Raw genomic sequence first — 70957 nt, forward strand, 5'->3', positions numbered from 1 at the left:
CATAATCTCTGATTGGTAGAAAGATGCTGCTTTCTACCAATAGGATCTTTAGTATGTGTGGACCACTCATTGTGGTGGTCCACTTCAATGTATCCATCGGTGTGTCTTACACCAATGTGAGGAAGTATCCAAAACGTTTAACAGATAACCTATCTGTTAAATTCACAAGTGGCTTGCAGCCACTTGTACGTGTAACCCCGTTACACCATCCCCCCTTAAGGTTAGACGCGCGGGGTCCCCGCACGTCAATCTTTGGAATTGACCATTCGTCAATTCTCCGCGTTTGGAGAAGAAATCCGCGCTCATTCAACGATGAGCGCGCCTCAGAAGAAGTCCGCAAAGTCGATGGGGAGTCATCTCTCCATCGACGACTACTTCGAACGCCAGAAGGCGAAGTATGGTGACGTCGTCGACTTCGACGACGACGATGAAGACATGGAGGGCGAGGAAGACTCGCCCTCAAAGCGTAAGACTCAGTGTCGAGCGAATCGCTCGACCCTCACGCCAAGAACGTTCGCCCGCGTGAAGGGGACGAATCGGACGCTTCGAGTTCGAAGCGTTCGCGTACTGAGAGCGATACCCCACTCGCTTCCGCTGGGGCTCTCAGTACTCCGCGCGCTGCTGCTGCAGCGCGTGATGTTAAAGCTCATTTCCGCGCGCTGCAGGCGCAGCGCGCGATCCGTGGATGCCGTCCGCATCCGAGATTGCGGACCGGTATGGGAACTCGGTACCTCCGAATGAGGTGCCGCTGTACGTATACAGCGCCATCAAGGATGACGCTGTGGCTGCCGAGCTGCACTTTGATGCGGAAACGCATCAAAGGCGCGATTACTACATCGGACTCTTTCATGAGCTCCGATGGTTTCAAAGCAAGAAGACCTCTTCTCGCAGCAAAGTGCCCGAATGGCAGGCACTTTGTCAAAGCTGGAACGCCTTTGTTGAGAACTTCAACAAGAGGCCGAGTGCTTACCGTGATCGGATTAAGCAGCGTGATCGCTTCGAGACGTACTCGAAGCGTGGAAAGCTGGAGCAACTTCATGTTGCTGCTGAGGAGGCAAATGTGCCGTGCGCTGTGCCCGAGGGCTTTCAGTGCACGAAGTGCTTCCCAGGCGCGGTCCGCTTGAGCATGCGACCTGAACGGGTACACGTCGTTCCGTGTGCCCGAGAGTCTCAAAGAGCTCCGTGCTAAGTTCTTAGCACGTGAGGGTTCGGGCGCTGGCGATGATCGCAGCGCTCGCTCTACTTCCGCTGTGCCAGCGCGTACTGCTCTTCGTACGCCCTCACCATTTCCGGAACGTCCTCCAGCAAGACGTTCCGCGGCTCCCATGTATCTCGATGGGGAGGAAATCCTCTCCATGAATACGAAAACGAGCCCCTTGAGGGTTCGTTTCGGGATACTATGGTCAACAATCCGCTCAACAATCCAGCGGGTTGAGCCGCGGGCGTCACGGATCGGCGGTGGCGGGGTGGGAACACGCCCGGGTATGATCAGCCCCGGGCTGATCAGTATGCGCCTCTCCACGACCGGGTGACCGTCGTGGAGCGTCTTAGGGCGCTGAGTTCGCCGCCCTAAAACAGGAGCTGGCGAACCAGAAGGCTCAAGTCGCGGCGGTCTCGCAGACCGCCTCGAACATCCAGGTCGAGCTGGGGACCCAGATGAGGGTTGCTCCAGCGCGTCCGCGCGCTGGAGGAGAGGTTGCTCGTCGCCGAGGCCAAGTCTCCGCTTCTGCCTCGGCTCCTGCCGAGGCTTCGGGTCAGCCGAGCTAGATGGCTCGTGCTGCCGGTATGGTTTCAGCCGTCCGACGTAAAAGGTCGGATGGAGGCGCATGCTAGACGGTATGTCTAGCGTGTATGCGTTGCCGTGCCGTGCCAACACAGTGAACGGCCCGATGAAGCGCGGAGCAAGCTTGCTTGCTCCGAAATCCGAAACTGCATGTCTAGGCAGGTTTTGTGTTGCTAACAAAACCAATGAACCAACTTTAAATTCATTTGTGTTGCCTCTGCCCGCATTGTCTGCGTTCAGCTCTGTTGATCAACAGAAGCTGCTGTGTCTTGGACAAACCGAATCACGGGTTGTCTTTTGGTGATGAAACTGATTGCATCCGAGCTGAAGTCATTCAGCTCGCTCTCCGCTAGAGGCCCGGCCTCTGCGTGGTTCTTTGCGGTGTCTGCGCCCTGCGCAGACCCGTGGTCTTTGTCCTTGTTAGTTAGGGGAGTCTGCGCCCTGCGCAGACTCATGTGGTTTGTTCATCGTTGCAGCTGACACTGTGCAAGTGTCAGCGGTTTTCTGCGGCTGCTGTATTGCAGTCGTAGATCCTCCCCCACTTAAAGTGGGAGCCATCACTCCGAGTAAACTCGGTAGACGTGGGTGCCGCATGGCATTCACGTAGAACGGTGTATGCCCGGTCGAGGCATGCACTGAGTTATTGATGGCAAACTCTGCCATCGATAAGCACTCGCTCCAGTATTGGAACGAGTGAGCGTAGCTCTTTAACATATCGACGAGCACGCGATTCACGCGCTCGGTTTGACCGTCCGTCTGCGGATGATCCGCAGTCGACATGGAAAGCTGGCTCCCAAGAAGTGTAAACACTTCTTGCCACAGATGCGCTGTGAAGCGCGGGTCTCTGTCCGACACGATGTCGGACGGCATGCCATGGTGTTTGAACACCATGTCGACGAGCAGACGGGCTGTCTGCTTCGCGGTCACCTCTGCTAGCACCGCAGCAAGATGTACCATCTTGCTGAAACGGTCTACAAAGACCACAACACCGGTGTTCCCTCCGCTGTCCGGGGAAGACCAAAGATGAAGTCCAAAGACATGGACTTCCAACACTCCGACGGAGTCGGTAGTGATTACAGTGGAGCCTGCGCGAATGGCGCAGGCTTCACGCGTTGGCATACCTCGCAAGCACGGATGTACTTGCGCACCCACTATACTGGTGGTGCCAGTAGAAGTCGCGCGTGAGAAGGACGTAAGTCTTCTCACGTCCGAGATGTCCCGCAGTCGGGGCATCATGATACTCGTACATGATCCTGAGTCGCAGGTCATGGTCATTTGGCACGACAACGCGATCCGCGTTGTCGTCGACTGCGTTGTAAAGTAGCAGTCCTTCGTGCACACGAAAGCGGTGTGCACGCGCTCGAAGGTGCTTGGGCAGCTTCTGACGGGACTTGTCAGAAGGCGCTGTGCCATAGGCCAGCAAGAGCTTCGCGTCCGCGTCGTGCGCGTACGCGGCCTTCACATCATCCAACAGAGATGATGTGGGTTTGCTCGATCGCATGGCGTCAATGGCATTGACGTCAACAGCTTCTGCATAGTCTGGCCGACGTGATAACGCGTCGGCCACCACGTTCAATCTTCCGGGTTTGTATTCGACCCGGAAGTTATACTCCGCAAAGAATGAGAGCCATCTCGCCATTCTTTGTGAAATGTGTGGCGACTTCACTGCGGTGCGCAGTGAAGCATGGTCGGTGTAGACCACAAATGGTCTACTTCCAAGCAAATACACTCGGAACTTTGCGAGTGCATACTTCATGGCAAGGAGTTCCTTGTCATGCACCGGATAGTTGCGCTCAGCTGGCTTCAGCTGACGCGATTGGTAATAGACGACACGATCACGGTCCTCGTGATCGTGCTGCATTAACGCGCATCCGATCGCGAAATCGGATGCGTCACACACTACGTGAAATGGGCGATCTTGGTCAGCCACTGCCAAGATCGGCGCCTCAGTCAAGCCCCGCTTGACTGTATCGAATGCCTTTTGGCAATCGGGTGTCCAATTCCACACAGCTTCTTTCTTGAGAAGCTGTGACAGCGGGCGGATCTTGCCCGCATAGTCCTCCACGTACTTGCACAAGTACGTGGCCAAGCCAAGGAACTGCCTCAGTTCCTTGACACTTGATGGCGTTGGCCATTCGTTAATCACTCTGACCTTTTCTGGGTCAGGGCGAACACCATTCTTCCCTACGAGACACCCGAGGACGGGTATCTCGCTCGCCCCGAAGATACACTTCTTCAGGTTCGCGTAGAGCTTATGCTTTCGCATAAGCTCGTGAGCTTCCGGAGATGCACCCTGTGCATCTCTACGTCGGTCTTTCCGTCCACAGCCCGGCTGTGGATGAATACATCATCGAAGTAGCTCGGTGCGAAGTCGCGCACCGAGCGCAACAAGTGCGTCACGCACCTGTTGAAAGTCGCAGGGGCATTCTAAGCCCCTGTGGCATTACTAGCCATTCCCAGAGCATGCCGCTTGGCGTGCTCACTGCCGTGAGAGGGATATCGCTCTCACGCATTAGGATTTGATAAAATCCATCTCGCAAGTCGAGAGCACTGTAAACGGTGCTCCCGGCCATCGAATCGATGATAACATCTTTTCGTGGTATCGGCGTCTGCGCCGGTACCGTCGCATCGTTCAGCTTGTTGTAGGCATGAACGATGCGCCATCCGCCCTGTGGCTTCTTGACACAGAACGTCGGAGCACTGTGCGGGGACTTTGATTCCCGCACTTGTCCTGCTTTACGACGACTTTCAAAGAAGTCGTCGATCGCTTTCACTTGCTCTCGCGGCAGTGGCCACTGCCGCGTGACACAGTACTTCGTGCCCGGCACGAGATCAATCTCGTGCTGAATGCCCTTATCCTGCGGAAGCTCCGCAGGAATGTCTTCCGGGAGTACGTCTTTGTACTCCCTCAACAATTCGTAATAGGGACTCGACTTCAGCGAGTCCCAACCTTGTTCCTCGAAGCGCTCTCGCTTCGTCTTCGCACTGAGAGTGTCTTCACTCAGTGGTACCATGAAGAGCTGCCTCAGCTCTTCGCTCTCGCTCGTCGTTCTTTCGCTGTCCGAAAGAACGCAGACTTGCTCGATGCGTCCATCGTGCAAGTCGCGCGTGAAGCGCTTCCAGCTCATGGCTGGAAGCGAAGTCAACTCCGACGCCGTCGTCGGAGGACTAACGAGTTCCATGTCACGATACTGGAATCCAGTATCGGTGCGCGTCAAGACGCTTAGCGTCTTGACATTCGGCGTCACCGCCGCAGTCTGCCCAGCAGACTGCTCTTGTTGCGTCTCGGTCCCGGACCGAGACTTGCGCAGCGTTTTCCGCTTGCGCCGTCTTCTTGTTGTGCGGAGCCCGGCTCCGCACAGTTGTTCTTCTTGTCCAGGCCCGGCCGTGGACAGTCGTTCGCCGGCGGACCCTGTCCGCGGGCGCGCGGTATCAAGCCCGGCTTGACCGCATTTTCCTTCGTGCAGCCCGGCTGCACGGTAATGTGTCCCTTCGCCGGCAGACCCTGTCTGCGGGCGCGCGATATCAAGCCCGGCTTGATCGCATGGCGCTTCGTCGTGCAGCCCGGCTGCACGACTTGCGTCAGTGCGGTACGTTTGCAACCGTCCGCACTGTTTGCAGCGTCAACTCCCGGAGTTGACACGCCTTCGTCACCTCGACGCCAATCATTGGCGGAGCCCCTCATGATCGAGGGTGCGTCGGCTCCCGGAGCCGACGCGTCGTTGTCGACCTGACCGCTTCGGGTCAGGGACTGTCCCTTACACGCTTGAACGTGGGTGTTGGTTCCCGGAACCAGCACATCTTTTCTTCCGACGTCGGCAGCATTGCCGACGTGGGTCTCACTTGTGCGCGCCCTCGCGCACTTCTTGGGCACTCCGGGACAGCAGCATGAAGCGCTGTCTCGACTGGTGAGTCGCGCGCACCTGCTGGTGCGCGCGCTGCGGTAACAGGGCCATCGCTCTCTGTTCCGCTATCGCGTCCGAAGCGCACGAGCGTGCGCTTCTTCCAGTCTATCACCGGATCATGCCGTGCAAGCCACGGCATGCCCATTACCACGTCGAACTTATCGTCCAGGTCCAGGACGATAAAGTGTTCGACAAACACTCGTTGTTTGTACGAGAAGCGCACGTTCACGACGCGCTTCTCGGTCTTCACGATGGCACCTGTTGCCAGTCGTACCTCCAGAAGACTTCGAGGTGTATCTACCTCCTCGAAGTCAAGTCTCGACAGGCTTCGTAGTCGAACAAAGTTGTTCGACGCGCCTGAGTCTACCAATGCTCGAAGAGAGTCACTCGCTCTCTTCGAGTAAACCTCAAGATGACTAGGTTCGGCCTGTCATCTTGTTTCTTGCAGTGAGAGCTGGTCTCACTGGGGGCTGCAGTCCTTAGTGTCGCGTGCCCGATGTCGGCACGCGCGACTGCATTACCAGTAGGGCGCCCCGCGCCTACTGGATGTTCGCGTTTTTTGTTGGTCCGCGGCGATGCCTAGCATCGCCACGACGGCCACCTCCAGGGGCATGGGAGCTGTGCACTCCCGTGCAAGTGACCGATCCTTCCGCAACGGAAGCATCGCACGTTACCTCCCTGCTGCTGGTAACCAGCAGTTGTTGCGCTCGAGAGGTCCATTGGCTCCGGACCTCCCGTCCTCGCTACCGGGCGCGGTTGCGGCCTCGGTACGTTTACATGGAGTTTAGCCTGCCGCAGGCTAAACGCTTCTTGCATGGCAAGAGTGATTGCAGCTTCGAGAGTACTCGGGTACTCTCGGAAGAGATAGGTCTTTACAGGCCCATCTCTAAGCCCTTTCATGAACGTGACGACCTTGGTCGCCTCGTCAATCGGGTTAGTCACGATATTTGATACCAAATATCGTGCGCGCTGCGCGTAAGCATGGACGTCATGCTTACCCTGCTGAAGGTCGAGGAACTCCGCCCTCGACCGGAACTCGTTTTGCGGGGGCTCAAACGCTTGTTTGAGCTCCTCTTTGAACACTTCGTACGTGCTGAAGCACGTAGGATCGGAGAGTCGGCGTCCATACGCCCAACTCCTTGCGCGTCCGCCAAGGCAGGACATGGCGAACGCGACCTTCGACAGCGGGTCGACGATGCGTCGAGCCGCTATGGCTGTGTCGAGTTCGACAAGCCATCGGAGGAGAGGCTCGCCCTCTCTTCCCACGTAATTGCTTACGCTCAACTTTAATGGTTGAGCACGCTGTGTCGTCCCTGACGACGCCGTCACTGAGGAAGCAGCGTCACGCTGCTCCTTCATGATGAATCCCAGAGCAACACCATGTTGCTCCGTCGGCGATAGCGTACGCAGCATTGTAGCTATCGCCGCTTCTCCAATGACTGTTGACAGTCGTTGGAGGCCTCCACTCTGGATCAGACAGGTGGGGGCAGTCAGCGCGTGCAACATGCGTTGCAGGCGTGTTGGAGCTCTCCATGGGCACCTCCGTGCTCATGTGGTTCTCGGCTCCGCGTTCGTACACCGCGTACGAACGTCAAGCAGTCGGTCGTTGGACGGACTACAAAGTGCTACCAGGTGTAGCGGGTCTAACTTGACTCACTACTTTAGCTTACACGTTGCGCAACGTGTATGAGGAAGCGTAAGTACTTAGTAATTACTTAGGTTAATTATATTTGAGTACACAAATATAAGTTAACTTTAGACAAGACTCCAAGTAGCTAGTTTAAGGTAAAATGAGAACTGTATTGTTTGTAAATTGATCTTCCTCTAAAAGTTGCTAAAAACTGTTTATCATCTATGAAAGGGTTGGCAGCGGCTGGCTGTCAGAGCCCCGCTAATATGCATGTCTCTGATTGGTAGAAAGATGCTGCTTTCTACCAATAGGATCTTTTGGGTATGTGTGGACCACTCATTGTGGTGGTCCACTTCAATGTATCCATCGGTGTGTCTTACACCAATGTGAGGAAGTATCCAAAACGTTTAACAGATAACCTATCTGTTAAATTCACAAGTGGCTTGCAGCCACTTGTACGTGTAACCCCGTTACACCAGTCGCTCTTCTTCATCTCTTCGTATAGTCGACCGAGAACCTTGTTGGCCGCCGGCGTGTCACCGTTGAGTGGCGGCCGGTTACCGGAGGTTTGCTCGGTCACTTGAGTCGTCAGGACTGATGACCTCGAGTCGTCGGCGGCGTCTTCAAAGTCTTCCAGTCGTCATATGCAGGCCCTGGGCCATCCACATCATCCAGTTCATCCGCGAGGTTGCGCGTCACGGAGCGCGTGTCATCGTCAAGCTCAACCGCGAGGTTTCGCGACAACGGACGCGTGCCCACGCTGCGTCCCGCAGACAGCACTGCATCTTCCGGAGTCTCGGGTGTCACCACCGCTGGCGCAGGCGCCTTCTCCTCCAGGTAATCGTCGTAGTCTTCATCCATTTCTTCGTCCTTGGCGTCGGATCCAGTCATCGAGTCGTCGAAGCTGACGGTCCGCTCAGCAATCGGGTCGAGGTGCGGCGTGATCAGGGCCGCCGTCGAGTCGTCGCCACGCGTTCCGCCAGCCTTCATCGGAGTTGCTGGTACCGCTGAACGTGATCCTTTCGCCATTTTCTTCTTTCTTCGTCTTTTTCTTCTTTTTTCTTGTTCTTGTTCTTCTTCTTCTTGGTTGCTCGTAAAGTCGATCGACCTGCAGCAGCACGAAACACAGAAGGTCACACCAATCCCGGGTCGCGGCACCAGTTGTCGTGTAGGAACACGCGCTAAATTATATATGGCACACTTTCCCCACCAACAACACCCACCAAGTCACCGAAGACTCAATGGGCTTGTTAGGATTAGAACCTGAAGGCCCAGGAACTTTCCCTTGCACCGGGTTGATGTTTCCCCTGTGTACCGAGCTTCCGCTAGTCGACCGACGGAAGACTCAGCGTCACTTGCCACGAGCAAAGGCTAGCACGCTCTCACACACAAAATATACCTCGCAGGCCCTCAGAAGGAAGGGTCCCGGCCTGTTACGGCGTGATACGAGGGTGCCGGAGCTATACTCCGGCGGGAAGAAATAAATGGAGTGCGCTCTCGCTCCTCCAGTTCCTGGCGACGACTCGTCGCTACCAATACACCGGCCACTAACTCTTGGCCCTGCCAATAGATGAACACACGCTACACTAGTAGATGTGCCCACCGACAGTCATAATCCTACCTACCAGGTTTACCTTGAGCTGCAGGTCGTTCACTGCAGGCACCGGTGTCGCCCTTGCGTGGTTGGGAGGAAAAGCTGTTCTGTTATTGTTGCCCGAAGGCTTATCTGGTCTTCTCTTAAGTTTCCTATCGATCAATACAAATATCAAGTATAAACGCGTCCGTTTTTGGACCGTCAGTTGTAACTCACGACTCTTCGGCGCTTTCTCTGCGACGTGGCGGCGTTACCGACGACTCAAACGGCCGCTGAAACGCCACCGACGACTCGGGACAGGCGCCGACGACTCATAAGTTCGGATCTTGCCAGTAGGTTCGCACCGTACTTAGCGAGCTGCAACCGCCCGCTCTTGACTTGGGACCGTCGACGAGTCATCGTCACCGGCCTATTTAGGCCAATCAGCGATCAGGGAGTTTTAGTCCAATGACTGGCGATGGGTTGTGACTTGCCAGTTAACGCCGGCGCCTCGAGTCTTCTTCATCCCTCGTCCCGCCTTTGGGTTTTGGCCTTGGCTTCATTTCCCGATACCACAGAACACCGGTGTTGTGGTCTTTGTAGACCGTTTCAGCAAGATGGTACATCTTGCTGCGGTGCCAGCAGAGGTGACCGCGAAGCAGACGGCCCATCTGCTCGTCGACATGGTGTTCAAACACCATGGCATGCCGTCCGACATCGTGTCGGACAGAGACCCGCGCTTCACAGCGCATCTGTGGCAAGAAGTGTTTACACTTCTTGGGAGCCAGCTTTCCATGTCGACTGCGGATCATCCGCAGACGGACGGTCAAACCGAGCGCGTGAATCGCGTGCTCGTCGACATTCTGAAGAGCTACGCCCACTCGTTCCAATACTGGAGCGAGTGCTTATCGATGGCAGAGTTTGCCATCAACAACTCAGTGCATGCCTCGACCGGGCATACACCGTTCTACGTGAATGCCATGCGGCATCCACGCCTCCCGAGTTTACTCGGAGTGATGGCTCCCACTTTAAGTGGGGGAGGATCTACGACTGCAATACAGCAGCCGCAGAAAACCGCTGACACTTGCACAGTGTCAGCTGCAACAATGGACAAACCACATGAGTCTGCGCAGGGCGCAGACTCCCCCAACAACATGGCCAACGACCACGGGTCTGCGCAGGGCGCAGACACCGCAAAGAACCACGCAGAGGCCGGGCCTCTTGCGGAGAGCGAGCTGAATGACTTCAGCTCGGATGCAATCAGTTTCATCACCAAAAGACAACCCGTGATTCGGTTTGTCCAGGACACTGTTGCAGCTTCTGTTGATCAACAGAAGCTGAACGCAGACAATGCGGGCAGAGGCAACAAAAATGAATTTAAAGTTGGTTCATTCGTTTTGTTAGCTACACAAAACCTGCCTAGACATGCAGTTTCGGATTTCGGAGCAAGCAAGCTTGCTCCGCGCTTCATCGGGCCGTTCACTGTGTTGGCACGGCACGGCAACGCATACACGCTAGACATACCGTCTAGCATGCGCCTCCATCCGACCTTTTACGTCGGACGGCTGAAGCCATACCTGCAGCACGAGCCATCTAGCTCGGCTGACCCGGAGCCTCGGCAGGAGCCGAGGCAGAAGCGGAGGACTTGGCCTCGGCGACGAGCAGCCTCTCCTCCAGCGCGCGGACGCGCTGGAGCAACCCCTTCATCTGGGTCCCCAGCTCGACCTGGATATTCGAGGCGGTCTGCGAGACCGCCGCGACTTGGGCCTTCTGGTTTGCCAGCTCCTGTTTCAGGGCGGCGAACTCAGCGCCCTGCAGACGCTCCACGGCGGCCACCCGGTCGTGGAGAGGTGCATACTGATCAGCCCGGGGCTGACCATACCCGGGGCGTGTTCCCACCCCCGCCACCGCCGATCCGTGACGCCCACGGCTCAACCCGCTGGATTGTTGAGCGGATTGTTGACCACAGTATCCCGAAAACGAACCCTCAAGGGGCTCGTTTTCGTATTCGTTGGAGAGGATTTCCTCCCCATCGAGATACATAGAACCGCGGAACGTCTTGCTGGAGGACGTTCCGGAAATGGTGAGGGCGTACGAAGAGCAGTACGCGCTGGCACAGCGGAAGTAATACGAGCTCTGTGATCATCGCTAGCGCCCGAACCCTCACGTGCTAAGAACTTAGCACGGAGCTCTTTGAGACTATCGGGCACACGGAACGACGTGTATCCGTTCAGGTCGCGGTCGCTCAAGCGGACCGCGCCCGGGAAGCACTTCGTGCACTGAAAGCCCTCGGGCACAGCGCACGGCACATTAGCCTCCTCCGCAGCAACATGAAGTTGCTCCAGCTTTCCACGCTTCGAGTACGTCTCGAAGCGATCACGCGCTTGCTTAATCCGATCACGGTAAGCACTCGGCCTCTTGTTGAAGTTCTCAACAAAGGCGTTCCAGCTTTGACAAAGTGCCTGCCACTCGGGCACTTTGCTGCGAGAAGATGTCTTCTTGCTTTGAAACCATCGGAGCTCATGAAAGAGTCCGATGTAGTAATCGCGCCTTTGATGCGTCTCCGCATCAAAGTGCAGCTCGGCAGCCACAGCGTCATCCTTGATGGCGCTGTATACGTACAGCGGCACCTCATTCGGAGGTACCGAGTTCCCATACCGGTCCGCAATCTCGGATGCGGACGGCATCCACGGATCGCGCGCTGCAGGCGCAGCGCGCGGAGAGCCATGAGCTTTGACATCACGCGCTGCAGCAGCAGCGCGCGGAGTACTGAGAGCCCCAGCGGAAGCGAGTGGGGTATCGCTCTCAGTACGCGAACGCTTCGAACTCGAAGCGTCCGATTCGTCCCCTTCACGCGGACGAACGTTCTTGGCGTGAGGGTCGAGCGATTCGCTCGACACTGAGTCTTTACGCTTTGAGGGCGAGTCCTCCTCGCCCTCCATATCTTCATCGTCGTCGTCGAAGTCGACGACGTCGCCGTACTTCGCCTTCTGGCGTTCGAAGTAGTCGTCGATGGAGATGACTCCCCACCGACTTTGTGGACTTCTTCTGAGGCGCGCTCATCGTTGAATGAGCGCGGATTTCTTCTCAAACGCGGAGAATTGACGAATGGTCAATTCCAAAGATTGACGTGCGGGGACCCCGCGCGTCTAACTTATAAGGGGGGAATGGTGTAACGGGGTTACACGCACAAGTGGCTGCAAGCCACTTGTGAATTTAACAGATAGGTTATCTGTTAAACGTTTTGGATACTTCCTCACATTGGTGTAAGACACACCAATGGATACATTGAAGTGGACCACCACAGTGAGTGGTCCACACATACCCAAAAAATCCTATTGGTAGAAAGCAGCATCTTTCTACCAATCAGAGACGTGCATATTAGCGGGGCTCTGACAGCCAGCCGCTGCCAACCCTTTCATAGATGATAAACAGTTTTTAGCAGATTTTAGAGGAAGACCAATTTACAAGCAATACAGTTCTCATTTTACCTAATCTAAGTCACTTGGAATCCTATCTTACTTAACTTATATTTGTGTATTCAAATATAATTAACCTAAGTAATTACTAAGTACTTACGCTTCCTCATACACGTTGCGCAACGTGTAAGCTAAAGTAGTGAGTCAAGTTAGACCCACTACACGATGCCCACATCGGCTACGACGACGGATGCTTTCGCGGGCAAGAAATACTTTGCATCATTTGACTTTACCCAAGGCTTTTGGCAATTGCCTTTGCACGAGGACAGTCGCGAGATGTTTTCGTTTATTACGGAGGACGGTGTATTTACGCCGAACCGAGTGCCTCAAGGAGCCACTGATTCTGCTCTACATTTTCAAGGCGAGATGCAGAAGGTGCTCGCTCCGCTGATCCCGCACTCCGCATTGGTATGGGTCAACGACGTGATCCTCTTCGCTCCAACAGTGGAGGAGTTTGTGCGCGTCCTCGGGCAAATCTTTTCGTTGGTTGCGGGGGATCGGCTGAAGCTGAACATGGCAAAGTCCAAACTATTTGAAGTCGAGGTGCTCTGGTGTGGTCGACTTATCTCCAGTACTGGTGTCCGTCTTGACCCCGCACGAGTAGACGCGCTCTCCACACTCCCTTTACCTCCAACAGTTGCTGATCTCCAGTATTTCGTCTGCACCACTAATTGGCTTCAAGACTCTCTTCCGGATTATGCGCGGAAGATAGCCCCCCCCCCCCCCCTCCAGACTAAATTAGCGGCGGAGAAGAAGCGAGTCGGCGGACGCGGCCGCAATGCATTCGCCGTGGCTACAGTATGGACAGAGCCTGAGCAGGCAGCCTATGAGGCCGTGCTATCTCTCGTACGTGCCTCGGCGCTGATGGCCTCGCCCGATCCAGACGCAGAGCTGCTAGTGTTCACAGACGCGAGCTTGAATGGCTACTTTATCGTGGTGACACAAGTAGTGGACTGGGACCCGACACTACCGGTTGCAAAGCAGCGCCATGAAATGATCATCTGCAAGGGCGGCACTTTCAAGAAGAACGAGTTAAACTGGGCGATTGTGGAAAAAGAGGCATATCCTCCTGTCACGACCTCGAGTATTTGCTGCTTCGACCCAAAGGATTCAAGCTGTACTGTGACCATGCAAATTTGGTTTACATTTTCGCACCTCATGACGCTCTCAAGAAGCACGTTCGAGACCGGCTCCAGAGGTGGGCTATGCGGCTTTGTGGACTTCACTATGTGATTGAGCACATTGCCGGTGAAGACAATCTGTGGGCGGACATTGTATCCCGTTGGCACACTCGCGAGGCAGTGAACGTCGCAGCAGTGCAGACGCGCAGCCGCCGTACCGTACCGGCTACTGCTCTCTCGCAGCTATGCCCGCTCTCTGACGAGCAGTTCGTGTTCCCGACCGTGGATGAGATTCGGGAAGCGCAGCAGGCTGCGGGCCGGGAGCGCTCAAGGCTGCGAGTCACTCTGGAGGAGGAAGGTGGGGTGGCCGTGGCTGATGGTCGCCCTTGGATCCCAAATACAGCGACAGATCTCCTTGCACGCCTATTCGTGGTGGCACGCACTGGCCTACATGGTCACCGTGGTCAGGAACCTATGGTGACAGTGCTGCAACAGCGTTTCTTCATTGGCCGTCTGCATGCGAAGGTGTCGAAGTTTGTCAGTGGCTGCCTGCTCTGTAAGTATGTGAAGGGGCCACACATCATCTCGCGACCATATGGACCGACACTCATGGCGCAGCGAAGGAATGAAGCCCTTCACTGGGATTTCCTTTTCCTTGGCAATGGCTATGGTGATACTGCCTATGTACTGGTTGCCAAGGACGCACTGACTCACTATTGTGAGTTATTTCCGTGCTCCGTACCAACCTCATTCGTCGCAGCAGAAGCTCTCTCAATGTGGTGCGCTCGCTATGGGATTCCCGAGATGTAATGTCTGACCAAGGAGCGCATTTCCGCAATGAAGTGGTGAAGCATCTGCGAGCGCGGCTCAAGGTGGAGCAACTGTTCTCGCCAGTGTATACTCCGTGGTTCAACGGAACCGTCGAAAGGCTCAACAAGGACGTTCTACAGGTGCTGCTGGCTCTTTTGATGGAGTACGGCCTCGACACACATGAATGGCCCTACCTCCTGCCAGCCCTACAAGCTAACCTGAACCATACGCCAGTCCAGTCTCTAGGAGGCCACTCGCCGGTAGAGCTTTTCACAGGGCTTCCAGCTTCATCGCCACTGGACACGGTCGTCAGTCACCGCGCAGATGCAGATCCACTGCTGCTTGTTGACTTCGCTTGCGTGGGTGACCAGCTTGAGTCGCTACGCTACTCGTTGCACGAGTTGCACAAAGAAGTCTGGACACCAAGGAGCGCAAGCGGCTTCAGGACATGGCGGATCATAAGGGATCAGTGGTGAATTTCGATGTTGGAGATTTTGTGCTGTGGTCACGGATCGATCAACGCCTGCCCAATAACAAGCTGCTTGGGCAATGGGTTGGCCCGTTCAAGGTGATCGAAGCCAAACCGCACTCCTTCGTTATTCAACACCTGATATCTGGGCGGGAGTATGACGTGCATGCATCTCGACTAAAGTTTTACGCGGATGCGGAACTAAACCAGACCGAAGAGCTGCTCGAACTGGTCTCGAGTCAAGGAATGATGCTATGAGTGGAGGCAATATGTGGTCATAGCTTCAATCACACTCTGGAACGATGGGAACTTCTGGTGTCGTGGATGGGGCTGCCGGCCATCGAGAATTCATGGGAGCCTCTCATGACCCTCCTCCAAGACGTCCCCAGCGAAGTTCGCGGGTACGCCATTGCCTGCGAGGACGACGACCTACTTCAGCAAGTTGAGTAGCGCTCGAGACACCTGTGAGCTTTGGGGGCGGTGTCGGCTGATTACGCTCAAGCCACCGTTGTCCCCGAGCTTCACTCCTCCCCGGTTTGATGACACGAGCCAATGACAATGGTTGCGTGTCGCTCAAGGCCAGTAGGTGACAGTGTAAGCACGCACCCCGATCGCCGTTCGCCTACGGCACGCAGCTCGACCAGGCAGTGGACGCTGGCACGCGTCCACAATTACGTGAAGGACACTACAGTAGGAGTTAGAGCAGAGAGCTTCGAAAAATAGTTTGCATATCGTTTCAACTTTCTGATTAATCAACTTACCTCTTCGAGTTCACCCCGGGTTACGCGACAGGGGTGGCAGTATACCTCGTCAATAAGGCTGGCAATTGCAGCCTCCTCTGAGCGCTGCAGTGCCGCGTCGACCGGACGGGGCTCCAACTGCGGCTGCAGCGCCAACTCAAGCAGAGGCTCGGTGTAGTGGGTCTAACTTGACTCACTACTTTAGCTTACACGTTGCGCAACGTGTATGAGGAAGCGTAAGTACTTAGTAATTACTTAGGTTAATTATATTTGAGTACACAAATATAAGTTAACTTTAGACAAGACTCCAAGTAGCTAGTTTAAGGTAAAATGAGAACTGTATTGTTTGTAAATTGATCTTCCTCTAAAATCTGCTAAAAACTGTTTATCATCTATGAAAGGGTTGGCAGCGGCTGGCTGTCAGAGCCCCGCTAATATGCATGTCTCTGATTGGTAGAAAGATGCTGCTTTCTACCAATAGGATCTTTTGGGTGTGTGTGGACCACTCACTGTGGTGGTCCACTTCAATGTATCCATCGGTGTGTCTTACACCAATGTGAGGAAGTATCCAAAACGTTTAACAGATAACCTATCTGTTAAATTCACAAGTGGCTTGCAGCCACTTGTACGTGTAACCCCGTTACACCATCCCCCCCTTAAGGTTAGACGCGCGGGGTCTCCGCACGTCAATCTTTGGAATTGACCATTCGTCAATTCTCCGCGTTTGGAGAAGAAATCCGCGCTCATTCAACGATGAGCGCGCCTCAGAAGAAGTCCGCAAAGTCGATGGGGAGTCATCTCTCCATCGACGACTACTTCGAACGCCAGAAGGCGAAGTACGGCGACGTCGTCGACTTCGACGACGACGATGAAGATATGGAGGGCGAGGAGGACTCGCCCTCAAAGCGTAAAGACTCAGTGTCGAGCGAATCGCTCGACCCTCACGCCAAGAACGTTCGTCCGCGTGAAGGGGACGAATCGGACGCTTCGAGTTCGAAGCGTTCGCGTACTGAGAGTGATACCCCACTCGCTTCAGCTGGGGCTCTCAGTACTCCGCGCGCTGCTGCTGCAGCGCGTGATGTTAAAGCTCAAGGCTCTCCGCGCGCTGCAGGCGCAGCGCGCGATCCGTGGATGCCGTCCGCATCCGAGATTGCGGACCGGTTTGGGAACTCGGTACCTCCGAATGAGGTGCCGCTGTACGTATGCAGCGCCATCAAAGATGACGCTGTGGCTGCCGAGCTGCACTTTGATGCGGAAACGCACCAAAGGCGCGATTACTACATCGGACTCTTTCATGAGCTCCGATGGTTTCAAAGCAAGAAGACCTCTTCTCGCAGCAAAGTGCCCGAATGGCAGGCACTTTGTCAAAGCTGGAACGCCTTTGTTGAGAACTTCAACAAGAGGCCGAGTGCTTACCGTGATCGGATTAAGCAAGCGCGTGATCGCTTCGAGACGTACTCGAAGCGTGGAAAGCTGGAGCAACTTCATGTTGCTGCTGAGGAGGAAAATGTGCCGTGCGCTGTGCCCGAGGGCTTTCAGTGCACGAAGTGCTTTCCAGGCGCGGTCCGCTTGAGCGACCGCGACCTGAACGGGTACACGTCGTTCCGTGTGCCCGAGAGTCTCAAAGAGCTCCGTGCTAAGTTCTTAGCACGTGAGGGTTCGGGCGCTGGCGATGATCGCAGCGCTCGCTCTACTTCCGCTGTGCCAGCGCGTACTGCTCTTCGTACGCCCTCACCATTTCCGGAACGTCCTGCAGCAAGACGTTCCGCGGCTCCCATGTATCTCGATGGGGAGGAAATCCTCTCCAACGAATACGAAAACGAGCCCCTTGAGGGTTCGTTTTCGGGATACTGTGGTCAACAATCCGCTCAACAATCCAGCGGGTTGAGCCGCGGGCGTCACGGATCGGCGGTGGCGGTGGTGGGAACACGCCCCGGGTATGATCAGCCCCGGGCTGATCAGTATGCGCCTCTCCACGACCGGGTGACCGTCGTGGAGCGTCTTCAGGCGCTGAGTTCGCCGCCCTAAAACAGGAGCTGGCGAACCAGAAGGCTCAAGTCGCGGCGGTCTCGCAGACCGCCTCGAACATCCAGGTCGAGCTGGGGACCCAGATGAAGGGGTTGCTCCAGCGCGTCCGCGCGCTGGAGGAGAGGTTGCTCGTCGCCGAGGCCAAGTCCTCCGCTTCTGCCTCGGCTCCTGCCGAGGCTTCGGGTCAGCCGAGCTAGATGGCTCGTGCTGCCGGTATGGCTTCAGCCGTCCGACGTAAAAGGTCGGATGGAGGCGCATGCTAGACGGTATGTCTAGCGTGTATGCGTTGCCGTGCCGTGCCAACACAGTGAACGGCCCGATGAAGCGCGGAGCAAGCTTGCTTGCTCCGAAATCCGAAACTGCATGTCTAGGCAGGTTTTGTGTAGCTAACAAAACTAATGAACCAACTTTAAATTCATTTGTGTTGCCTCTGCCCGCATTGTCTGCGTTCAGCTTCTGTTGATCAACAGAAGCTGCTATTGTGTCTTGGACAAACCGAATCACGGCTTGTCTTTTGGTGATGAAACTGATTGCATCCGAGCTGAAGTCATTCAGCTCGCTCTCCGCTAGAGGCCCGGCCTCTGCGTGGTTCTTTGCGGTGTCTGCGCCCTGCGCAGACCCGTGGTCGTTAAGCCATGTTGTTAGGGGAGTTCGCGCCCTGCGCAGACTCATGTGGTTTGTCCATTGTTGCAGCTGACACTGTGCAAGTGTCAGCGGTTTCTGCGGCTGCTGTATTGCAGTCGTAGATCCTCCCCACTTAAAGTGGGAGCCATCACTCCGAGTAAACTCGGGAGGCGTGGATGCCGCATGGCATTCACGTAGAACGGTGTATGCCCGGTCGAGGCATGCACTGAGTTGTTGATGGCAAACTCTGCCATCGATAAGCACTCGCTCCAGTATTGGAACGAGTGGGCGTAGCTCTTCAGAATGTCGACGAGCACGCGATTCACGCGCTCGGTTTGACCGTCCGTCTGCGGATGATCCGCAGTCGACATGGAAAGCTGGCTCCCAAGAAGTGTAAACACTTCTTGCCACAGATGCGCTGTGAAGCGCGGGTCTCTGTCCGACACGATGTCGGACGGCATGCCATGGTGTTTGAACACCATGTCGACGAGCAGACGGGCTGTCTGCTTCGCGGTCACCTCTGCTGGCACCGCAGCAAGATGTACCATCTTGCTGAAACGGTCTACAAAGACCACAACACCGGTGTTCCCTCCGCTGTCCGGGGGAAGACCAAAGATGAAGTCCAAAGACATGGACTTCCAACACTCCGACGGAGTCGGTAGTGATTGCAGTGGAGCCTGCGCGAATGGCGCAGGCTTCACGCGTTGGCATACCTCGCAAGCACGGATGTACTTGCGCACCCACTTATACTGGTGGTGCCAGTAGAAGTCGCGCGTGAGAAGGACGTAAGTCTTCTCACGTCCGAGATGTCCCGCAGTCGGGGCATCATGATACTCGTACATGATCCTGAGTCGCAGGTCATGGTCATTTGGCACGACAACGCGATCCGCGTTGTCGTCGACTGCGTTGTAGAGTAGCAGTCCGTCGTGCACACGAAAGCGGTGTGCACGCGCTCGAAGGTGCTTGGGCAGCTTCTGACGGGACTTGTCAGAAGGCGCTGTGCCATAGGCCAGCAAGAGTTTCGCGTCCGCGTCGTGCGCGTACGCGGCCTTCACATCATCCAACAGAGATGATGTGGGTTTGCTCGATCGCATGGCGTCAATGGCATTGACGTCAACAGCTTCTGCATAGTCTGGCCGACGTGATAACGCGTCGGCCACCACGTTCAATCTTCCGGGTTTGTATTCGACCCGGAAGTTATACTCCGCAAAGAATGAGAGCCATCTCGCCATTCTTTGTGAAATGTGTGTGGCGACTTCACTGCGGTGCGCAGTGAAGCATGGTCGGTGTAGACCACAAATGGTCTACTTCCAAGCAAATACACTCGGAACTTTGCGAGTGCATACTTCATGGCAAGGAGTTCCTTGTCATGCACCGGATAGTTGCGCTCAGCTGGCTTCAGCTGACGCGATTGGTAGTAGACGACACGATCACGGCCCTCGTGATCGTGCTGCATAACGCGCATCCGATCGCGAAATCGGATGCGTCACACACTACGTGAAATGGGCGATCTTGGTCAGCCACTGCCAAGATCGGCGCCTCAGTCAAGCCCCGCTTGACTGTATCGAATGCCTTTTGGCAATCGGGTGTCCAATTCCACACAGCTTCTTTCTTAAGAAGCTGTGACAGCGGGCGGATCTTGCCCGCATAGTCCTCCACGTACTTGCACAAGTACGTGGCCAGCTCAAGGAACTGCCTCAGTTCCTTGACACTTGAAGGCGTTGGCCATTCATTAATCACTCTGACCTTTTCTGGGTCAGGGCGAACACCATTCTTCCCTACGAGACACCCGAGGACGGGTATCTCGCTCGCCCCGAAGATACACTTCTTCAGGTTCGCGTAGAGCTTATGCTTTCGCATAAGCTCAAGTAGTTTCGGAGATGCACCCTGTGCATCTCTACGTCGAGTCTTCCGTCCACAGCCCGGCTGTGGATGAATACATCATCGAAGTAGCTCGGCGCGAAGTCGCGCACCGAGCGCAACAAGTGCGTCACGCACCTGTTGAAGGTCGCAGGGCATTCTTAAGCCCCTGCGGCATTACTAGCCATTCCCAGAGCATGCCGCTTGGCGTGCTCACTGCCGTGAGAGGGATATCGCTCTCACGCATTAGGATTTGATAAAATCCATCTCGCAAGTCGAGAGCACTGTAAACGGTGCTCCCGGCCATCGAATCGATGATAACATCTTTTCGTGGTATCGGCGTCTGCGCCGGTACCGTCGCATCGTTCAGCTTGTTGTAGCATGAACGATGCGCCATCCGCCCTGTGGCTTCTTGACACAGAACGTCGGAGCACTGTGCGGGGACTTTGATTCCCGCACTTGTCCTGTTTTTACGACGACTTTCAAAGAAGTCGTCGATCGCTTTCACTTGCTCTCGCGGCAGTGGCCACTGCCGCGTGACACAATACTTCGTGCCCGGCACGAGATCAATCTCGTGCTGAATGCCCTTATCCTGCGGAAGCTCCGCAGGAATGTCTTCCGGGAGTACGTCTTTGTACTCCCTCAACAATTCGTAATAGGGACTCGACTTCAGCGAGTCCCAACCTTGTTCCTCGAAGCGCTCTCGCTTCGTCTTCGCACTGAGAGTGTCTTCACTCTCAGTGGTACTTCCCATGAAGAGCTGCCTCAGCTCTTCGCTCTCGCTCGCCGTTCTTTCGCTGTCCGAAAGAACGCAGACTTGTTCGATGCGTCCATCGTGCAAGTCGCGCGTGAAGCGCTTCCAGCTCATGGCTGGGAGCGAAGTCAACTCCGACGCCGTCGTCGGAGGACTAGCGAGTTCCGTGTCACGATACTGGAATCCAGTATCGGTGCGCGTCAAGACGCTTAGCGTCTTGACATTCGGCGTCACCGCCGCAGTCTGCCCAGCAGACTGCTCTTGTTGCGTCTCGGTCCCGGACCGAGACTTGCGCAGCGTTTTCCGCTTGCGCCGTCTTTCTTGTTGTGCGGAGCCCGGCTCCGCACAGTTGTTCTTCTTGTCCAGGCCCGGCCGTGGACAGTCGTTCGCCGGCGGACCCTGTCCGCGGGCGCGCGGTATCAAGCCCGGCTTGACCGCATTTTCCTTCGTGCAGCCCGGCTGCACGGTAATGTGTCCTTCGCCGGCAGACCCTGTCTGCGGGCGCGCGATATCAAGCCCGGCTTGATCGCATGGCGCTTCGTCGTGCAGCCCGGCTGCACGACAGCATGTAATTGCGTCAGTGCGGTACGTTTGCAACCGTCCGCACTGTTTGCAGCGTCAACTCCCGGAGTTGACACGCCTTCGTCACCTCGACGCCATTCATTGGCGGAGCCCCTCATGACCGAGGGTGCGTCGGCTCCCGGAGCCGACGCGTCGTTGTCGACCTGACCGCTTCGGGTCAGGGACTGTCCCTACACGCTTGAACGTGGGTGTTGGTTCCCGGAACCAACACATCTTTTTCTTCCGACGTCGGCAGCATTGCCGACGTGGGTCTCACTTGTGCGCGCCCTCGCGCACTTCCTGGGCACTCCGGGACAGCAGCATGAAGCGCTGTCTCGACTGGTGAGTCGCGCGCACCTGCTGGTGCGCGCGCTGCGGTAACAGGGCCATCGCTCTCTGTTCCGCTATCGCGTCCGAAGCGCACGAGCGTGCGCTTCTTCCAGTCTATCACCGGATCATGCCGTGCAAGCCACGGCATGCCCATTACCACGTCGAACTTATCGTCCAGGTCCAGGACGATAAAGTGTTCGACAAACACTCGTTGTTTGTACGAGAAGCGCACGTTCACGACGCGCTTCTCGGTCTTCACGATGGCACCTGTTGCCAGTCGTACCTCCAGAAGACTTCGAGGTGTATCTACCTCCTCGAAGTCAAGTCTCGACAGGCTTCGTAGTCGAACAAAGTTGTTCGACGCGCCTGAGTCTACCAAAGCTCGAAGAGAGTCACTCGCTCTCTTCGAGTAAACATTCAAGATGACTAGGTTCGGCCTGTCATCTTGTTTCTTGCAGTGAGAGCTGGTCTCACTGGGGGCTGCAGTCCTTAGTGTCGCGTGCCCGATGTCGGCACGCGCGACTGCATTACCAGTAGGGCGCCCCGCGCCTACTGGATGTTCGCGTTTTTTGTTGGTCCGCGGCGATGCCTAGCATCGCCACGACGGCCACCTCCAGGAGGCATGGGAGCTGTGCACTCCCGTGCAAAGTGACCGATCCTTCCGCAACGGAAGCATCGCACGTTACCTCCCTGCTGCTGGTAACCAGCAGTTGTTGCGCTCGAGAGGTCCATTGGTTCCGGACCTCCCGTCCTCGCTACCGGGCGTGGTTGCGGCCTCGGCACGTTCACATGCAGTTTAGCCTGCCGCAGGCTAAACTCCTCTTGCATGGCAAGAGTGATCGCAGCTTCGAGAGTACTCGGTACTCTCGGAAGAGATAGGTCTTCACAGGCCCATCTCTAAGTCCTTTCATGAACGTGACGACCTTGGTCGCCTCGTCAATCAGGTTAGTCACGATATTTGATACCAAATATCGTGCGCGCTGCGCGTAAGCATGGACATCATGCTTACCCTGCTGAAGGTCGAGGAACTCCGCCCTCGACCGGAATTCGTTTGCGGGGGCTCAAACGCTTGTTTGAGCTCCTCCTTGAATACTTCGTACGTGCTGAAGCACGTAGGATCGGAGAGTCGGCGTCCATACGCCCAACTCCTTGCGCGTCCGCCAAGGCAGGACATGGCGAACGCGACCTTCGACAGCGGGTCGACGATGCGTCGAGCCGCTATGGCTGTGTCGAGTTCGACAAGCCATCGGAGGAGAGGCTCGCCCTCTCTTCCCACGTAATTGCTTACGCTCAACTTTAATGGTTGAGCACGCGGTGTCGTCCCTGACGACGCCGTCACTGAGGAAGCAGCGTCACGCTGCTCCTTCATGATGAATCCCAGAGCAACACCATGTTGCTCCGTCGGCGATAGCGTACGCAGCATTGTAGCTATCGCCGCTTCTCCAATGACTGTTGACAGTCGTTGGAGGGCCTCCCACTCTGGGTCAGACAGGTGGGGCAGTCAGCGCGTGCAACATGCGTTGCAGGCGTGTTGGAGTTTCCATGGGCACCTCCGTGCTCATGTGGTTCTCGGCTCCGCGTTCGTACACCGCGTACGAACGTCAAGCAGTCGGTCGTTGGACGGACTACAAAGTGCTACCAGGTGTAGTGGGTCTAACTTGACTCACTACTTTAGCTTACACGTTGCGCAACGTGTATGAGGAAGCGTAAGTACTTAGTAATTACTTAGGTTAATTATATTTGAGTACACAAATATAAGTTAACTTTAGACAAGACTCCAAGTAGCTAGTTTAAGGTAAAATGAGAACTGTATTGTTTGTAAATTGATCTTCCTCTAAAATCTGCTAAAAACTGTTTATCATCTATGAAAGGGTTGGCAGCGGCTGGCTGTCAGAGCCCCGCTAATATGCATGTCTCTGATTGGTAGAAAGATGCTGCTTTCTACCAATAGGATCTTTTGAGTGTGTGTGGACCACTCACTGTGGTGGTCCACTTCAATGTATCCATCGGTGTGTCTTACACCAATGTGAGGAAGTATCCAAAACGTTTAACAGATAACCTATCTGTTAAATTCACAAGTGGCTTGCAGCCACTTGTACGTGTAACCCCGTTACACTCGGACTGCACATGCAGCGCCAACTCGACGGGCGGAGGCTCTGATGGAGACTCGGCGGTTGTCCCCATTTTACGACGTGAGTGGCACAGAATTAGCGACTCTTTTAACGAGATATGATTGGTTGAAAATATAAGGTATGCAGATCATCGTTTATCATGCTCGTCCGTTTTACGTAGACTTGCAGTCAGTTTTGGTGGCTGTTGCATTCTGTCCGTCGGTAAATTACAGCAACACGAAAGTGGTTGGAAACACGAAATTGGTTGCACACCATTTCTCACCCTACTTGCAAGTTTTACAAACCAAGGTACAAATGACTGGTCCATGCAATTTTAAACTTAAGGCTACTTTTTCTGGCGATTTCGAGAAAGAGCCACATTTTTCATGACTTGCAAAAACAACCGGAGGCAATTTGCAAACCCGTGCTACAGCATCTTGGAACTCCACTATGTAATAATGTGCGCATGCTCTAATCGAACCCCAGGACGAAATATAGCAGCAAAAAGCACACTTTTGACGTCTTTAAGCTATACAATGTCATTGCGAATGTGTTCATCAAGTTTGAGCGACGTGCTGGATACTTGATGAGCCCTGAAGTGGCCAACGCCCCCGCCTACATTATTACATAGTGGAATTCCAAGATGCTGTAGCACGGGTTTGCAAATTGCCTCCGGTTGTTTTTGCAAGTCATGAAAAATGTGGCTCTTTCTTGAAATCGCCAGAAAACGTAGCCTTAAATTAAAAATTGCATGGACCAGTCATTTGCACCTTGGTTTGTAAAACTTGCAAGTAGGGTGAGAAATGGTGTACATGTAGTCCTTATCTGAAAATTCGGTTCAACATCTGCCCCACGACAGCAAGTGCTTACGACTCGTTTGCTGGTTAATACCGCATCGCCCCTGTCCTAAGCGAACTGCAATGTACACAGATTACGGTACATCTGTTGCCAAGTCTCAGAATTAAATGATAAAAAGTAAAAGTTATAATAATTCTTGGTATTTTGGACCAATCAGGAAGTATGGACACGGCGGGAATTGAACCCGCGTCCATCCGCATAAAATTGCTGTGCTCGAATAGACAGCTTGTGTCTGCGCATGAACCGACAGCGCCATGAATGAGACGCCTTGAAAATTGCGAGGGAAAGTCCTTCGTCGGCTGCAACTTCCACCGCCTTGTACTTAAGCATCTGGCACGAAACAGGACAGCCATCCTTACGCATAGAGTTGATCCACAGCACAATATCACCTTCAGCGTCACTAGAGAGGACGGTGCCCTGTCCACTGTAGCGTAGATTCTTGAGGTGACCCTTTCCTTCATCACAGACCGCTACAATGTGGCCCTGTTGCTTTTCCATTTTGAAATCTGCTTCTGTTTCCGCAGAGTATCGGACTCGCTGCAATTTGGGTAGAAGTGTGGTATAGCTTCGTTTACAGAATAGCCAGCAGCCAGGAATTCGAGAAGGCGGCGCTTGTGCGTATAGTCGACTGCAATGCGAGTGCAGCGCTTTGGCTTTTTGCCGGTTCCTGTGGTGCGTGGTCTACCCATAGCACTTTGAACACTGAGACCGAATGGCTGGTGGCAGCCTATAATTAGCTGGTCAACATGGAATTTTAACTACAGACATGTGGTGTCAATGCATTGTTTTCATTGGCTAAAATAAAAATTCGCTTAGGACAAAACTTCGCTTAGGACAGGGGCGATGCGGTACAGTATATATATAACGGTTGCTCACAATTTGGTCTCCCCAATCTCGTGATTAGCCCTCATGTTTTTGCTGAACGTGGTGCTATCGCTCAGTTGTGCGAAGCTCGATTCATTTTCTTCATGCTGGAGACCAACTTAACCGCACGTTTTCAAATCGATCCCATGATGTAGGTACATGTACTACCGGATCTACTTACGATCAGCAGCGACAAGCAAACAACATGTGTGTACACGTAGAGATTTTACAGTATCGAGCTTAGTGCTGTCTCTGGGGCAATGGAAAACAGTAGATCTTGAACATGGGTTCAGTTTATGCTGGTTTAAGTAATCCGTGTCACGCTACTCTGGTTTTTACCGCCGACTGTCCCAGCACCACGTCCAAGTCCAGCTTTAATATTATGAAGATTATCTCTACGCTCATCTCCGCGTCGGTCCTGGTCGGCTCAGTTTCCGCCATTCTCGGCGGCCAAACGGTCCCGCAGGGCTCCAAGACGTACACGACGGGCCTCCGCTCCACCGTCGACCCCAAGTCTGCGGACGACTTCAGCTTCTGCGGTGGAGTTCTCATCTCGCCCACCCACGTGCTCACGACCGCTTCGTGCACCACCACGGCCTCCGCCAACTTCGTGTCGGTGGGCGCTCACTACATCAACGGTGGCGACGACGGCGACGAGATCAAGGTTAAGCATGTCAAGGACCACCCGCACTTTAACGCGACGACGCTCGCCAACGACTTCTCCGTGCCAACGCTGGTCAAGCCAAGCAAGTACAAGCCCGTGAAGCTGCCGGCTCCGGGTGGCGCGGACACTCGCAGCGGCATGTGGGCTACGGCCATGGGCTGGGGCCTCACCGCCGCACCTCCCAAGGGTATGGGCGCTGAGGAGTTGCAGGCCCTGAGCCAGCAGGTTATCAGCAACGACGCGTGCCGCAAGGCGCTCAAGTCCTCGACCATCGATATGTCCCATGTGTGCGCCGGCGGTGTGCAGGGACACCGGTGGTCCGTTCATCAAGGAGAACGGCAAGGGCGATGGCGACGACATTCTGATCGGCCTGGTGAGCGGCGGCAGTTGTGGCGTGAAGAACTCCCCCGCCATCTACTCGCGCGTGTCGTCGGCGCTTCCGTTCATCAACGATGCCATGAAGGTCAAGTACTAAACAGCGGACGAGGTTTAATCATGAACTACCGCACAGTGATACTAACTACAGTCAAACCTGTTTATATGATCCTCCCTATTTGAGCCTTGCCATTTATTTGATGCAAGCTTTGTTGCTACCAAATATTTTACTTAGTTTTTGTATAACCGCTGTTTATATGTATACAAGGTATTATATGAGTCACATTTTGGAGGACCAAATTAGGTCTAACCTGTTTATTTGATTCACACTGTTCACGACCACACACTCTTCAAAGCCCCCACTGCTCAACGCCCAACGCCCAACGCAAGCCCCCTTCCCTCGCAATGTCTCCTCGCACCTATCTGACGCTAGAACAAAAGCTCCAAGTGCACCTAAAGCTCAAGCAGAATCCTGGCATGAACAACCCCATGCTCGCTGAGTAGATCTACGCGATGTTCAAGGCCCGGGTCAGCCGTGCCACACTTGCCCGACTGCGCAACCTGCCTTCTTCCTACTTCAGCCACGTCGACCTGAGTGCAACCAAGCGGCGCCGAGTGAATTTCCCACAGTTCGAGCGGGAACTGAGGGAATTTTTCTTTCAGAACGAAGCTAAAACGGCAATGGCGGACGACGTGCTCCTGCTGAAGGCGCATGAGCTGGCGGGGCGCTTAGGCATCGATGCAGTTTCGCAGGACGAGCAGGAGGAGGAGGACCAGGAACCCACAATTCAACCTGCCATCGCTCTGAGACACTGCATGGAGCTGTCTGCATTTCTGCTTCAATGCGGAGAGCAGACTGATAGAGAACGAAGAGCTTTACAGACCGTGACCGCTTTGGTTCGGGAGACTACGGTGAAGGCAAAGCGGCAGCGAATTATGCGCGATTTCTTTACGTGCACCACATAATTTTTTAACTGAGTCCATTTTATATGAGTCATTGTTGTAGATGGCCACCAACGGGGCCTCATATAAACAGGTTTGACTGTATCGTTAGTACGGCATCGCTAGACACTTCACGACCAACGAAACCTATGTGTCCAATATACCACAAATCTCTCTCGATTCGCAGTACAGACGAGGGCGTGAATAAGGAACGGGTGTCATCCTATAACCTCCAAAACCTAATGTTAAGCAATTCTAGAGGGAAGAGCTTGAAGCACTGACATTGGCCATCGCCATTGGCCAGCTGGGCCTCTGGGTTTTGAATCTGAGCGGGAAATTCGAATTTGTCACGAGCAAGATGGAGCGGCAAGCACGGAGAATGCGCTTCACCAAGCAGCCCTCTGTGCAATGCGCACCCGCGAGCCAACGTGGAGCCTCGCGACGCTAGGAGAATGGGCTCGGGAGAAGTTTGCGCTGGATAAGGCGCCGGGCAAATCGTCCGTCAAGAGGATCCTGGACAACGAGAGCTCGCTCAAGCGCATTGCGGTCGAGTTTCGGTGCCGCAAGAAGGTGCCGCGGGCGTCTATGGTAGCCCTGGACTCCTGCGATCCAAGCCATGGACCAAGGTGTGATCGCGTGGATCAAGCGGCGTGTACTGCAAGACTGCGGCGAAGAGGCAGTCTGGAGACTGTGCTGCGAGCTGGTCCCCTTTGTAATCGAGACATCGGACGCAGTCACGTGGTGCAGCAACGCGTGGAATGCGCTGGACGCCGACACCATCAAATCTTGTTGGCGCTACGCCGGATTATACGTGGACCGGACACAGATTAGTGACATAATTAACTAAATCAAGTATTTTGTCCACATCAATGGCAATTTATGCCCTCTAATTGGCTCATACCACTTGAAAGTTGTTATATATCAGGCGTTCCTTATTCACGCCCTCGTCTGTACACATGTATTGATTGCATCAGTTCATCTTTCACTACCTGCTGTGTCACTATCGCCCGACAATCAGAAGAGTGACGATGCGTGAGCCTGACCTCATGTAGGCGCGCACTCCCACTTGGAACACGCCAAGATGCTGGCCCCATCTGCAGCTCGAGCGCGAGAATTTCTCGCCCCTCGTCACCGATTTTCTATCGATCGCCGCCCCGCCGCAGCGACAGCAATTCGCAGCTTTTCCAGCTCCCCAGACAGTGAAAACTGGCCCAAGTTCGTGCATGGCCCTAATTTCATTCGAGGCCTTTGGAACCGCACGGTCCCGCGACTGCCCAAGCTGCTGGAGTGGCAGGAGAAGAACGTTTTCGCCGATTCATTGGGCACCATGGGCCAATGCTGGCAGTTTATCCAACTGCAACAGCCGCAGAAGACGAGTGTCGACCTCCTGGAATTCGTGGAAGGCGCTCGCATCGCCACGGAAGAGTACCTCTGGGCGATGAACAGCGCCGCGTTCGCGGAATTTCTGGCGGGTAAGGAGAACAGCTCGTCCGACATGGCCAACGTACTGCAGCAGTACTCTACGCCCGCCTACTACAACGAAATAGCGCTACAGGTCAAGAAGAGCTACCTGCAGCGCAACTTCCACATGGAGTGCGAGGGCCTCGTAGTGGAGAACGCGAAGCTCACGAGAGTGGTTTATCGAAGGTTGACAGAGAAGGAGTACGAAGACTTGGTGGCTTTCAAGAAGCCGCCGAAGGCCATGTCTCTAGAGGCAACGATCGAGCACTTGCGCCTGCATGTGGATGTCCAGACCGTGGAGAACTTGAACATCGTCCGTCGGGACAAGACCGTTTACGTGCAGCAGGAAAACGTCTACCGAGTCGTGTTCGAGTCGCGCGTGACGGACCCGGAAGACATCGACTGGCGCATTGAAAGCATGAACATCGTTGAACAAGATGCTGTTGAGAGAGAACCAAAGGAAGCTACTAAGGACGACAAAACTGAGTGATCATGTGAAGCAGCTCAGTTGGATGCAAATGACATAGGAACGGTAACCGTGAAGTCAAACAATGATACTTGCAACGTGCGGACTGGATGCTCAGTCCCTTGATTTTGAGATGCAAGAAGCAGAGGCGGATATCTTCAACGAAAACTTGCTTGTTATTTTTTGCAGCATAGAGGAAGTCTGTGTTGACGAATGGCCGAGAGAACTTGCCAGCTTATCAATCGAGCTGACGTCGCCTCTCTAATTTAGCCTGAGGTCTTGCGATTCAAGCGCGTTATCTGGAGTTTGATTGTTCGATGGTGCACTGGTGTACTTGGTCCGTTGGTTTTGGTTGTAAGGATACAAAAGTACAAATTCTATGAGGTCTCCTGCTAGGGCCTTTTAACCTACCGTACAGCACTCAACAGCACTGCAAAAACTTACTCCCAGACCTCACTTTCGAGCACTCACATCGGCGCAAGCACTTTGGTTTTCATCTCGCCTTTAGCGGCTGTCAGCTCCAGCTTAAACGGCGTCGCTTTGGTGATCCGCCAATCCACCAGGCGCGCCCTCGACACGTCCGAGTAGAAACTCCAGTCAAAGGTCGACTTCAACGTGTGGCGGGTAGGCTGGTCGTCGCCGTCACTTGTGAACACCAGCAAGTGCTCCGTGGCTGCAAACCGCACCTTCATGCTCACCGCCTCGTTCATGTGGTACATGCTGCACGTGTCGTTCTTCTGATCTTCCGCCGCGTCCGAGTACTCGTACTCGGCCTCTACAAGTCTGGCGTCGTCCACCTCCAACTTCTCCAGCTTGAACGTGGTGCCCAGGGGCAAGCGCAGCGCTTCTCGTTGAGCGTCCAATTTAACAGCCCACTTGTCGATGCATTGCTGATTGGCCACCTCTTCGAACGACAACGACAACGACGATGAGGTTACTTTTCCAAGGTTATGAGCCCACTCTTGTGCGTAGATCTGGCGCATCACCACGTGCGCAGCCTGCTTGGCACCGGCCAGGAATTCTGGAAGGTCGATGGGTTGGTCCGGTGGGATCAGGCACACCAGGTACATGTACACCCGGTCTCGCAGCGTGGCGCTGTGCGCGAAATAGCGACTCAGCGGGGAGGCCGCGCTGTCCAGCTCCATGATCTGGTTGTACGCCATCAAGGTGCGCGCCGCCAGGTGCAGCAACTTGGCCCGAGCCATGACGTAGCTGGTGACTCTCGGGCTCGTCAGGAACGTCCGCGTCTGCAGCTGCAGAGCTTGACTCAATTGGGGTGGCGACGCATGGAGCGCTACAGACGACCGAGCTACGGCCGACACGACGCGTGCACTACCCGAACGACGTAGAGCGGAGAACATTCTACCTGCTCTTCCGCCGACTTATTGCGAACTGAGCTGACTTCTGAAGGTGGTCGGGTAGAACCAGTGCGCGTGGTGTTGTGCGCACACCAAAGTCTCCACCGCGTACGTCATCCACACGTCTCCAGCATGCGCACTCTCCCGAGACGCCTCGCGTATGGAGGCTGTAGGGTTATCCAGCGTGGACAGCAAGTCACTAAGCTTAGGTGCAGCCGAGTGACGGGATGGCACAAGCGACGTCAGTTCGCGTCGTCGTCGAGTGGTGACGGGCCTCCCCCTGAAGGCTTTCAAGAGGTCCTCGCCACTCTGGACAAGGTTCGGGCTCGCAAGGACGTGTTCGAGGCATACCAGAAGCAGGATGTGTTCGCTCCGTCCGAGATGAGCTGGCTGGCCAACCGGTTGATGTTCTACCACCTGAACCGGCCGCAGCACACGCAGGTGGACGTGGCCGAGTTCCTGGAGGGCGCTAAGTACGCGATGGAGACCACGATGACGGCCATGTACTCGAAAGAGTTCGCGGACTATGTGGCGCGGGAGTCTGAGGCACCCGGGGTGTTGGAACCGGACTGTGATGTCGCCAAGATGCTGCAGCAGTCGCTTGAGACCGTCAGCTACGACGCGTTCAAGTCGTTTGTGTTGCAGTCTGCGAGCGCGGGGATCCAAACGGAGATGAAGGAGATCGAGATGCACAGCGCGCACTTGATGAGTGTTCAGTACGAGCGAGTTGCGAAGCGGGCGACGACGAATTCCTCGGGAGCCAAGGTGCTGGGCGTACCTGTCCATGAGCGACTCATGCTGGCGGTACTGTTCGATATCACGGAGCACGTGGAGGTGACGCTGGCGGACTCTGGCGAGGCTGAGGACGTCACAGTACGGCGCAACAAGGCCATTTGGCAATTTGACTCGAATGTCACGAGGCCCGAAGACATCGACTGGGTCATTGAGCCGCTGCATCTCGTCGCGTAGAGACTGAGCTGTTCCCCGAGCGCGCAGCTTTCGTCAGCTTAAGAGTATATATGAGAATTGAACTAAATGGGGGACACGAACGCAGTAATTCTGTGCATCATGGTTGTAGAAGGGCAAGTGCAGCGCGAGTACAGAGAATTATGACTACAATCTCGATATCTGCCACAGACCTGGTTTTTTTAACGTGCTGTCCTCGCGAACTTCTTGCCATTTTCTGTTCACCAAAGTGTGTGATGCAGTAAATGAAGCGATATGATCACTACCAACTGACAGCTCAAGTTATGATGGTGCTCCGTGGTGCCGCTGTGGGCATAGTCGACTTGCTCAACGTCGTGCTCCTGGAGTACTTGGCACGGCCATAGTGCTAGGTCATATCCATGTCATACATTTCGGCCTAAGAGGTCAGGGCAGATTCCTCGCAAAGTTAAGTGAAGTACGTGTGAAATACGTGATGAGTGTCGACACAGATTTCAAATGTTTTCGCCTACTTCTACGTAAAGCAGTAACCCCAACTGATCGTGCTACGAGGAGCAGGTAGAATTTTCTTATGGATCACACCGGAACAACCGAAGCGTACTCAACCCTCGAACCTTTTCGGTAGAACTGATTGAAACTCATGAGATATATCAAAGCACCAGTACATTCGTAGCGCTTTAGGATTGCCGCGTCAAGCCTTGTGTAAATACTAGTATGTTGTGTGTGGGTAAAAGTTGGTCAACCACACACAAGCACTACGTACGCATCCCAACATGCAGAACAACCAAATATACTGGGGACACCTGAAGAATGAGGGGATTAATTGCGTGAGGGATCCTAACTGCGTAACGCGAAACTCGACTTGGCGCAACCTTCGCACCACGTTAGCCTGTACCCCACGACAATACGCGCAGCATCAAATGCAACTCATTGGGTTGTTCCACCGGGTAAATAAATCTTTGATACCATCTGAAGATTCAAGCTAGATCTGGCAGTCACAAATAGCTCTTGCTTACGCGCGTAAAATTTCCCCCTTCTTCGTCGTAAAAGTTGTGGTCTGAGTAAAGTGTGTTCGACTTCTAACTGATGCTTCGAAGTACTGGTTCGCAGCCATATTAACTGTTGACAAAATCGAATTACAGTACTTCGAGTACAACACAAAGCTGAAGATACGATTTCCACACAGAAATCTCGTCTCTCAGAAATACAAAACTTTTTGAGCTGTTGAGGTGAAGCTCAAAAACACTTTCGTCGATGCTGGTGCAATACAGTGCCGCATCAAAATGCTACGCCGTCACTCCATGCGTTGTCTTTTCTTTTCAAGACGATGCTCCTTGGTCTCGTTCCGTTTCTCCAGCCGCCGTTCTCGAGCCGTTTTACCGTCGATAAGCTCGAACTGCTGTAGCCAGCGCGAGCTCCGAGATATCACTTGTGAATTTGGTTGGGATGTACTGCTCGCATCAGCACCGGCGTTCGCTTGCTCTCCTGTCCGTGGAACCGCAGGCGCTACTTGTTCCAAGAGCTGTCGGGGGGTGTTTCTGCTCTTCCGGATCATAATGGGAGGCCGTAAGAAATACCTGACTCCCGGACCGGTGTGCACGTGTGTTCGTGAAACTGCTACTGTTCCAGACATTCCCTGCCCCAAAAGTGCCCGAGGCGCACTAATGACCTTCCTGGTCATGAGAGGACGCGGCATGTATACTGCGCTTGGGGCAAATCCTCTTTGTTGACTTGGTTCCACCTCCGTACCGCCCTTCTCTTTCTTTACGGGTTGAGCCGCCTTCATCCGTTCTCGATGTCTCTTCACCTGCCTCGCTAGTGATCCATTTTCCTTTTTCGCTAAAAGTTGCCGTGCCATAACAGGATTTTCGACTTTGAAGGCTTCAGCAAACTCGTCGCTTACAGCGAGCATTTCGTAGATAGCTGACCCGCCTGCCTTGCAGCAACTCAAGCAGATTGGTACCACTCGCGTCATCTTTCTACTCTTAGCAGTCAACGCTGCTGACGGGTACGTGATGCGGCAGCACGCACACCGTCGCGATGGCGGTGGATCCTTCCCTCCGTGATCACGCGCCGCATCCTTCATCATCTGGGCCCTCTTCGATAACGGTATTAAATGACCATGACAACACTTGCATTCTTTTTCCTCCAACAACTCGCCTTCTTCATCGTCATCGTCCACTTCAATAATTTCCACTGTTTTCTTTGCCACGGGTGTTTTACCCTGATTCAAATTACTTGCAGTCGGGGCTATTGCCTCGGTACTTCCTGTTGCCAACTCGCAAATCACGCAAACCGGCGTACCATATCTGTCCACTCTGCTCTTCGTCGAAAGCGCTGCCATAGGATAAGTGATCCAACAGCATGCGCACTGCCTGGACGCTGGAGGTCTATTGCCCTTCTGCAGCAAGACCGCTTCCTTCATCCTTTCGAGCCTCTGTTGCAACGGTGTCAGCTTCGCCTTGCAACCTCGGCAGCATTCTTCCCGCTCATCTCTAGATTCAGCTACAGTCTTTTCCACTGAACCATTCTCCTCCCTCTTGACGCTGCTCATACTCGCGCCCACCGTCTTCTTCGCGGCTCTAACTGCCCAATAGCACATGTAACAACGCGGTTCCGGCCACGACTGACGTCTGCTTTCGTCCGTCAGCGCCACCAACGGATACGTGATATGGCAGCAGCTGCACTGCTTCGACAGAGGAGGGCTCTCGCCCCTGTATTGGCTGGCAGCGACGCGCATCATCTTGAGTCTCTCCGCCAGAGGCGTCAAGTATCCTCTACAGCTCCTGCAGTGCTCCTCTCCCGCCGTAACTCCGCCATTTCTTGGGGCCTGGAGGCCTACAATAGCTCCATCGCTTGCGCATTCCTTGCTCTTTACGATGGACTGTGAATTGCATTGCAACGTCTTCTCTTTCTCCTGTTTAACGGTTTTCTCCGCGCTTGGGACGCGGATTGAGAGCTGTTGCACTTTTGACCGGTTCTCGCCAACGGCGGCGCGTCTGACGGCCGCAGAGACGGTGATGTGCAGCTCCATGTCTTGGCTTTCGTCCGGGCCCTCAAGGTCCTCGCTCTCCGTGGAGAAGCCGTCGTCGTAGGGCGCGAGCGGCGGCGCATCGAGCGCCAGCGACGTCTTCGGGTCGACCATTGTTGCCCTTTGGAGGCGCGTGATTGGGTAGAAAGAAGAGATGGCTACGTTGGGAGACTAAAATTTAGTCATTTAATGAGACCACAGCAAACAAAAAATTACTTATGAACCTAAGTACGAATAGTGATTTAACCGCATGAATCGAAAGAGCTGTGTCTGGTGCTTCTTTTAAACTCTTGATTGTTAGCAAATGTTGACAACTCGTGGAGTTACATCGGACGAAAAAAAATATCTCCATTTCCGGACCCCAGAAATCTGGGATTTTGTTTCGGGCGTGTGACCTCAATATTTTTTCAATTTTATTTTATTGTATATTGTCGACATCCCGTGTAAAAATGCAATCGAATGAGAGTTGTTTTCGGTTTCTACGAGTGTTTTTAGCATTTAAATGTTGACGTCCGTTTATGTACGAATTTTAATTGGCCAAAGTTAAACGCGATTATCTCGAAAATTCTAAATGGTTAATAAGTAACATTTTGTTTCCCGTGGTCGCAAATGTGAAAGTATTGTGTTTTTGCGTGTTTTGCACTGTGGGGCTCAGTAGGCCACTATTTCGATATGCTGTTAGAGCGGCTCGAACTTCCACTTGTTCTGGCCCTGATAGAGCCATGTGCCATCTCTCGGTTTAGGGAGCAGGAGTTTGGCCACAACGTCGCGGAATTTTTCTCATTTGGAGGGTGTGAAGGTCACCAAGGCCGGTCCGTTGGGATTGCTGCGGATGTTGAACTTCCTCTCCTCGGAGCTGTCCTTGCCGGTGGCCGCAGTTCGGACTTGGTGGAGAGCGGTGATTCTACACGGAGATTCCCCGCTTCGGTCCTTGCAAGGAGAGTCACGACTACGCTGACTAGAAGTAGACGGGAAAACATGATTTCGTGGGCTTCTCTTCTCTTGGGTTTGACCTGGTGGCGGGGGAGGGGATGCTTGGGTGGGCGAGTTCGAAAATGAGTTTCAAAATCGTGACGAGTGAGCTTGCCGACGCGCTCATTGCGTGGCGCTTCCCCCACTTTCACTTGTTTACTTAAAGAGTCCACCAACATCATCAACGCCTAGTAGGCAGAGCCTTGCCCTCGAAAACCTGTTGAAACACTCTGTGAATCGCTCGCTCGCTCGGGCAGCAAAAACTTGGCGGACGGATTTGTACTGGACCCGTAATACAGCCTGAGCTGCGATTACTCCCTCAGTGCAACTAGACACCAGTACGTGCACTTGCTACTCAACCACCAATTTCAATCCCTATCTTGATGCCTCGATGTCACCCGATGTAACCCGTTACGTGTACATATTAGCTTTGCTCTCATTCACACGCTCGAGAGTCCAGGATGTGGCCGTTACCTTCCTGATACCGAGGCGCATCTTTGACACATTCTGCTTGTTGTTCACCACGCGTCCTGTACCAATCGCATTGGCGGAGAGGACAGCGGTCCCACGTATTTTTGCCCCAGCATCAAGCTTTGTCTGTTGTACCTGCACATTTGCGAGATAAGCTGTCGACGAAAGCTCAGCGAGACTGCCGGCAAGAGCTCAGTAGCCATCACGCTACATGACATTGTCGTGGACCCGCAATTCCTGTGCGCAAGGGAGCACCAAAGACCACTGCCAGCCCGGTCTGCTGACCAACGCGTGCCAGGACTCGTGTCAGGGGCCAACCGTTGGCGTGCAGCGAGACCACCGTGGGATTCCGCGTCGAGCACAAGTGTATGCTGGGGTAGAGTGGTGAACGGCCTTCGCAGCTGACCTGCTAGTCGATTGGTTCGCCGGCCGAGGCACGAGGCTTGGAACAAATCACCGCGTCGGAGGACACGCGTGGCTGCAAGGAACAACAGGATGAGCTCCGTTCGTCGCAACCGCCGTAATTGAAACGGGGTGCTGGACGAGCTATCAGGCGAAGGCCTTCGACAGCTCCATCGGCTTTTAGCGGTCTGCACTCCTGATTTCATTCTGCAATTTGCTTTGCATCGACCACACTCCCCACTCCTCCAGCTGAACACCAACCATGGCCGCAGCTTTGCTATCGTCCGGCCGTATCGGCGTTCGCGCCCTCCAGGCGTTGTGCTCCGTGCTCGCCATGATCTTCACGTCGCTCGGCTACATCAAGTTCACCTCGGGCCAGTTGAGCAGCGGCTCGGCCATCTACACCACCATCGCGTGCTACTCGGCCATGCTCTGTGGACTCTACTACGTCTTGCCCGTTGGCGTGCTCAAGTTCACCTCCAGTGTGCCGAAGGTGCTGTACCAGCGCGTCGTTGACGCGGTTCTGGCGATCGCGCTGCTGATCGCCGGCATCCTGCACGCCACCTCGGAGGCCGTCAAGGACTGCTCGACGTACAACACCATGTTCGAGACCTACCACGGCTCGGCACTCTTCCGCTGCGGGGACATGACCGTCGCCATTGTGCTGACGTTCGTGACGTGCGCTCTGTTCCTAGTGACGCTCGCGTGGAGTTTCGCCCGTGATACTTGCAAGTCGGTGAACGGCGACAATCTGCAGGCTGCATTGGCGGAAGACGACTCTCAGGCCAACGGCTACGCGGTCGCCAGCACCCCAGGCAAGAAGAACGGACTGTCGGGTGCGACCGCTACGGCGGACATTGACCTGCAGCACCCAGGCCTGAAGGTTGTCCGTTGCACTGGCCGCACCCTGCAGTTCGTTTGCTCCGTCGTGGCGTTGGTGTGCATCGTGCTCGGCTACAAGCACTACTACACGGGCCAGTACGTTGAGCCCAAGGCCACCTACGCCATCCTCATGGCTTACACCGGTGTCCTGTACTCGCTGTGGCACATGGTGGCAGTGGAGACGTTGAAGTTGTCGCGTCACCCGACGGTGGGCGTGGAGCGCTTCATGGACATCTTGATCGCTGTGGCCCTGCTGGTCGCGGGTATCCTCTTCGCCACGTCGGCCCAAGTCTCGGACTGCTCGACCACCAACTCGACGTTTGCGACCTACCACGGGTCGACTCTGTTCCGTTGCGGCAGCATGAACACGGGCTACATTTTCACCTTCATTGCCGTGGCGATGTACGTGGTGACCTTCGGGCTAAGCTTCCTCTGCCGCTCGACCTTGAGCGAGCGCAATGCGGAGAGTAACCATTCCGCGGAGACGGCCCACGCTTCGGACGCGGGTCAGCAGGTGTAAGTGTTGTTATGCATTTAAAAAGGTGAGTGGGAGTGCGCGAGACCTTCAGTATCCTCATAAGGATCTTCATGATATCAAGCTTCGCATTTGCACTAAATGAAAGCTTTTTCTACGAAATACCTGAAGGGAGTTGCTGGATTATCCGTTGATCCGAAGCTAAGTTGAGAATCCTGTTCGCTGCTGTATTTTTGTGTAAGATGGTAAACAGCAAAACTGCATGTTTTTGATTTTTTTTTCAGTGCGGTGTTTTAGCAGCCCTTGCCTCCTGCAATTAGCAGGACTCTAACATGGCCATGACGTTGGTCATCAACGACAAAATTATAGTAAACGAAATCGTAAGGCCGCCCAAGATCTTGCTACAGCCACCTGTGCGCTGCAACTCCTGCATCTCTGCCTTCTGTCGAGTTAGGAACACGAGGAAGACCCACGAGAAAATTGTCATGTCATGCATGATAAGCACCGCGTACGTGAGATGATAGAGGTGTCGCCTTCCTGGATACGCTCCGTAGTTAAATTGAATGGCTGGTCGATGAGAAATGTCAGAGCCTGCGCTAACGGAGACGCCAACTTCCTAACCATGCAACCAGGCCGTAAATGTCTCCCTCGTTGCCGACACCAGTCAGCTCGACGATAACAAAGTTGCCGATCATCCAGCCAGCACCGTGCGGGAGCTTCACGGCCAGCGGTAAACCAAGCCAGAATCAGTGACTGCGGAACACGTTCCAAATGGTCAGGAAAGTTGTAACGCTGTCCGCAATAATAACAAAAATACCCGTGAATAGGACCATCTTGCGCCAACTCCAGTTCAGACCCCACTTCGACGTCATCCATGAACAGCGCATTGGCTAGAATCTCGCTGATGATGCTGTTAATCGGAGTGATACCCACCATATACGACTTGACGGGCGACCTGGCGGTGTAGGTGATGCTGGAGATAACATTCGGAAGAATTGGTAAAATACGACCTGATACACTGCGCGTATTTTAAGCGCCCAGAACTCGCTCATATAGTGCTTGAATTCGATTCTTTTATTTTTCCTCCTTCACAAGGTGCCACGTAATGGGGGGAAATTGGCGTCGCGATCACTGCAACGACGGACATCGACTCGTGGAAATTCAGCAAGAAGCTGAGATCGCCGCCGTATTCCTCGCCAGATCATTGGTTCACCCTCCACCGAACTCGTCGCTCTAACGAGTTCGATGAATCAGCTTCCAGCTATTGGATAGCCTTTGGTGTGTGGATTAAAAATTGGTCATGTCGTGGGGTAGCGGCCAAGCACTGGTCTCGATTGCCGAGCGACAGGGGTCCGCCGGAGGACTCATCCTTGGTTGGATGTTTATCTACATTTATTGTCATTGATTAAAGGACCCCAGTCGAATTTCACTGAAATCTCCCGCCTTTGAGGGGGTTATTTCAAACAATTTCATCATTCGTTGGATACCAAACTATCGTTGTATCCCACTACTGACTATCAGAAAAGCGCTAAGAGAACTCTATGCACAGCTCATCGTCCAGAAGAATGCGCAGTACATCTACCACAACTAACCGAGTATCCTGTAAGTTTGTCTGTAAGTTCGTCGTGTTCCGCCCTTGGGGCATCAGCCTGCCGTAGCGCATTGTCCTACCGCCCTGCATTAGCGCATTAGTAACCTGCCCTATGGCATCTCACCATCTTCCGGACTGGCTTATGTTTGCCCGATATTACAACATAGCCATGCGTGATAATTATAACGCGCTGTGATTGGCCGATTTTGCCTCAGCGCTCACATTTCCTTTTTTGAATTCCGCGCGCGGCGGAGCGAGGAAGCGCTCGGACGTCGGGCGCTGCAGCGAGCCCCACAGGACGCGAGCGCCGCACAGGGACTAAGGTACGCTTAGCTACATAGTTTCCTAACTGTAATAGAAGTGTCGGTTTCGGGAGTTCCGCCTGTTGGGATAACTGGTACCTTCAGGGCAGTCGAGGTATTATAGTGTGGGATTAAGGGCGGCCTGGTGCCTACTCCGGTGGGGCCACGGGGAGTTGCAGTGGGTTCCACGACACGGCCATGTAGTCGAGACTCCCCGTTGGCGCACAGATGCCAGGCAGGCCGTCCCGAATCTGCAACATTGCTCTCTTGCTTGCATCCCGGGTTTAATTACCTTGGAGAATGGCATTTGGGTACTGCAGCTCTCCACTATACTGACCGTTACTTTCTCTAAAGTGGGTAGCAATACCCATTTTAAGATGATAAGAAAGACTGCAGCTGGCACCCGCCGCCGACGTAGGATTGCGCGTGCCCTTGCCGCAGCGACCGCTCTTGGGAGCCGCGACCCTGAGGTGCCCACGTCCGCCCGCCAGCGGCGTGGAAATCTCATACCAATCCGGGGTAAATGGGGCAGATCTCGGCGAAGCCGGGTGACCTGCCTCATCTCCGGGCCAGTGGTCGTGTATGGGACCGGCGCTTTAGGTGGACGCACCTATTTGCGCTTCTGTGTCCGCGGCGGGGCGCGTGTATAGGACCCTGGAAATGGCGACGGTGTTCTTAGACTTTATGTCTAACGCGTCATGTGACTCTGTTGCGTGTACGCAGCCCAGAATGGCTCGAACGAAAAGGAAATGGACGCGCGAGGAGATCGAGCAGGCCTTGCGGGACAACGAGCGTATCAACGCAACCCCGGCTGCTCCAGAGGAGCCTGCCGCTAAAAAGGCGCCGCCAAGCGCGTCGGAGGGCTAAACGATACAACTTAAACAAGGAATTTCAATCGCTTATCGTGACAGACACGGCCGCTACTGTCACGGCTGTCGAGAGTCATGTTGCGGCCGGAAACACGTCTGTTGGGCCTCCACCAATCCGCAGAGAAGAACCTCCGGTCCAGGCAGCGGCGCCTGTTGATTCTACAGTTGTAGCAACTGATGTCAGCACAACGGAGCAAGTTCCTGGCTCGACCCCGGCGGAGGCAGCGCGTAGGAGGCGCGCTGCAATGACGGCGTCTCAAACAGAACGACGCCGCGCGCGAGACAGAGAGAGCCCGAATTAGAAGGGCGAACATGACGGGATCCCAACGCGAGCGTCAAAGACGTAGAGATGCAGAACGCCAAAGGACACGTAGGGCTCTATTAACAGAGGCCGAACGAAGCACAGCGCGCGAGCAAAGCCGTTTACTACAGGCCGCTAGAAGAGCTAACCAAACCGAGCAACAACGGGAGATCATGCAGGAGACCGATCGTCTACAACACGCCCAACAACGCCAGCAAGAAACGCCAGATGAACGTGAAGAACGCCAGGAACGCGAACGCGTTCGCCAGGAAGAACGTCGGGCTAATCTGACGCAAGAAGAAGCGGAAGCAGAGCGAGTGGCTCTTCGGGAGTATCAAGCCACGGTTCGAGACGCTCAAGAGGAGGAGGTGAGAGAGGAACGACGACAACAGGAGCGTATACGGCGCAGCACTCTTCGCAGAGGTCATGCACTCGCAAACCAGGAGGATTTCAGAGTCTCCATGCTCAGCGGCGACAACATCGTTAATGGGCGCCACAGACTGCCTCCAACTACGATCTGCCCTCATTGCAACGCGTGGAAATGGCCTGCAGAGTCCAAAAAAGGCTGTTGTTTGGAGGGGAGCGGTGCAGCTACCTTCACTACGAGCTGCGCCTCCGCGACTGCACCAGTTGTACACGGATGCCGAGTTTCGGCGCCGCATTCGTGCCTACAACCAAGTTTTGCCTTCACGTCGATTGGGGCTTCCTGTAGCAACCGGTCCAACTTCAGGGACGTGAACCAAGACGAGCGTTGCTGGACAACGTGGTGTATACACGTATCGTATTCAAGGAGCCATGGGGCACTACTTGGGCTCTCTACTTCCGCGTATCGATACGTTCACAAACGAGCCCATGCCCCTAAGTTTGCCCAGATCTACATCGTCGATCCAGACATGCAACAGCGAGCGGAGCGTCGCCGAGGTATTTTCGCTGACCTCCACGCCGGGACGCTGCTGGAGATGGAGCAGATGATGGAGGAGTGCAATCCGTTCGCGCAACAATATCTCAACTTCGCGGAGAAGCTGCGCGCCGACCAGGCGGCGGGAAAGGAGGTGGTTGATATGGTGTTCCGGCTGCACGAGAAGAGGTCAAACCCACGAACCCACAACCTACCAACGGTCTCGGAAGTTGGGGCGACTCTTATCGAGGATGGCAACTTGGACAGCCCGCGCGACATCCTTCTGCGTACTAAAGATCACTCGCTGCTTCGGCTCTTCGAGACGCACTCTGTGTATGACCCGTTGCAGTACCCACTACTTCTTCCGCATGGAGAACTGGGTTGGACCTACACAGACGTGTATGCGAACAACGTGGTGCGCAGAAAGAAGCGTGAAATGTCCCTCCGAGAGCATGTAGCCTACCGGTTATTCCAGAAAGTCGGTGACGAGTCGGTACTGCACCAAGGTGGGCGATTATTCCAGCAGTACTGCGTAGATCAACGAGCCAAGTGCGAGCAAGAGCAACTGCGTTGGGTGGCATCCCATCAAGCTGAACTTCGCGCCGATCAGTACAGCGGGGTTCGAGACGCGCTTCTAAGTGAAAACACGGCGGTTCTGCGCGAGGGCGAAGCCCTATTGACGGAGTACAACCGCGAAACTGGGGCGCTCCAGCACCCCGATGAACCGCAGCGTCGCTCGGGACACTTCCTGGACCAAATCGGCAAGCGCATCGTTCTACCAGCTACGCATTCGGGGAGTCCGCGGGCCATGTACAAGTCTTACCAAGATTCCATGGCTATCGTGCGGGAGTACGGGAAACCGGACGTCTTCGTTACTATGACGTGCAACCCTACGTGGGACGAGATCCAGGAAAAGATACCGGAGCCAAACCAAAGCGCACAAGACCGCCCGGACATTGTAGCCCGCGTTTGGCAGCAGAAATTGGCGGCGATGCTGAAAGACTTGGATGAAGGCGTACTGGGACGTGTTCTGGCGAGGATCTACGTGGTGGAGTTCAGAAGAGGGGCCTCCACACGCACACATTCTGATTATTCTCGCAGACGAAGACAAGCCGCGTACAAGACAAATCATCGACAAGTTGTGCTCTTCGGAGCTCCCGGACGCCGAGATCAACCCCAGCTGTACGAGACCATCCTCACTTGCATGATGCATGGTCCATGTGGCGCGGCGAACCCCTCCAGCCCCTGCATGAAGGACGGAAAGTGCACGAAGGGATACCCGAAGCCGTTGGTAGAGGTTACCCAAGGAAACGTGAACGGGTTTCCTGTCTGCAGACGTCGCCGCCGGCCACCGGGAGTACTCAAGTTCAAGGGAAGGGAGTACGACAACGCCACCATTAACCAATGGGTGGTCCCGTACAATCCCTACCTTTCGCAGAAGTACAACTGCCATATCAACGTGGAGGTTTGTACGGCCCTCACGGCGGTCAAATATCTGTACAAGTACGTCTACAAGGGGTCCGACAAGGCTGTAATCACTGTGGAAACGGTGGGCGGGGAGTCGAACGGTGCAAGGATGGATCCCAACGAGATTCTTCGGTACCTGAACGCAAGGTATATATCTCCGATAGAGGCATGTATGCGGCTTCTCGACTTCTCCGTTCAAGGCAAGACGCATTCCATCGTACAGCTGACGATCCACCTGGAGAACGAGCAATTCGTGACCTTCCGTTCGAGCGACAACCCGGATCGAGTTCTCACTCGCGGTCGCCACTCGATGTTGACCCGCTTCTTCGAATTGTGTGCGAGCGAGGCTCCGGAGAACCAAGTTGCAAAGACCATGGTGTACCAAGACATCCCGAAGCTATTCCGATGGGATGACAAGGCAAAGAAATGGGTTCGTCGCAAACAATACCAAGCGGCGCTTGGGCGGATGGTTCATGTGACCCCTCGGGACATGGAGCGGTTCTACATGCGTGTACTGCTGTGTCACCGGAAGGGACCTCAGTCCTTTGCCAAGCTTCGGACAGTGGATGGTGTTACGTATGCGTCGTACCGCCAAGCCGCACTCAAACTGGGCTACCTTGAAGACGACGCAGAATGGATTGCGTGTATGGAAGAAGCCGCTGCCTTCAAGATGCCGTACCAACTCCGCCAGCTCTTCGCGACGATCATTGTTTATTCTCAAGTTTCGGAGGTTCGCGTTCTGTGGAATCGATTCTACGACGTTCTTTCTGAAGACTTCGCGCACACATACCGGGGCTTGGAAGGACAGGAGAAGGAAGACATGATCAGGTTCCACACACTCAAGGACCTTAACGACCTGCTCCAAATCAATGGCTACGTAGTGGCGGACTTTGACCTCCCTCAGCTGGATGACTACCCGCGGCTGGTGCTGGATTCGCTGCTGCGGAACAACCTCATTCGACGCGAACTGGAGGGGTACCAGCACTCTACCCTTCAAGCCATTGTGGACCAAGAAAGCCAGCTGAACGACGGCCAACGAGCTATTTACGACGAAATCATCCAGGCGGCCGAAGCACCAGTTCAAGGCAACAAGCTGTTCTTTATTGACGGCCCGGGAGGTACAGGAAAGTCAACTCTGCTGCGGCATATCCTGGCGAAGGTGCGACTGTCCGGGAAGATCGCGATTGCTGTGGCTTCGAGTGGAATTGCTTCGCTGTTGCTCATGGGTGGGCGCACAGCGCATTCGACGTTCAAGATACCTCTCAAGCTGAACGACAAGTCGACGTGTGCGATTTACAAACAATCGCGCCTCAAGATGTTGATCGAGCGAGCCAGTTTGGTTATCTGGGACGAAGCTCCAATGACTCACAGGCACGCCTTCGAAGCGGTGGACAGGTCTTTGCGTGACATCATGGGTAACGACCAGGAGCCTTTTGGAGGGAAAGTATTTGTACTTTCCGGTGACTTCCGCCAGATTTTGCCGGTGGTAGTGCGCGGCACACCAGCGGAGACCATCGGCGCGTGTCTGAAGTCATCTACGCTATGGCGACACTTCAAGCAGCTGCATCTCACGGAAAACATGCGTGTACAATCGGCAAGTAACGAAAGCACCGCCGCAGAGCTCGCAGCTTTCTCGGAGTTTCTCCTACAAGTGGGAGAGGGTAGACACGAGGTCAACAGGTCCCTGGGCAGGGACTTTGTGAAGATTCCGCGCGATATGCTGATCGACAACATCTACGAAGAAGGAGACGACATTGAAGACGAAGAAATCACACCTGGAGCTGTTCCACGGGGTTTGAAGAACATTATTGATAAGATGTACGCCGACATCAACGATCCCGAGGTTGCTACGGACGAGTACTTCGCCAACAGGACCATCTTGACGACTACCAACGCCGTGGTGCACCGCATCAACCAAGCTGTCTCTGAACGACTCTCCGGGGAGGCCCGCGAGTATCTATCGGTGGATTCAGTGGATGACGACAACAGAAGGAAACTTCTTCGAGCCGGAGGTGTTGCATTCGGTGACTATCAACGGTATTCCTCCACACAAACTTACATTGAAGGAAGGCGCCCCAATTATGATGATGAGAAACCTGAACCCCGACTTGGGCCTCTGCAACGGAACGCGACTACGGGTTGTCCAGCTCAAGCCCCACGTTATTCATGCTACCATCATGACTGGCGAGCGCATAGGCCAAAACGTTCTAATTCCAAGGATCGTCTTCGTCAGCTGATGGGGGGACGCGCGCGAGTTCCCCTTCCGCTTGCGACGCAAGCAGTTTCCAGTTGTACCAGCTTTCGCCATGACCATCAACAAAGCCCAAGGCCAAACCGTCCAGAACCTAGGTTTGTATCTGGCGACACCCTGCTTCTCCCACGGACAGCTCTACGTGGCGCTGTCGAGAGTTACATCCAGGTCCAAGTTCAAGGCTTTGATCGAGTATCCGGAGCTGGAGGAAGACGACGGTGCATACACTGACAACATTGTGTACAGGCAGATATTCGAAGATGCTTAGGCGGAGTAGGCATTCAGCAGTACACACTTCATAATTACATAAATACATGTCTTTTTTTTGGAAGTGCGTTTCACATTAGCAATGCATCCCTTTGACGAAACCATCGCCCGCCGGAGCGAAGCGGGTACTATACCAACGTCAAGCGTTGTATAAGCAAACCAACCAGCCCGCCGGGCAGAAGCGGAGCAGCTGTCTACTGTGGCCAAACCCACACCCACCGCCGCGAAGCGCGGCGCTCAACTAGTCTACCACAACTAACCGAGTATCCTGTAAGTTTGTCTGTAAGTTCGTCGTGTTCCGCCCTTGGGGCATCAGCCTGCCGTAGCGCATTGTCCTACCGCCCTGCATTAGCGCATTAGTAACCTGCCCTGGCATCTCACCATCTTCCGGACTGGCTTATGTTTGCCCGATATTACAACATAGCCATGCGTGATAATTATAACGCGCTGTGATTGGCCGATTTTGCCTCAGCGCTCACATTTCCTTTTGAATTCCGCGCGGCGGAGCGAGGAAGCGCTCGGACGTCGGGCGCTGCAGCGAGCCCCACAGGACGCGAGCGCCGCACAGGGACTAAGGTACGCTTAGCTACATAGTTTCTAACTGTAATAGAAGTGTCGGTTTCGNGAGTTCCGCCTGTTGGGATAACTGGTACCTTCAGGGCAGTCGAGGTATTATAGTGTGGGATTAAGGGCGGCCTGGTGCCTACTCCGGTGGGGCCACGGGGAGTTGCAGTGGGTTCCACGACACGGCCATGTAGTCGAGACTCCCCGTTGGCGCACAGATGCCAGGCAGGCCGTCCCGAATCTGCAACATTGCTCTCTTGCTTGCATCCCGGGTTTAATTACCTTGGAGAATGGCATTTGGGTACTGCAGCTCTCCACTATACTGACCGTTACTTTCTCTAAAGTGGGTAGCAATACCCATTTTAAGATGATAAGAAAGACTGCAGCTGGCACCCGCCGCCGACGTAGGATTGCGCGTGCCCTTGCCGCAGCGACCGCTCTTAGGAGCCGCGACCCTGAGGTGCCCACGTCCGCCCGCCAGCGGCGTGGGAAATCTCATACCAATCCGGGGTAAATGGGGCAGATCTCGGCGAAGCCGGTGACCTACCTCATCTCCGGGCCAGTGGTCGTGTATGGGACCGGCGCTTTAGGTGGACGCACCTATTTGCGCTTCTGTGTCACGGCGGGGCGCGTGTATAGGACCCTGGAAATGGCGACGGTGTTCTTAGACTTTATGTCTAACGCGTCATGTGACTCTGTTGCGTGTACGCAGCCCAGAATGGCTCGAACGAAAGGAAATGGACGCGCGAGGAGATCGAGCAGGCCTTGCGGGACAACGAGCGTATCAACGCAACCCCGGCTGCTCCAGAGGAGCCTGCCGCTAAAAGGCGCCGCCAAGCGCGTCGGAGGGCTAAACGATACAACTTAAACAAGGAATTTCAATCGCTTATCGTGACAGACACGGCCGCTACTGTCACGGCTGTCGAGAGTCATGTTGCGGCCGGAAACGTCTGTTGGGCCTCCACCAATCCGCAGAGAAGAACCTCCGGTCCAGGCAGCGGCGCCTGTTGATTCTACAGTTGTAGCAACTGATGTCAGCACAACGGAGCAAGTTCTGGCTCGACCCCGGCGGAGGCAGCGCGTAGGAGGCGCGCTGCAATGACGGCGTCTCAAACAGAACGACGCCGCGCGCGAGACAGAGAGAGCCCGAATTAGAAGGGCGAACATGACGGGATCCCAACGCGAGCGTCAAAGACGTAGAGATGCAGAACGCCAAAGGACACGTCGTAGGGCTCTATTAACAGAGGCCGAACGAAGCACAGCGCGCGAGCAAAGCCGTTTACTACAGGCCGCTAGAAGAAGAGCTAACCAAACCGAGCAACAACGGGAGATCATGCAGGAGACCGATCGTCTACAACACGCCCAACAACGCCAGCAAGAAACGCCAGATGAACGTGAAGAACGCCAGGAACGCGAACGCGTTCGCGGGAAGAACGTCGGGCTAATCTGACGCAAGAAGAAGCGGAAGCAGAGCGAGTGGCTCTTCGGGAGTATCAAGCCACGGTTCGAGACGCTCAAGAGGAGGAGGTGAGAGAGGAACGACGACAACAGGAGCGTATACGGCGCAGCACTCTTCGCAGAGGTCATGCACTCGCAAACCAGGAGGATTTCAGAGTCTCCATGCTCAGCGGCGACAACATCGTTAATGGGCGCCACAGACTGCCTCAACTACGATCTGCCCTCATTGCAACGCGTGGAAATGGCCTGCAGAGTCCAAAAAGGCTGTTGTTTGGAGGGAGCGGTGCAGCTACCTTCACTACGAGCTGCGCCTCCGCGACTGCACCAGTTGTACACGGATGCCGAGTTTCGGCGCCGCATTCGTGCCTACAACCAAGTTTTTGCCTTCACGTCGATTGGGGCTTCCTGTAGCAACCGGTCCAACTTCAGGGACGTGAACCAAGACGAGAGCGTTGCTGGACAACGTGGTGTATACACGTATCGTATTCAAGGAGCCATGGGGCACTACGCGGGCTCTCTACTTCCGCGTATCGATACGTTCACAAACGAGCCCATGCCCCCAAGTTTGCCCAGATCTACATCGTCGATCCAGACATGCAACAGCGAGCGGAGCGTCGCCGAGGTATTTTTCGCTGACCTCCACGCCGGGACGCTGCTGGAGATGGAGCAGATGATGGAGGAGTGCAATCCGTTCGCGCAACAATATCTCAACTTCGCGGAGAAGCTGCGCGCCGACCAGGCGGCGGGAAAGGAGGTGGTTGATATGGTGTTCCGGCTGCACGAGAAGAGGTCAAACCCACGAACCCACAACCTACCAACGGTCTCGGAAGTTGGGGCGACTCTTATCGAGGATGGCAACGGACAGCCCGCGCGACATCCTTCTGCGTACTAAAGATCACTCGCTGCTTCGGCTCTTCGAGACGCACTCTGTGTATGACCCGTTGCAGTACCCACTACTTCTTCCGCATGGAGAACTGGGTTGGACCTACACAGACGTGTATGCGAACAACGTGGTGCGCAGAAAGAAGCGTGAAATGTCCCTCCGAGAGCATGTAGCCTACCGGTTATTCCAGAAAGTCGGTGACGAGTCGGTACTGCACCAAGGTGGGCGATTATTCCAGCAGTACTGCGTAGATCAACGAGCCAAGTGCGAGCAAGAGCAACTACGTTGGGTGGCATCCCATCAAGCTGAACTACGCGCCGATCAGTACAGCGGGGTTCGAGACGCGCTTCTAAGTGAAAACACGGCGGTTCTGCGCGAGGGGCGAAGCCCTATTGACGGAGTACAACCGCGAAACTGGGGCGCTCCAGCACCCCGATGAACCGCAGCGTCGCTCGGGACACTGGACCAAATCGGCAAGCGCATCGTTCTACCAGCTACGCATTCGGGGAGTCCGCGGGCCATGTACAAGTCTTACCAAGATTCCATGGCTATCGTGCGGGAGTACGGGAAACCGGACGTCTTCGTTACTATGACGTGCAACCCTACGTGGGACGAGATCCAGGAAAAGATACCGGAGCCAAACCAAAGCGCACAAGACCGCCCGGACATTGTAGCCCGCGTTTGGCAGCAGAAATTGGCGGCGATGCTGAAAGACTTGGATGAAGGCGTACTGGGACGTGTTCTGGCGAGGATCTACGTGGTGGAGTTCCAGAAGGGGCCTCCCACGCACACATTCTGATTATTCTCGCAGACGAAGACAAGCCGCGTACAAGACAAATCATCGACAAGTTGTGCTCTTCGGAGCTCCCGGACGCCGAGATCAACCCCAGCTGTACGAGACCATCCTCACTTGCATGATGCATGGTCCATGTGGCGGCGAACCCCTCCAGCCCCCATGAAGGACGGAAAGTGCACGAAGGGATACCCGAAGCCGTTGGTAGAGGTTACCCAAGGAAACGTGAACGGGTTTCCTGTCTGCAGACGTCGCCGCCGGCCACCGGGAGTACTCAAGTTCAAGGGAAGGGAGTACGACAACGCCACCATTAACCAATGGGTGGTCCCGTACAATCCCTACCTTTCGCAGAAGTACAACTGCCATATCAACGTGGAGGTTTGTACGGCCCTCACGGCGGTCAAATATCTGTACAAGTACGTCTACAAGGGGTCCGACAAGGCTGTAATCACTGTGGAAACGGTGGGCGGGGAGTCGAACGGTGCAAGGATGGATCCCAACGAGATTCTTCGGTACCTGAACGCAAGGTATATCTCCGATAGAGGCATGTATGCGGCTTCTCGACTTCTCCGTTCAAGGCAAGACGCATTCATCGTACAGCTGACGATCCACCTGGAGAACGAGCAATTCGTGACCTTCCGTTCGAGCGACAACCCGGATCGAGTTCTCACTCGCGGTCGCCCTCGATGTTGACCCTTCTTCGGGTAATGACGAGCAGGGCTCCGGAGATGAGCTGGAACAACGAGAAGCGTGGCTGGACAGCGAGCATGTACATGCCTTTCGCGCAGACGAATGGGAGGGCTATAAGCAAAACAACATGCTGGAGAGCTGGAACGGCGGTATGTACTACTGTAACCACACACCGCCGCGAAGCGGCGGCGTCAGGTCACTACAACTAACAGAGTATCCTGTGTTTGTCTGTGTCCGTCGTATTCCGCCCTTGGGGCATCAGCCTGCCGTAGAGCATGTCCCTACCGCCCTGCATTAGCGCATTAGTACCTGCCCTATGGCATCTCACCATCATCCCGACTGGCTTATCTTTTGCCGGAAATTACAACGCATAGCCATGCGTGATTTAATCGCTGTGGTGTGGTCATCCACGCTCATTTCCTTTTTGAATTCGCGCGGCAGCGGGAAGCGCTCGGACCCGGGCGCTCCGAACCCGGGACGACGCGCCGCACGGGACTAAGATGCAGCTTAGCTACATGGTTTCAAACTGTAAATAGCGTTTCGGTTCTGGGAGTTCCGCCTGTTGGGATAACTGGTACCTTCGGGCAGTCGAGGTATTATAGTGTGGGATTAAGGCGGCCTGGCGCCTACTCCGGTGGGCCACGGGGAGTTGCATGGGTTCCACGACACGGCCATGTAGTCGAGACTCCCCGTTGGTGCCAGATGCCAGGAGGCGTCCCAGATCTGCAACATTGCTCTCTTGCTTGCATCCCGGGTTTAATTACCTTGGAGATAGCATTTGGGTACTGCAGCTCTCCACTATCTGATCGTTACTTTCTCTAAAGTGGGTAGCAATACCCATTTTAAGATGATAAGAAAGCTGCAGCTGGCACCCGCCGCCGACGTAGGGAATTCGCGTGCCCTTGCCGCAGCGACCCGCTGGAGCCGCGACCCTGAGGTGCCCACGTCCGCCCGCCAGCGGCGTAGAATCTCATCAATCCGGGGTAAATGGGGCAGATCTCGGCGAAGCCGGTGACCTACCTCATCTCCGCCAGTGGTCGTTATGGGACCGGCGCTTTAGGTGGCGCACCTATTTGCGCTTCTGTGCCGGCGGGGCGCGTGTATGGGACCAGGAAATGGCGACGGTTTCGAGACTTTATGTCAACGCGTCATTAACTTTTGTTGCGTGTGCGCCGACCAAAATTCTCGGGAGGAAATGGACGCGCAGGGATCGAGCAGCGCTTGCGGGACAACAGCGTATCAACGCACCCGGCTGCTCCAGAGGAGCCTGCCGCTAAAGAGCCGCCAGCGCGTCGGAGGCTAAACGATACAACAAAGGAATTTCAATCCTTATCGGACAGACACGGCCGCTCTACTGTCACGGCTGTCGAAGTCACGTTGCGGCGGAAACACGTCTGTTAGGCCTCCACCAATCCACAGAAGAACCTCCGGTCGGGCAACGGCGCCTGTGTTCTGCGATTGTAGCGGCCGATTCAGCACAACGAGACAAGTTCTGACCCGACGGCGAGGGCACGTAGGAGGCGCGCACTGTGACGAGCGTCTCAAACAGAATGACGCCGCGCGCAGCAGAGAGGGCCCAGGAGAAGGGCGACATGACGGATCGGGATCCCAGCGCGAGCGTCAGTAGAGATGCAGAGCGCAACGGGCACGAAGGGCTTTACAGATGAACCTGAACGAGCGCTCGCAGCTGCAGTGTCATAGACGGCGGACCAGCCGGAGCATGAACGGACTGAGCTGGAGGTTGACCGACTTCGCCACGAACAACTGCGACTTCAGGAACCCGAAGAGCAGGAGGTACGCCTCGAGCGCGAGCGAGTTCGCCAGAAGATCGTCGGCTCGCCTAAGCCATGAGGTGATTGAAGCGGAGAGGTCCCCGCCGGGAGCATCAAAAACAATGGTTCGCGATGCTCGAAGACGAAGAAATCGCACCTGGAGCTGTTCCACGGGGTTTGAAGAACATTATTGATAAGATGTACGCCGACATCAACGATCCCGAGGTTGCTACGGACGAGTACTTCGCCAACAGGACCATCTTGACGACTACCAACGCCGTGGTGCACCGCATCAACCAAGCTGTCTCTGAACGACTCTCCGGGGAGGCCGCGAGTATCTATCGGTGGATTCAGTGGATGACGACAACGGGCAACTTCTTCGAGCCGGAGGTGTTGCATTCGGTGACTATCAACGGTATTCCTCCACACAAGCACATTGAAGGAAGGCGCCCCAATTATGATGATGAGAAACCTGAACCCCGACTTGGGCCTCTGCAACGGAACGCGACTACGGGTTGTCCAGCTCAAGCCCATCATTCATGCTACCATCATGACTGGCGAGCGCCTAGGCCAAAACGTTCTAATTCCAAGGATCGTCTTCGTCAGCGATGGGGACGCGCGCGAGTTCCCCTTCCGCTTGCGACGTAAGCAGTTTCCAGTTGTACCAGCGTTCGCCATGACCATCAACAAAGCCCAAGGCCAAACCGTCCAGAACCTAGGTTTGTATCTGGCGACACCCTGCTTCTCCACGGACAGCTCTATGTGGCGCTGTCGCGGGTTACATCCAGGTCAAGTTCAAGGCTTTGATCGAGTATCCGGAGCTGGAGGAAGACGACGGTGCATACACTGACAACATTGTGTACAGGCAGATATTCGAAGATGCTTAGGCGGAGAAGCGATCAATACATTACACATAATTTCATGTCTGTTTTGGAAGTGCGTTTCACTTTAGCAATGCATTCCTTTGACGAAACCATCGCCCGCCGGAGCCGAAGCGGAATAAACTTCCCCAACGACAAAGCGGTGCTTAAGCGAACCAACCAGCCCGCCGGGCAGAAGCGGAGGCAACATTACTGTGGCCAAACCCACACCCACCGCCGCGAAGCGCGGCATCAACAGTCTTAACCCCCAACTAACAGAGTCTCCAGTCTGTCTGTCTCCTGTCCGTCGTATTCCGCCCTTGGGACATTAGCCTGCCGTAGAGCATCGTCGGGGGAGCGCCCTTCCCGCCTGGCGACAGTGTATTAGTAACCTACCCTATGGCATCCCACCATCCTTTTGACTGGCTAATCTATGCCCGATATTACAAAAATAGCCTTGCGTTATATTTATTCGTGCTGTGATAGGCTGAAATTGCCTCCTCGCTAAAATTTCCGTTTTTGAATTCGAATTCGGGCGCGGCGAAGCGACGCAGCGCTCGGACGTCGGGCGCCGCTGCGAGCCCCACCGTCCGCGAGCGCCGCACAGCGACGACGGTGCGCTGTGTGTGCGACATAGTAGCCTGTACATGCGCCCTAAAGTCAACAAAGTGAATAGACGACGACCTTCTGGGCCTGAGCGTTGACTGGATAAATACATAATATATTATTACTGCTCTGTGGTTGGCCGAAACCCTCTCTGTTAGAATATGTTGCTATTCGGGGTGCCACACACATTTCGCTATACAGCGTGCGAAATACAAGACGTGCGCTGGACAGGGGTGAACCCGGACCTTCAAACGCGATTTGCAGGAACATTAAGCACGCTGGACCTTCAAGCACGCCGAACCTTCAAGTACACCGGACCTTCAAGCACCGAACGCGATCGCGTAGTAGTGGAGCGAGCTGGCACAGCGAGCGTAACGGGTTGCGACGAACGGTAGGCAAATTAGTGTACAGCGCGCGAAATACAAGACGTGCGCTGGACAACGGTAAACATGGACTTTCGAGCACGTCGAACCTTGAAGCCCGACCTTCAAGCACGCCGGACCTTCACGCACCGAGCGCGATCGCGTAGTAGTGGAGCGAGCTGGAACAGCGAGCGTAACGGGTTGGGACGAACGGTATATCCAGTAGTGAAGCGAGCTGGAACACCGAGCGTAACGGGTTGGGACGAACGGTATATCCAGTAGTGAAGCGAGCTGGTACAGCGAGCGGAACGGGTTGGGACGAATAGTAGGCAAAGTAGAGGAGCAAGCTGGCACAGCGAGCGTAACGGGTTGCGACCAACAGGAAGTTAAGTAGTGGAGCGATCTGTCACAGCGAGCGTAACAGGTTGCGACAAACGGTATGTCAAGTAGTGGAGCGAGCTGGCACAGCGAGCGTAACGAGTTGTGACAAACGGTATATCAAGTAGTGGAGCGAGCTGGCACATCGAGCGTAACGGGTTGGGACGAACGGTATATTCAGTAGTGGAGCGAGCTGGCACACCGAGCGTAAGGGGCTGCGATGAATGGTCGTTCAAGCATGCCAGACGTACAAGCACGTAGGCCTTCAAGCACGCATGATCTTCAAGCACCGACGGCGATCGCTTAGTAGTGGAGGGAGCTGGCACAGCGAGCGTAACGGGTTGAGACGAACGGTAGTCCAAGTGGTGTAGCGAGCTGGCACAGCGAGCGTAACGAGTTGGGACGAACAGTACGGCAAGTAGTGGAGTGAGCTGGAACAGCGAGCGTAACGGATTGGGACGTACTGTACTTCCGCCGGAGCGAAGCGGAGGGGGGCTATGGCAAATAGTGGAGCGAGCTGGAACAGCGAGCGTAACCGCCTATGAGTAACCACACGCACACCGCCGCGAAGCGGCGGCGATCGGCTAGTCTACTACAACTAACAGAGTATCCTGTGTGTTTGTCTGGTGTCCGTCGTATTCCGCCCTTGGGGCATCAGCCTGCCGTAGAGCATCGTCCTACCGCCCTGCATTAGCGCATTAGTAGCCTGCCCTATGGCATCTCACCATCATCCCGACTGGCTTATCTTTGCCGGAAATTACAACGCATACCCATGCGTGATTTCAATTCGCGCTGTGATTGGCCAATTTTGCCTCGGCGCTCACATTTCCGTTTTTGAATTCCGCGCGCGGCGGAGCGAGGAAGCGCTCGGACACCGGGCGCCGCTGCGAGCCCCACAGGACCCGAACGCCGCACAGGGACTAAGGTACGCTTAGCTACATAGTTTCCAAACTGTAATATACGTGTCGGTTTCGGGAGTTCCGCCTGTTGGGATAACTGGTACCTTCAGGGCAGTCGAGGTATTATAGTGTGGAATTAAGGGCGGCCTGGCGCCTACTCCGGTGGGGCCACGGGGGAGTTGTAGTGGGTTCCACGACACGGCCATGTAGTCGAGACTCCCCCGTTGGTGCACAGATGCCAGGCAGGTCGTCCCGAATCTGCAACATTGCTCTCTTGCTTGCATCCCGGGTTTAATTACCTTGGAGAATGGCATTTGGGTACTGCAGCTCTCCACTATACTGATCGTTACTTTCTCTAAAGTGGGTAGCAATACCCATTTTAAGATGATAAGAAAGACTGCAGCTGGCACCCGCCGCCGACGTAGGAATTCGCGTGCCCTTGCCGCAGCGACCGCTCTTGGGAGCCGCGACCCTGAGGTGCCCACGTCCGCCCGCCAGCGGCGTGGGAATCTCATACCAATCCGGGGTAAATGGGACAGATCTCGGCGAAGCCAGGTGACCTACCTCATCTCGGGCCAGTGGTCGTGTATGGGACCGGCGCTCTAGGTGGACGCACCTATTTGCGCTTCTGTGTCCGCGGCGGGGCGCGTGTATAGGACAGGAAATGGCGACGGTGTTCTTAGACTTTATGTCTAACGCGTCATGTAACTTTGTTGCGTGTACGCAGGCCAAAATGTCTCGAACGAAAGGAAATGGACGCGCGAGGAGATCGAGCAGGCCTTGCGGGACAACGAGCGTATCAACGCAACCCCGGCTGCTCAGAGGAGCCTGCCGCTAAAACGCCGCCAAGCGCGTCGGAGGGCTAAACGATACAACAAACAAGGAATTTCAATCGCTTATCGTGACAGACACGGCCGCTACTGTCACGGCTGTCGAGAGTCACGTTGCGGCCGGAAACACGTCTGTTGAGCCTCCACCAATCCACAGAGAAGAACCTCCAGTCCAGGCAACGGCGCCTGTTGATTCTGCAGTTGTAGCGGCCGATGTCAACACAACGGAGCAAGTTCCCGGTCCGACCCCGGCGGAGGCAGCACGTAGGAGGCGCGCAGCAATGACGGCGTCTCAAACAGAATGACGCCGCGCGCGAGACAGAGAGAGGGCCCGGGCCAGAAGGGCGAACATGACGGGATCCCAGCGCGATCCCAGCGCGAGCGTCAGAGACGTAGAGATGCAGAGCGCCAACGGGCACGAAGGGCTTTACGAACAGAGCCTGAACGACAGCGCTCGCGAGCTGCAGTGTCAGCTAGACGGGCGGACCAGCCGGAGCATGAACGACGGACTGAGCTGGAGGTTGACCGACTTCGCCACGAACAACTGCGACTTCAGGAACCCCCGGAAGAACGGGAGGTACGCCTCGAGCGCGAGCGAGTTCGCCAAGAAGATCGTCGGGCTGCGCTAAGCCATGAGGTGATTGAAGCGGAGAGGTCCCCCCGCCGGGAGCATCAAGCAATGGTTCGCGATGCTCAAGAGGAGGAGGAGAGAGAGGAGCGGCGACAACAGGAGCGTAGACGGCGCAGCACTCTTCGCAGAGGTCATGCACTCGCAAACCAGGAGGATTTCAGAGTCTCCATGCTCAGCGGCGACAACATCGTTAATGGGCGCCACAGACTGCCTCCAACTACGGTCTGCCGTCATTGCAACACGTGGAAATGGCCTGCAGAGTCCAAAAAAGGCTGTTGTTTGGAGGGAGCGGTGCAGTTACCTCCACTACGAGCTGCGCCTCCGCGACTGCACCAGTTGTACACGGATGCCGAGTTTCGGCGCCGCATTCGTGCCTACAACCAAGTTTTTGCCTTCACGTCGATTGGGGCTTCCTGTAGCAACCGGTCCAACTTCAGGGACGTGAACCAAGACGAGAGCGTTGCTGGATAACGTGGTGTATACACGTATCGTATTCAAGGAGCCATGGGGCACTACTTGGGCTCTCTACTTCCGCGTATCGATACGTTCACGAACGAGCCCATGCCCCCCAAGTTTGCCCAGATCTACATCGTCGATCCAGACATGCAACAACGTGCAGAGCGACGCCGAGGTATTTTCGCTGACCTCCACGCCGGGACGCTGCTGGAGATCGAGCAAATGATGGAGGAGTCCAATCCGTTCGCGCAACAATTTCTCAACTTCGCGGAGAAGCTGCGCGCCGACCAGGCAGCAGGAAAGGAGGTGGTTGATATGGTGTTCCGGCTACACGAAAAGAGGTCGAACCCACGAACCCACAACCTACCCACGGTCTCGGAAGTTGGGGCGACTCTTATCGAGGATGGCAACTTGGACAGTCCACGCGACATCCTTCTGCGTACAAAAGATCATTCGCTGCTTCGGCTCTTCGAGACGCACTCTGTGTATGACCCGTTGCAGTACCCCCTACTTCTTCCGCATGGAGAACTGGGTTGGACCTACACAGATGTGTATGCAAACAACGTGGTGCGCAGAAAGAAGCGTGAAATGTCCCTCCGCGAGCACGTAGCCTACCGGTTATTCCAGAATGTCGGTGACGATTCGGTACTGCACCAAGGTGGACGATTATTTCAGCAGTACTGCGTAGATCAACGAGCCAAGTGTGAGCAAGAGCAACTGCGTTGGGTGGCATCCCATCAAGCTGAACTACGGGCCGATCAGTACAGCGGAGTTCGAGACGCGCTTCTAAGTGAAAACACGGCGGTTCTGCGCGAGGGAGAAGCTCTACTGACGGAATACAACCGCGAAACGGGGGCGTTACAGCACCCAGATGAACCACAGCGTCGCTCGGAACACTTCCTGGACCAAGTCGGCAAACGCATCGTTCTACCACCTACGCATTCGGGGAGTCCGCGGGCCATGTACAAGTCTTACCAAGATTCCATGGCTATCGTGCGGGAGTACGGGAAACCGGACGTCTTCGTTACTATGACGTGCAACCCTACGTGGGAGGAGATCCAGGAAAAGATACCGGAGCCAAACCAAAGCGCTCAAGACCGCCCGGACATCGTAGCCCGCGTTTGGCAGCAGAAACTCGCGGCGATGCTGAAAGACTTGGATGAAGGCGTACTAGGACGTGTTCTGGCGAGGATCTACGTGGTGGAGTTCCAGAAGCGGGGCCTCCCACACGCACACATTCTGATTATTCTTGCAGACGAAGACAAACCGCGTGCAAGGCAAATCATCGACAAGTTGAGCTCCGCGGAGCTTCCCGACGCCGAGATCAATCCCCAGCTGTACGAGACCATCCTCACTTGCATGACGCATGGTCCATGTGGCGCGGCGAACCCCTCCAGCCCCTGCATGAAGGACGGGAAGTGCACGAAGGGATACCCGAAGCCGTTGGTGGAAGTTACTCAAGGAAACGTGAACGGGTTTCCTGTCTGCAGACGTCGCCACCGGCCTCCAGGAGTACTCAAGTTCAAGGGAAGGGAGTACGACAACGCCACCATTAACCAGTGGGTGGTCCCGTACAATCCGTACCTTTCGCAGAAGTACAACTGCCATATCAACGTGGAGGTTTGTACGGCCCTCACGGCGGTCAAATATCTGTACAAGTACGTCTACAAGGGGTCCGACAAGGCTGTAATAACTGTGGAAACGGTGGGCGGGGAGTCGAATAGCGCAAGGATGGATCCCAACGAGATTCCTCGGTACCTGAACGCAAGGTATATATCTCCGATAGAGGCATGTATGCGGCTTCTCGACTTCTCCGTTCAAGGCAAGACGCACTCCATCGTACAGCTGACTATCCACCTGGAGAACGAGCAATTTGTGACCTTCCGTTCGAGCGACAACCCGGATCGAGTTCTCACTCGCGGTCGCCACTCGATGTTGACCCGCTTCTTCGAATTGTGTGCGAGTGAGGCCCCGGAGAACCAAGTGGCGAAGACCATGGTGTACCAAGACATTCCGAAGCTATTCCGATGGGATGACAAGACAAAGAAATGGGTTCGTCACAAACAATACCAAGCGGCGCTTGGGCGGATGGTTCACGTGACCCCTCGGGACATGGAGCGGTTCTACATGCGTGTACTGCTGTGCCCCCGCAAGGGACCTCAGTCCTTTGCCAAGCTTCGGACAGTGGATGGTGTTACGTATGCGTCGTACCGCCAAGCCGCACTCAAGCTGGGCTACCTTGAAGACGACGCAGAGTGGATTACGTGTATGGAAGAAGCCGCTGCCTTCAAGATGCCATACCAACTCCGCCAGCTCTTCGCGACGATCATTGTTTATTCTCAAGTTTCGGAGGTTCGCCAGCAGTGGAATCGATTCTACGAGGTTCTTTCTGAAGACTTCGCGTACACATACCGGGGCTTGGAAGGACAGGAGAAGGAAGACATGATCAGGTTCCACACACTCAAGGACCTTAACGACCTGCTCCAAATCAGTGGCTACGTAGTGGCGGACTTTGACCTCCCTCAGCTGCATGAATACCCGCGGCTGGTGCTCGATTCGCTGTTGCGGAACAACCTCATTCGACGCGAACTGGAGGGGTACCAGCACTCTACCCTTCCAGCCATTGTGGACCATAATAGCCAGCTGAACGACGGCCAACGAGCTATTTACGACAAAATCATCCAGGAGGCCGAAGCACCATCTCAATGCAACAAGCTCTTCTTTATTGACGGTCCGGGAGGTACAGGAAAATCAACTCTGCTGCGGCATATCCTGGCGAAGGTGCGACTGTCCGGGAAGATCGCGATTGCTGTGGCTTCGAGTGGAATTGCTTCGCTGTTGCTCATGGGTGGGCGCACAGCGCATTCAACGTTCAAGATACCTCTCAAGCTGAACGACAACTCGACGTGTGCGATTTATAAACAATCGCGCCTGAAGATGTTGATCGAGAGGGCCAATTTGGTTATTTGGGACGAAGCTCCAATGACTCACAGGCACGCCTTCGAAGCGGTCGACAGGTCTTTGCGTGACATCATGGGTAACGACCAGGAGAGTTTTGGAGGAAAAGTATTTGTCCTTTCGGGTGACTTCCGCCAGATTTTGCCGGTGGTAGTGCGCGGCACACCTGCAGAGACCATCGACGCGTGTCTTAAGACATCTACGCTCTGGCGACACTTCAGGCAGCTGCATCTCACGGAAAACATGCGTGTACAATCGGCAAGTAACGACAGCACCGCCGCAGAGCTCGCGGCTTTCTCGGACTTTCTCCTACAAGTCAGAGAGGGTAGGCACGAGGTCAACAGGTCACTGGGCAGGGACTTTGTGAAGATTCCGCGCGATATGCTGATCGACAACATCTACGAAGAAGGAGACGACATGGAAGACGAAGAAATCGCACCTGGAGCTGTTCCACGGGGTTTGAAGAACATTATTGATAAGATGTACGCCGACATCAACGATCCCGAGGTTGCTACGGACGAGTACTTCGCCAACAGGACCATCTTGACGACTACCAACGCCGTGGTGCACCGCATCAACCAAGCTGTCTCTGAACGACGCTCCGGGGAGGCCCACGAGTATCTATCGGTTGATTCAGTGGATGACGACAACGAAGGAAACTTCTTCGAGCCGGAGGTGTTGCATTCGGTGACTATCAACGGTATTCCTCCACACAAGCTTGCATTGAAGGAAGGCGCCCCAATTATGATGATGAGAAACCTGAATCCCGACTTGGGCCTCTGCAACGGAACGCGACTACGGGTTGTCCAGCTCAAGCCCCACGTCATTCATGCTACCATCATGACTGGCGAGCGCCTAGGCCAAAACGTTCTAATTCCAAGGATCGTCTTCGTCAGCGATGGGGACGCGCGCGAGTTCCCCTTCCGCTTCCGACGTAAGCAGTTTCCAGTTGTACCAGCGTTCGCCATGACCATCAACAAAGCCCAAGGTCAAACTGTCCAGAACCTGGGTTTGTATCTGGCTACACCCTGTTTCTCCCACGGGCAGCTCTATGTGGTGCTGTCGCGGGTTATATCCAGGTCCAAATTCAAGGCTTTGATCGAGTATCCGGAGCTGGAGGAAGACGACGGTGCATACACTGACAACATTGTGTACAGGCAGATATTCAAAGATGCTTAGGCGGAGTAGACATCGAGCAGTACACACTTCATAAGTACATAATTTCATGTCTGTTTTGGAAGTGCGATTCAGTTTAGCAATGTAATCCTTTGACGAAACCATCGCCCGCCGGAGCGAAGCGAAGGCGGGCATACCCATCCCCCAACGACAAAGCGTTGTCTAAGCGAACCAACCAGCCTGCCGGAGCGAAGCGGAGGCGGGCGGCCCACACTACTGTGACCAAACCCACAACCACCGCCGCGAAGCGGCGGCGCTCGGCTAGTCAACTACAACTAACAGAGTCTTCGGTGTGTCTGTCTCCTGTTCGTCGTATCCCGCCCTTGTGGCATCAGTCTGCTGTAGCGCATCGCACTACCGCCTTGCATTAGCGCATTAGTAACCTGCCCTATGACATATCACCATCATCCCGACTAGATTATCTTTGCCCGATATTACAACACATGGCCGCGCGTGATATTTATTAGTCCTGTGATTGACCGATTTTTTTTAATTTCGCGCGCGGCGGAGCGAGGAAGCGCTCGGACGCCGGGCGCCGCTGCGAGCCGCACAGGACGCAATCGTCGCACAGAGACGACAGTGCGCTTTGTGTCCGACATAGCAACTTGTATATGTGCTCTAAAGTTAATAGACGAATTTCTGGGCCTAAGCGTCGCCTGAGCTAAATACATAATATATTATTACTGGTATGTGATTGGCCTAAATCCTCTATGTTAGAATATATTGCTATTCGGGGTACCACATACATCTTGCAATACAGCGCGCGAAATACAAGACGTGCGCTGGACAAAGGTGAACCCGGACCTTCAAGCACCTCCCACAGAACCTTCAAGCACGACCGAGCGCCAAGCGCGTCCCGGTGGACCTAGAAGCACGTCCGACCTTTAAGCACACAGGCCTTTCAAGCACGTCGGACCTTCAAGCACCGATCGCGATCGCGTAGTAGTGGGGCGAGCTGGCACAGCGAGCGTAACGGGTTGGGACGAACAGTAGGCCAAGTAGTGAAGCGAGCTGGAACAGCGATCGTAACAGGTTAGGACGAGCGGTAGGTCAAGTAGTGGAGCGAACTGGTACAGCGAGCGTAACGGGTTGGGACGAACGGTACACCCATCGGAGCGAAGCAGAGGGGGGCTATGGCAAATAGTGGTGCGAGCTGGAATTGCGAGCGTAACCGACTGCAACTAACCGCACACATACACACCGCCGCGAAGCGGCGGCGATCCGCTAGTATAAATCAAATAAAGACTCCAAGTAGCTAGTTTAAGGTAAAATGAGAACAGTATTGTTTGTAAATTGATCTGCTCAAACTGTTTATCGTCTATGAAAGGGGTTGACAGCGGCTGGCTGTCAGAGCCCCGCCAATATACACGTCTCTGACTGGTAGAAAGATGCTGCTTTCTACCAATAGGATATTTGGGTAGGTGCGCACCACTCATTGTGGTGGCCCACTTCAATGTATCCATTGGTGTGACTTACACCAAGGTTAGGAAGTATCTAAAAACTTTTACAGATATCCCATCTGTTAAAAATCAGAAGTGGCTTGTAGCCACTTGTGCGTGCAACCCCGTTACACTGCCCCCCCCCCCTCCCCCCTAAGGTTAGACGCTCGGGGTCCCCGCACGTCAAGACCATTCGTCACTTCTCCGCGTTTGGAGAAGAAACCCGCGTTCATTCAACGATGAGCGCACCCCAAGAGAAGAAGAACTCGAAGTCAGAGTCATCGTTCCTTCGATGACTACTTCGAGCGCCAGAAGGCGAAGTGTGGCGACGTCGTTGACTTCGACGACGACGATGAAGACATGGAGGACGAGATGGATTCGTCCTCAAAGCGCAAAGACTCGGTGTCGAGCGAGTCGCTCGACCCCCACGCTAAGAACATTCGCCCGCGTGAAGGGGACGAATCGGACGCTTCGAGTTCGAAGCATTCGCGAACAGAGAGTATACTCCACTCGATTCCGCTGGGGCTCTCAGTTTTCCGCGCGCTGCAACTGCAGCGTGTGATCCGTGGATGCAGTCCGCGTCCGAGATCTCTGACCGGTATGGGAACTCGGTACCTCCGAATGAGGTGCCGTTATACGTATGCAGCGCCATCAAAGATGACGCCGTGGCTGCCGAACTGCACTTGATGCGGAGACGCATCAAAGGTGCGATTATCCCATCGGACTCTTTCATGAGCTCCGATGGTTTCAAAGCAAGAAGACATCTTCTCGCAACAAAGTGCCCGAGTGGCAGGCACTTTGTCAAAGTTGGAATGATTTTGTTGAGAACTTCAACAAGAAGCCGAGTGCTTACCGTGATCGGATTAAACAAGCGCGTGATCGCTTCGAGACGTACTCGAAGCGTGGAAAGTTGGAGCAGCTCCACGTTGCCGCGGAGAAGGTTAACGTGCCGTGCGCGGTGCCCGAGGGCTTTCAGTGCGCGAAGTGTTTCCCAGGTGCGGTGCGCTTGAGCGACCGCGACCTGAGCGGGCACACGTCGTTCCGTGTGCCCGAAAGTCTCAAAAAGCTCCGTGCTAAGTTCTTAGCACGCGAAGGTTCGGGCGCTGGTGATGACCGAAGCGCTCGCACTACTTCCGCTGCGCCAGCGCGTACTGCTCCTCGTACGCCCTCACCATTTCCGGAACGTCCTCCAGCAAGACGTTCCGTGGCTCCCATGTATCTTGATGGGGAGGAAATCCTCTCCAACGAATACGAAAAAAACGCCCCTTGGGGGTTCGTTTTCGGGATACTATGGTCAACAATCCGCTCAACAATCCAGCGGGTTGAGCCGCGGGCGTCACGGATCGGCGGTGGCGGGGGTGGGAACACGCCCCAGGTATGATCAGCCCCAGGCTGACCAACTTGCGCCTCTCCAAGACCGGGTGACCGCGGTGGAGCGTCTGCAGGGCGCTGAGTTCGCCGCCCTGAAGCAGGAGCTGGCGAACCAGAAGGCTCAGGTTGCGGCGGTCTCGCAGACCGCCTCGAATATCCAGGTCGAAATGGGGGACCCGGATGAAGGAATTGCTCCAGCGGGTCCGCGAGCTGGAGGAGAGGCTGCTCGTCGCCTAGGCCAAGGCTTCTGCTTTTGCCTCGGCTCCTGCCGAGGCTTCGGGTCAACCGAAGTAGGTGGCTCGTGCCGCAGGTACGGCTTCAGCCACCCGACGTAAAAGGTCGGATGGAGGCGCATGCTAGACGGTATGTCTAGCGTGTAAGCGTTGCCGTGCCGTGTCAACACAGTGAACAGCCCGATGAAGCGCGGAGCAAGCTTACTTGCTCCGAAATCCGAAACGGCATGTTTAAGCAGGTTTTGAGTAGCTAACAAAACCAATGAACTAACTTTGAATTCATTTCTGTTGCCTCTGCCCACATTGGCTGCGTTCAGCTTCTGACGATCAACAGAAACCGCTATTGCATCTTGGACAAACCGAATCACGGCTTGTCTTTTATTGATGAAGTCGATTGCATCCGAGCTGAATCCATTCAGCTCGCTCTCCACTAGAGGCCCGGCCTCTGCGTGGTTCTTCGCGGTGTATCCGCCCTGCGCAGACCCGTGGTCTTTGTCGTTGTTGTTGGAGGAGTCTGCGCCCTCCGCAGACTCATGCGTTTTGTTCGTTGTTGTTACAGCTGAAACTGTGCAAGTGTTAGCGGTTTTCTGCAGCTGCTGCACTGCAGTCGTAGATCCCCCCCCCACTTAAAGTGGGAGCCACCACTCCGAGTAAACTCGGCAGTTGTGGATGTCGTATGGCATTCACGTAAAACGGTGCATGCCCGGTCGAGGCATGCACCGAGTTGTTGATGGCAAACTCTGCCATCGATAAGCACTCGCTCCAGTATTGGAACGAGTGAGCGCAGCTCTTCAAAATGTCGACGAGCACGCGATTCACGCGCTCGGTTTGGCCGTCCGTCTGCGGATGATCCGCAGTCGACATTGAAAGTTGGCTCCCAAGAAGTGTAAGCACTTCTTGCCACAGGTGTGCTGTGAAGCGCGGGTCTCTGTCCAACACGATGTCGGTCGGCATGCCATGGTGTTTGAACACCATGTCGACGAACAGACGGTCGTCTGCTTCGCGGTTACTTCTGCTGCCACCGCAGCAAGATGGTTCATCTTGCTGAACCGGTCGACGAAAGCCACAACACCGGTATTCCCTCCGCCGTCCGCCGGAAGACCAAAGATGAAGTCCAAAGACATGGACTTCCAACACTCCGACGGAGTCGGTAGTGATTGTAACGGAGCCTGCGCGAATGGCACAGGCTTTACGCGTTGGCATACCTCGCAAGCACGGATGTACTCGCGTACCCACTTATACTGGTGGTGCCAGTAGAAGTCGCGCGTGAGAAGGACGTATGGCTTCTCACGGCCGAGATGTCCCGCAGTCGGGGCATCATGATACTCGTACATGATCCTGAGTCGCAGGTCATGGTCCTTCGGCACGACTCCATTATAAAGAAGCAGTCCGTTGTGCACCCAATAGTGGTGTGCACGCGCACCAAGATGTTTGGGCAACTTCTGACGGGACTTGTCCGAAGGCGCTGTGCCATAGGCCAGCAAGAGCTTCGCGTCCGCGTCGTGCGCGTACGCGGCCTTCACATCATCCAACAGAGATGATGTGGGTTTGCTCGATCGCATGGCGTCAATGGCATTGACGTCAACAGCTTCTGCGTAGTCCGGCCGACGTGATAACGCGTCGGCCACCACATTCAATCTTCCGGGTTTGTATTCGATCCGGAAGTTATCCTCCGCAAAGAATGAGAGCCGTCTCGCCATTTTTTGTGATATGTGAGGTGACTTCACTGCAGCGCGCAGTGATGCATGGTCGGTGTAGACCACAAACGGTCTACTTCCAAGCAAATACACTCGGAATTTTCCGAGTGCATCTTTCATGGCAAGGAGTTCCTTGTCATGCACCGGATAATTGCGCTCAACTGGCTTCAGCTGACGCGATTGGTAGTAGACGACACGATCACGGCCCTCGTGATCGTGCTGCATCAACACGCATCCGATCGCGAAATCGGATGCGTCACACACTACGTGAAATGTTCGAGCTTGATTAGCCACTGCCAAGATCGGCGCTTCAGTCAAGCCTCGCTTGACTGCATCGAATGCCTTTTGGCAATCGGGTGTCCTGTTCAACACAGCTCCCTTCCTAAGCCGCTGTGACAGCGGGCGAATCTTGCCCGCGTAATCCTCCACGTACTCGCAGAAGTACGTGGCCAAGCCTAGGAACTACCTCAGTTCCTTAATACTTGAATGCGTTGGCCATTCATTGATTACTCTGACCTGTTCCGGGTCAGGGCGAACGCCATTTTTCCCTACGAGACATCCGAGGACGGGTTTCTCGCTCGCCCCGAAGATACACTTCTTCAGGTTCGCGTAGAGCTTATGCTTTCGCATAAGCTCAAGTAGCTTCCGGAGATGCACCCTGTGCATCTCTACGTCGTTCTTCTCGTCCACAACTCGGCTGTGGATGAACACATCGTCGAAGTAGCTCAGTGCGAAGTCGTGCACCGAGCGCAACAAGTGCGTCACGCACCTGTTGAAGGTCGCAGGGGCGTTCTTAAGCCCCTGCGGCATTACTAGCCACTCCCAAAGCATGCCACTTGGCGTGATAACTGTCGAGAGAGGGATGTCGCTCTCGCGCATTAGGATCTGATAGAATCCATCTCGTAAGTCGAGAGCACTGTAAACGGTGCTCCCGGCCATCGAATCGATGATAGCATCTTTCGTGGTATCGGCGTCTGCGCCGGTACCGTCGCATCGTTCAGCTTGTTATACGCATGAACGATGCGCCATCCGCCCTGTCGCTTTTGACACGGAACGTCGGAGCACTGTTGCGGGGACTTCGATTCCCGAACTTGTCCAGCTTTGCGACGACTTTCAAAGAAGTCGTCGATTGCTTTTACTTGCTCTCGCGGCAGTGGCCACTGCCGCGTGACACAGTACTTCGTGCCCGATACGAGATCAATCTCACGCTGAATGCCCTTATCCTGCGGAGCTTCCGCAGGAATCTCTTCCGGGAGTACGTCTTTGTACTCCCTCAACAATTCGTAATAGGGACTCGACTTCAGCGAGTCCCAACCTTGTTCCTCGAAGCGCTCTCGCTTCGTCTTCACACTGAGAGTGTCTTCACGCTCAGTGGTACTTCCATGAAGAGCTGTCTCAGCTCTTCGCTCTCATATTCGTTCTTTCGCTGACCGAGAGAACGCAGACTTACTCGATGCATCGATCGTGCAAGTCGCGAGTGAAAACGCTTCCAGCTCATGAATGGAAGCGAAGTCAACTCCGACGCCATCGTCGGAGGATTAGCGAGCTCCATTTCGCGATACTGGAATCCAGTATCGGTGCGCGTCAAGACGCTTACCGTCTCGACGTCCGGTGTCACCGCATCAGTCTGCCCAACAGATAGTTCTTGTCGCCCCTCGTCCCGGACCAGGACTTGCGCAGCGTTCTCCGCATGCGCCGTCTTCTTGTTGTGCGGAGTCCCGCTCCGTACGGTCGTTCTTCTGGTTCAGGCCCGGCCGTGGACAGTTGTTCGCCGGCGGACCCTGTCCGCGGGCGCGCGATATCAAGCCCGGCTTGATCGCATATTCCTTCGTGCAGCCCGGCTGCACGACAGCATGCAAATTGCGTCAGTGCGGTACGTTTGCAATCGCCCGCACTGTTTGCTGCGTCACCTCCCGGAATCGACACGCCTTTGTCACCTCGACGCCATTCATTGGCGGAGCCCCTCACGACCGAGGGTGCGTCGGCTCCCGGAGTCGACGCGTCGTCGTCGACCTGACCTCTTCGGGTCAGGGACTGTTCCTTACGCACTTGAACGTGGGTGTTGGCTCCCGGAACCATCACATCTTTTCTTCTGACGTCGGCAGCATTGCCGACGTTGGTCTCCCCTATGCGCGCCCTCGCGCACTTCTTGGGCACTTCGGGACAGCAGCATTAAGCGCTGTCTCGACTCGTAAGCCGCGCGCACCTGCTGGTGCGTGCGCTGCGGGAACAGGGCCATCGCTCTCTGTTCTGCTGTCGCGGCCGAAGCGCACGAGCGTGCGCTTCTTCCAGGCTATCACCGGATTATGCCGTGGCTTGCACGGCATGCCCATTACCACGTTGAACTGATCGTCCAGGTCCAGGACGGTGAAGTGTTCAACAAACACTCGTTGTTTGTACGAGAAGCGCGCGTTCACGACGCGCTTCTCGGTCTTCACGATGGCACCTGTTGCCAGTCGCACTTCCAGAAGACTTCGAGGTACATTTACCTCCTCGAAGTCAAGCCTCGACAGGCTCCGTAGCCGAACAAAGTTGTTCGACACCCCTGAATCTACCAAAGCGCGAAGAGAGTCACTCGCTCTCTTCGACGTTACCTTCAGGATGACTAGGTTCGGCCTGTCATCTTGTTTCTTGCAGTGAGAGCTAGTCTCACTGGGGGTGCAGTCCTCAGTGCCGCGTGCCCGGTGTGGGCACGCGTGACCCCATTACCAATAGGTCGCCCCGCGCCTACTGGATGTTCGCTTTTTTTGTTGGTCCGCGGCGATGCCTAGCATCGCCACGACGACCACCTCCATGGGGCATGGGAGCTGTGCACTCCTGTGCAAAGTGACCGATCCTTCCGCAACGGAAGCATCGCACGTTGCCTCCCTGCTGCTGGTAGCCAGCAATTGTAGCGTTCGAGAGGTCCATTGGTTCTGGACCTCCCGTCCTCGCTACCGGGCGCGGTTGCGGCCTCGGCACGTTCACATGCAGTTTAGCCTGCCGCAGGCTAAACTCTTCTTGCATGGCAAGAGTAATCGCAGCTTCGAGAGTACTCGGGTACTCTCGGAAGAGATAGGTCTTCGCAGCCCATCTCTAAGTCCCTTCATGAACGTGACGACCTTAGTCGCCTCGTCAATTGGATTAGTCACGATATTTGATACCAAATATCGTGCGCGCTGCGCGTAAGCATGAACGTCATGCTTACCCTGCTGAAGGTCGAGGAACTCCGCCCTCGACCGGAACTCGTTTTGCGGGGGCTCAAACGGTTGTTTGAGCTCCTCTTTGAACACTTCCTACGTGCTGAAGCACGTAGGATCGGAGAGTTGGCATCCATACGCCCAACCCCTTGCGCGTCCGCCAAGGCAGGACATGGCGAACGCGACCTTCGACAGCGGGTCGACGATGCGTCGAGCCGCTATTGCTGTGGCGAGCTCGACAAGCCATCGGAGGAGAGGCTCGCCCTCTCTCCCACGTAATTGCTTACGCTCAACTTTAATGGTTCAGCACGCGGTGTCGTCCCTGACGACGCCGTAACTGAGGAAACAGCATCACGCTACTCCTTCATGATGAATCCTAGAGCAACACTATGTTGCTCCGTCGGCGATAGCGTACGCAGCATTGTAGCTGTCGCCGCTTCTCCAATGACTGCTGACAGCCGTTGAAGATCTTCCCACTCTGGGTCAGACAGGTGGGGGCAGTCAGCGCGTCCAACATGCGTTGCAGGCGTATTGGGGCTCTCCATCGGCACCTCCGTGCTCATGTGATTCTTGGCTCCGCGTTCGTACACCTCGTACGAACGTCAAGTAGTCGGTCGTTGGACGGACTACAAAGTGCTACCAGGTGTAGTGGGTCTAACTTGACTCACTACTTTAGCTTACACGTCGCGCGACGTGTATGAGGAAGCGTAAGTACTTAGTAATAACTTGAGTTAATTATACTTGAGTACACAAGTATACTATAAATCAAATAAAGACTCCAAGTAGCTAGTTTAAGGTAAAATGAGAACAGTATTGTTTGTAAATTGATCTGCTCAAACTGTTTATCGTCTATGAAAGGGGTTGACAGCGGCTAGCTGTCAGAGCCCCGCCAATATGCACGTCTCTAATTGGTAGAAAGATGCTGCTTTCTACGAATAGGATCTTTGGGTAGGTGTGGACCACTCATTGTGGTGGCCCACTTCAAAGTATCCATTGGTGTGACTTACATCAAGGTGAAGAAGTGTCTAAAACTTTTAACAGATAGCCTATCTGTTAAAATCACAGGTGGCTACAAGCCACTTGTGCGGGTAACCCCGTTACATTGCCAGTCGTCCAGACGACTGTGAAGGGCTTTCAGAAGCCATGGACGCTTTTGATCGATTCGGGGGCGCCGGGTAATTACGCCCGGCGCTCCACGATGGAAGGAAGTCAGCTGTATGCTGAGTCGCTGGCAACGTGTGTTGGTGACATCGCCATTATTCGTCTCGCGACGGGCACTCGTGTCACGGTGCCCAGGTCCCTGTGGACCTGGGCGTGAAGCTTTTGGACTTCGATAGCGTGGAACGCTGTCTGGTCTTGAACCTGGATTCGAGATACGATCTCATCCTTGGCATGGCGCGGCTGGAACGCCACGAGCCATGGATCGACTGGAGGTCGAAGACGTTAGGCGCTACGCGCTTCTCTCCTGGTGGAGCTTTGGTGAGTCATGAACCCACCTCTGCTAGGAAGGAGAAGCGCTTTTGACGCGAGCACGGCAACGAGGCAGTCCATGTGCTAGATTTCGAAGTTTCCGAGTTGATGGACACTGAGCGTGTCGAGAAGGAGTATCTCGAGCGTGGCTCGGTCACTGTATGTGGAGCGGCACGAATTCCGCTGAGCGATGAGAGCCCGGAGGGCGAGACACCGCTGCGTGTTACTGAAAGCACGGTCGGCACGATGCCGAGGGCAGTGGGCGATTGTTAGCTGACGGATGTGGAGCTGTAAATGCGCTAAGCGGGAGCGCGCCTGACGGTGGCGCCTTGCTGCGTGTCGGCGACGGCGCGGTCGGCATG

General features: G+C 54.9%; 6 protein-coding genes across 6 annotated transcripts; 5 read left to right on the forward strand and 1 right to left on the reverse strand.

Moving 5' to 3' along the window:
* Positions 1 to 25882: 25882 nt before the first annotated feature.
* Positions 25883 to 26639, forward strand: IUM83_12339 (Glucanase inhibitor protein; the record flags this gene model as incomplete). The annotated part of the gene is made up of 2 exons (XM_067936960.1): positions 25883 to 26406; positions 26471 to 26639. 2 exons carry the CDS (start codon positions 25883 to 25885, stop codon positions 26637 to 26639), a joined length of 693 nt encoding a protein of 230 aa, XP_067800148.1.
* A 413-nt stretch (positions 26640 to 27052) lies between these two features.
* Positions 27053 to 27505, forward strand: IUM83_12340 (uncharacterized protein; the record flags this gene model as incomplete). Its single annotated transcript, XM_067936961.1, has 1 exon — positions 27053 to 27505. The coding sequence occupies one exon, from the start codon at positions 27053 to 27055 to the stop codon at positions 27503 to 27505; it is 453 nt and encodes a 150-aa protein (XP_067800257.1).
* A 1057-nt stretch (positions 27506 to 28562) lies between these two features.
* IUM83_12341 (ATP-binding Cassette (ABC) Superfamily) lies at positions 28563 to 29432 on the forward strand (the record flags this gene model as incomplete). The annotated part of the gene is made up of 1 exon (XM_067936962.1): positions 28563 to 29432. The coding sequence occupies one exon, from the start codon at positions 28563 to 28565 to the stop codon at positions 29430 to 29432; it is 870 nt and encodes a 289-aa protein (XP_067800258.1).
* Positions 29433 to 29875: 443 nt separating this feature from the next.
* On the reverse strand, positions 29876 to 30769 carry IUM83_12342 (Leucine-rich repeat-containing protein 48; the record flags this gene model as incomplete). Its single annotated transcript, XM_067936963.1, has 1 exon — positions 29876 to 30769. One exon carries the CDS (start codon positions 30767 to 30769, stop codon positions 29876 to 29878), a length of 894 nt encoding a protein of 297 aa, XP_067800219.1.
* A 129-nt stretch (positions 30770 to 30898) lies between these two features.
* On the forward strand, positions 30899 to 31735 carry IUM83_12343 (Chloride Channel (ClC) Family; the record flags this gene model as incomplete). The annotated part of the gene is made up of 1 exon (XM_067936964.1): positions 30899 to 31735. One exon carries the CDS (start codon positions 30899 to 30901, stop codon positions 31733 to 31735), a length of 837 nt encoding a protein of 278 aa, XP_067800220.1.
* A 5114-nt stretch (positions 31736 to 36849) lies between these two features.
* Positions 36850 to 37989, forward strand: IUM83_12344 (ethanolamine kinase A; the record flags this gene model as incomplete). Its single annotated transcript, XM_067936965.1, has 1 exon — positions 36850 to 37989. One exon carries the CDS (start codon positions 36850 to 36852, stop codon positions 37987 to 37989), a length of 1140 nt encoding a protein of 379 aa, XP_067800259.1.
* Positions 37990 to 70957: the final 32968 nt, after the last annotated feature.

This window comes from Phytophthora cinnamomi (assembly GCF_018691715.1).
Source record: "Phytophthora cinnamomi strain GKB4 chromosome Unknown Contig2, whole genome shotgun sequence".
Classification (NCBI taxonomy): domain Eukaryota; phylum Oomycota; class Peronosporomycetes; order Peronosporales; family Peronosporaceae; genus Phytophthora; species Phytophthora cinnamomi.